The following is a 64,100-nucleotide window of genomic DNA, read 5'->3' on the forward strand; positions in this document are numbered from 1 at the left end:
CCCGGCCCGCGGCCCTGTGCCATGCGTGGCAGCCTCCCGGGGAGCCAGGCACCCGCACGCGGTGTGCGGGGACGGGCCTCCTGCCCCCGCTGCTCTGAGCGGCATCGAAGCGCACTTAGACTCGCCTTAAGTCTGTTTTGTTTTCTTCTATTCCGTTTCAAGTAAGTTTTGGAGTTCATTCTTCCACCAAAGGGGTTTCCCCCCAAAATTTTAATGTCAAAGTTCGGACCACTTATTGGACAATTTTTTTATTTTGATTTGTATTTTTACCAGAACATCAAGATTTTTTTCAATGAGAACTTGAGTAATAAATGAAGCTTTAGAGCAGCCTGCAAGGGCAGCCGGGGCCCCGGGGGGCCGTCACCGTCTCTCGCTTCTCAACCCTGTTGACAGCAGGTGTCGGGTCCTGTGTGCAGTCACACCAGGCTGTCCCTAGTCAGGCCATCTGCGCCGTGGTCACGGCGGGGGTGGGGGGACACGGGCCCCCAGGCTGTCCCCGAGGAGGGAGGCCACGCCCTGCAGGCCCCTCTGTGGGGCTCTGCCCACCGGGGAGGCAGGGCGTCCGGTGCCAGCGAGAGGGGTTCCCTCGTACTACACAGAGAGCCTGCTGACTGTCCTTGTCACTCGACCCCCAGCTTGGAGCCACACTGCTCTGGTTGGGACGTTGTCCGCGGCCTCCAGGCCACCCGCCGGGCCTTCCATTTTGGCTCCAGGCCTTTCAGAGCAACATCTGTGGCTTCAGTAAATGACCGTGTCCTTCCTGGCAGGGACAGTGGACCGCGGGGTAACCGTGAGAGCAGCCTCTCTTACTCTGAAAATAGTCCCGGTTGCCACACTGCTTTGGATGAGGAAGACTTAGCTTTGGGAACGTGAGTCAACAGGTACATAAAACAAGAGATGGATTTCCCTTTCGCACTTGTGACCGTGCTGTTGGGGACTGCTCTCCAGCGTGTCACAGGAAGTTCTCATACAGGTCAGCGTGACCCAACACGACCACAGCGCTTGACACCCCCCCGCCCCCCAGCCACGTTGACCCGTGCTGTGAGGTGACAACACAGTCCTGGAAGGGCCACAAGCTGAGACACTAACTACACACTCTTGAGTGTTATCTTCCTGACTTCTTGGGCATTTGATAGCGTTTTTGAAGTATTATGAAACATTCCTAAGCATTTTGTAGCCGCCTGAAGATTTTGACTTTCTACTGTTTATTCATAAAAGAATCTTTGTAGCAGACTTCGGCCTCCGTGTTAGTACAGTCACGTCCGTGACGGTGTGGGCTGTGCCTTGTTCCTGCGGCGCATTGAGTCCCTTCGGGGTACTGAGCCCACCCCAGGGTGTCTGGGAGGCTGTCCGGTCCTCGTGCTTTATAAATAGTCCTAGGAGCCGCCATGTATCATAGCCTCAAGGAGACCGTGACCTTCAGAGTGCCTTAATTGTAACCAGTTTCCAATAAGTGATTTAATACACGCTTTGTTGAGTCCGCTGTGTCCTCGAGTCTCATTTCTCCGTGGCGTTAGGGGGATGATCTGGGAGGCGGCGCGTAGACGCTACAGAGAGATGGTGACGGGTCCCAGGGTGTGTGAGCAGCCCGGGTTCAGTGTCACGGCCACGTCCTCAAGTTGTCCTCCCCCCTCCCCTGCTGGCTGCCCCCCCCCCCGCTGTCTGCTTGTCCAGAGAGCCCCACTACCCCCACCCCACAGCGCCTTCTGCTCCCCTGGAATCCGATAGAACTCTGGGAAAGCAGTTCTGGCTTTGAGCTTCGTGTACTTGGCTCGACTGTTGGTAGACTCCCTCCCCCGGGGCGGGGCCTCCGTGCCCGGCTCCTGGGGAGCGCCCACCCCCTTCTGAGGGGCTGCAAGGTGGCTGAGTCTCTGGGACGTCCTCTGTGCTGCAGGTCCGTGTTCCAGGGCCGTGGTCCCCACGGGAAGAGCGAGCCTGCCCCTGTGGCCGTCCTCAACCACAGGGCGACTCCAGGCTCTTCTGGGAAGCCTAGAATGGGGGAGTGTGAGGTGGAGATGCAGTCACGGGTGTCCCCCTGCCTGCCAGGTCCCTAGGCGTCCAGTCCAAGTGGGAAACTCCCTGGGCTTGCACTCGTCGGAGGTTCGAAGAGGCGCCTGGGGGGCTCAGTCGGTTAAGCATCCGACTTTGGCTCTCAGGTCATGATCTCATGGTCTGTGGGTTCGAGCCCTGTGTCGGGCTCTGTGTTAACAGTTTGGAGCCTGGAGCTGCTTCAGATTCTGTGTCTCCCTCTCTCTCTGACCCTCCCCTGCTCGTGCTTTTTGTCTCTTTCTCAAAAATTAACGTTAAAAATTTTTTCCTTAAAATAAGAAATAAAAAACCCCCACAATCGGATGGGCAAAATCCCATTCCCAACACTAGCCCTTCCGGAGCCAGTCGCGTCGCGGGGTTCCTGGCCGCGCCGGGGCCCCGCCTCCCCAGGGGCCTCGCCCGCCTCCGGTTGGGAGGCGCTGGTCCCCACTCCTGTCTGGGCGGCCTTGTGTGAGCGGTGGGTCCGGTTCCAGAAGTAGGATTCTGGGTCCCCGCGTCCGCGGCGCTAACTGAAGTGTTGGTAGGACCTGAGCTGCCCTCCTGACAGCACCCCCGCTCCAGGCAGGGTGACGTCTCGCAGGCGGGAAGGAGGGAAGGGATTCGGCCCAGTCCTCACGGAGCGGACGGCTGTCGGGCCGCGTGCCTGTGCGTGCGGTGCGGGCGGGGGGGGGGGGGCTCACTGAGCACAGGCCGCTGGTGCGCTGGCGTGGGCGAGGCTGCTGGGTCGGGCCCGCTGCCACAGGGGGTGTGGGCTCCCTGCCCCCCTCCGCCCATCCCCCATCCACACCCCCTTCCTGGCACACCTGCTCCAGCGCCCTCCGGACTGCCCTGCGTGTGGGTCGCTGACCCTGGTGACTGCACCGGTCAGGCCGTGGCTGATTCGGTAGCGGTTCTTGGCGCCTAACCCCACCCCCACCCCCGCCCGGGACAGGCAGGTGCCGGCGAGGCCCTGGACTTCCAGACAGACCATCGGTGGCCAGTCCTCGGCCCATACCTGCATGTCTCACGGTCGTCGCTGCCACCGGAGAGCTGACTCTGGCCACGGGTTCACTTCAAGGGCCAAGGGATGTGGCAGGAGCCACAGCTTTGGGGCGTGGAGCCCTTACAGGGTCCCCTGGTACAAAGGTGTCTGGCCAGGCCTGCCGGGCGCAGGCGGCACAGACTCCCACGTGGGTTGCTGGGAGTGGGTGAGGGCACAGTCTTGCCACGCCCCATCCCAGTCCCATGTATTCTACGGGGGACACAGCCCCCCAGAATGGCAGCGTGTCTGGTGCCTTGGGGTCCAGAGACATTTCCGCGCCAGCAGGGCTTTCCTCCCGCAGGGCTGTGCCTCCAGCCGGCCTGGGGGAGGGGGCATGACGCCGCCACCTCTCCTCCATGCCACTGGCGGGAGCTGGTCAGTGAGTGCACGGGCCTGGGCATGCCCCCCCCAACTGGGCCCACATCTGGCACGTCTGGGGTCAGGAGCTGCGTTCACACCAGCCGATTCCATCTCGACACCTCTGCCCCTTCTCCTTGGAGCCAGGGGGAGGCTCCAGGGTGGTCCCTCCCCCGCACAGAGCAGACGCCGACCCCACGGGGAGCGCCAGGGCCGCCGGTGCGGCCACGTGTGCTTGATCTGATGGGTGTTCTGCCTGCAGAGCTGAAGGATGATATTTAATTCGGTTTCGGACCAGCTGTCTCCTTGTAAGCCCTAAAAACTAAGAATAATTCCTCCCTACAGGTGAGTCACACTAAATGCGGTACACATAGCATTCTTTTTCAATGTTTTATTTATTTTTGAGAAAGTGCGAGCAGGGTGGGGCAGAGAGGGGGACAGAGGATCAAGCGGGCTCCGCGCTGAGAGGAGCGAGCCCGACGCGGGGCTCGAACCCGGGAACAGCGAGATCATGACCTGAGCCAAAGCCGCACACACAGCCGACTGAGCCACCCAGGCGCCCCTGTGCAAGTAACATTCTTTACTCCTTTCACAGATTCTAGGTCCCGCTAAGCTGGGGAGTTTTCTCGGAGCCTGCGCGCTGGGATGGGGTTTTGCAGGCGCTTGGGGTGAGGCTGGGGTGCTGGCCAGGCTGGACGCGTCACGTGTATTGAACTTTTCCCAGAGGACGTTGAGTCCCAGCTGCCTCGCCCGCCCAGGACGCGGTGGCGAGCGCCGTCCCTGCCGCAGCGCCCGGCCGCTTGGAGGATTCGTGCTCCCTTATTTCAGAGCCCCTCTGGGGTCCCCAGTCTCCCGCCTCCAACCCTCTCTTGGAACTTAATCTACGTCCTTAAGTTTATACGTATTTGTTCCTCTCGTTCTACTTATCGGTGACCCATGTTTGGCAAAATTAGATCACGGAGTATCTCATACAGGGCAGAGCTCTGGAATTTTCTGTATCCCTAATAACAGATTTGCCGTTTTTCTCATTTTCAGCAGTTTTACCGAATCATGAGGGCTACCTCAGAGGATCTTAGACACTCCACATTTAGAGGGCAGGGGTGGGGGAGGGGTGCTGCCAGCCAGGGGCCCAGTGGCAACAGGGACACGGGACATAATCTGAAGAGCAGTTATTTCAGCATAAAGTGTAGTTGACTCAGTATAAAGGGTACTTAACTCAGTATAAAGAATTATTATTATTTTTTTTAATGTTTTATTTATTTCTAGGAGAGAGAGAGAGACAGCGTGAGCAGGGGAGGGTCAGAGAGAGAGGGAGACACAGACTCTGAAACAGCCTCCAGGCTCTGAGCTGGCAGTCAGCACAGGGCCCGACGCGGGGCTCGAACCCACGAACCGCGAGATCATGACCCAAGCGAAAGTCAGACGCTTAACCGACTAAGCCACCCAGGCGCCCCAGTATAAAGAATTATTAATTAGACATAAGGAACAGTTGACTTGGTATAAAGAACAGTTAACGCGGTATAAAGAACTGTTAGGTAGGCATAAAGAGTAGTAGACTCTATAGAAAGACTAGTTCAGGGGCTCCTAGGTGACTCAGTCAGTTGTGTCCGACTTCGGCTCAGGTCATGATCTCACAGTTTGTGGGTTCGAGCCCCGCGTCGGGCTCTGTGCTGACAGCTCAGAGCCTGGAGCTGCTTCTGATTCTGTGTCTCCCGCTCTCTCTGACCCTCCCCTGCTCACGCTGTCTCTCTCTCACTCTCTCTCTCTCTCTCTCTCTCAGAAATAAATAAAGCATTAAAGAAGAAAGAATAGCTTACCTAGTATAAAGGGTTACAGTTAACCGGGCATAACGAATAGTTAACTAGGCATAAAGAATCATTAACCCGGGATAAAGGAGAGTTACGGGAGCGTTGAGAACAGCGCACAGAGGGGCAGCTGCAGGGGAGCCGGCCCCTCACCCCTTACCCAACTTCAGGGTGCAGTGTGAGGTTGGGTGGCTTGCTCAAGAGACCTGTGCCCGTCCCCAAGAAAGCTCCCAGGGTGCCCCTCTCCTGTGTGACTGCCCCCAGGACGCAGGCCCAGGGAGGAGGGGCGGCAGGGGCGGCGAGGCCCCTGTGCTCTGATGGCGCAGTGCCCTTGGGCTCAGGATGGGGGGCGGGCAGGCCTGGCACTGTGGTGGGGGCGGCTGGTGGCCGGTGCCCTCCTCCTTTCCGGACAGTCTCTCACAGGCCAGCAGTGACCCCGACTCCGCATCCCTCCACCGCTGCACCTCTGCCTGACCCCGTGTCCCTCCGCCTCTCCCCACGGCCAGCCCCAGCCAGCCCCTGCCCCCGCCCCGCTCTTCCCACCCGCCCCTGCTGTGCACGGAGCCCTGGGGCATCCGTTGCTGCTCCAGGCCGCATCTCTGCGCTCTCTGCTGCCACTCCTGCCCTGCGGCCTCTTATCCACCCTGGGCTGGGGAGCACCTTCAGACCGCAGACCCGATGGGGGGACCACTCGAACCCCCCACAGCTCCCTCCACACCGAGAATAAGGCTCGAGGTCTTAGGAGGGCGGAGAAGACCCTTGGTGCCCTCCGTCTGCATGTCCCCACTCTCCAGCACCCCGACTTCCCTGGTGCCTGTAACACACTCGCTCGGTCTCAGCCCTTGGCTCCCTGGAGCACCTTAAGCACCTTCCCAGGCATCCTGGCCGCTCCCACCCACCTCCCCTCCCTCCATTCAGCTGTGTATGCTTTCTCCAGCCGCCTGCCTGAAGAACTGTCTGTGCTGTAATCTGTCCCCTGACTCAGAGCTACGCTTCTGTTCTTTTGGCTCCTAATGCAGCAGGGTTTACCTAGAGCAGTGGGACCATGGAGCATCTCTCTACACACCCATCCATCCACCCATGATCTACCCCCTGCTACTTCCCGTCTGTTCCTTCATCACCCCATCCATCTACCAGTCCAGTCCACCCATCCATCCATCCGTCCGTCCATCCATCCATCCATCCACTCATCCATCCATCCACTCATCCATCCATCCGTCCGCTCACCCATCCATTCGTCCATCCACTCACCCATCCATCCATCTGTCCATGCATGGATCCATCCGTCCATCCATCCATCCATCCATCCATCCATCCATCCATCCATCCATCTACTCACCCATCCATCCATCCGTCCACGCATCCAACCATCTGTCCGTCCATCCACTCACCCATCCATCCATCCGTCCATGCATCCATCCCTCCCTCCCTCCATCCGTCCGTCCATCTGTCCGTCCATGTATCCATCCACTCACCCATCCATCCATCCATCCATGCATCCCTCCTTCCCTCCATCCGTCCGTCCATCCATCCGTCCATCTATCCATCCACTCACCCATCCATCCATCCGTCCATCCATCCATCCGTCCACTCATCCATCCATCCGTCCACTCACCCATCCGTCTGTCCATCCATCCATCCACTCATCCATCCATCTATCCGCTCAGTGGACGTCCATCCGTCCACCCATGCATCCATCGACCCAACTTCACCCATCCATCCATTCATTTCACAAATGCTTTTGTCATGAAGAAACTTTGGATTCTTATGTAGTCAAACATCAGACTTTTCCTTTATAGCTTTTGGGTGGCTCTATTTGGCATTTCTTCATTCCAAAATTATGAAGACACATTGTCTATGTTTTTTCTAAAGACTTTTAAATTTTGATTCTACACCTGACTTTTTCATCTCTCTGGAATGCTCATTGGTAGGTGGAAAGTATGAATCCAACTGCATGTTTTTCCATGTGGCCCCCAGTCTCTCAGCACAACTCAGTGAAGGTCCCAGAAGAAGCCCCCCTTGGACTTGCTTCCTCTGGGTGCCTCAGACGGGACCCAAGAGCCCTGGGGGGGGGTGCTGCTGCAGGTGTGGGGGCCAGGCATGGACACGAGCACCTGTCCCTTGTGGGGCCGCCACCGTCTGCCCACGGGAGCCTGGCGGGAGAGAACAGCTCTGCCTGTGACCCTCACCTCCAAGTCCCCCCCGGGGAATCTCCTCGGGTTGGTCCCAAGTCCCCAGTGCAGCCAGGGCCAGTGGGAAGGTGCTTGTGTTGGGCACTGCATGGACGCAGAGGGCTTCCAGAACCTTCCAGGCCTGGTCAGAGGCAGAGACAAAGAATCCGACTGGGGAATTCCAGGCGTCCAGGCAAGTTGGGACGTACTGGGAAAGAGCGGGGCCGGGGCAAGTGGACAAGGATTGTTCCCAGACCAGAAGAGGCCTCAGAGGACCCTGCCTTGCGTCTTCTCTGGGCGTGACCAGAGTCACCCGGGGGGTTTCTGGGGGACCCGTGTGGAGGCCACCCGCAGGCCAGCCCGTTTCTAGGGTGCTACAGCAGGAAGAGGAGGGCTGGGGGGCGGCTGGGCCGGAGGCTGAAAGCAGACGACCTGGTGTGGGCATCCGGGTGGGTGGCCTTCCTGAGGCCCTTCCCCTGGCATGTCATGGACAGCTGGGCATTGACAGACAGCAGGCAGCACCCAAGGGTGGACACTTGGGGCCCGAGGCCCAGCTGATGGCTTGAGGACCGGCCACTCCAGTGAGAATCGTGGGGCCCTGGGCAGATGACCCGACCCTTTGGCTGCTGGGTCCCAGCCCTGTGGAATCACACCAGCAGCGGCTGGACGCCCATACCCAGGTCGCCTGCTTGGTGGCCTGTGGCCCAGTCTCTCCGGGGGTCTGTGAGTGATGTGGGCTGTGGCCAGCATGGCCGCCTGTCCTTTCCCCCTGAGGCCACCCCAGCACGGCTCCTCTGCAGTGTCACAGTGACCTGAGCTGCCGGGCAGCTGGACTCACAGGTACAGGGGCCAGACGGGCAGGTGGCGCCGGCCGCGCCCCAGGCCCAGGGCAGGCCCCTCCCTTGCTGTCCCGTGGGTTGAGTCTTGGGGTCTCTGGACCCTCGCTCCACACTGGGACCGTGTTTCCCGCCGGCGGACTGCAGAGTGACTCGAGGGCACCCAGCGGTGCACACTGAGCACTCTGCCCCAGGCCTCCGACAGCTGGGAGCACAGGACGCCTGCCTGGTGGTGGTGACGCCGCTGCCCTGGGCCTGGAGGGCAGAGCGTCCGACCAGCAGGAGGCTCGAGGCTCAAGAGCCAAGGGCATCTGCCTTGCTGGGTCTGGACATGCTCAGGCCTGCTGTCCGTTCTTCCTGGTCCCGAGGCATGTGAACTTGGTGACCAGCCGGTTAGGTAATACTCGATCCGTGACAGGCAGTGGGGGACGGTCCCCTGTGCCCACAAGCAAGCAAGGAGCTGCATTCCGAGTGGAGAATGGTTGTCAGCAGAGGCCGCGGCCTCACCCCCAGGGGCCAGGGAGGGTCTCTGTGTGGCTCTTTCCTTGGGACCTGCCCCAAGGCTCACACGCTTCACACATCTCGGGGTGCTGGGTCACCAGGCCCCGGTCAGACAGCCCCGGCTTCCCCGTGCTCTGGGCCCCACTCAGTAGTGGTGGCCGCGAGGATGATCCCACGTCACCTCCCAAACCCCAAGAGGCCCACCCGCTATGCAGCACCTTTCACGGTGCCCAGTGCGTCGTGTGGCGACCGTCCTCTGGGGGGGACACTGACGCGTTCCCAGCAGCCCCATCCCCAGGAAGGCCCCCGGGGGGCGTGGCCCCAAGCGGGCCAGGGTTCAGTGCCTCCCCCCGCCAGGTGCACAGGTACTGACTGAGCCTCCAGCCTTCTCCCTGTCCCCGTCAGGCCTAATGAGCTCAGTGTGAGGTCACGGTCACCTTGGCCTGATGACAGGGACAAAGCGGATCCACCCCGAGGTCAAAGCAAAGGCAGGATTGGGAGACACGGAAGCAGCCCGTGTCTGCAGGGGGTGCAGCCCAGGGGCCAGGACCCCGGTGTCCTGGCTGTGCCGGCGTCACCTCCAGGTAAGGGTTTGGTTCCTGCAGACCGCATGGCCTCAGCCCGGGGCGGGGGGGGGGGGCACTGGCGTGCCTCGGCTGCCACCAGGGCACCACAGCCCAGCGACTTGGACAGCGAGCGCCTACTTGTCACAGTGCCGGAGCCCAGAGGCCCTGATGAGGCCGTGGGCAGCTGGCTTTTTCCCGAGGCGTCTCGAGGCCCCCTTCTCTGTGTGCGAATTCCTGCCTTCTCTGTGTCCCCACGCCCTCTTGTTTAAAGTCCCCAGCCACCTGGGTTAGGCTCCCCCCACAGACACCCCTGGCTCCTTGTAACCTGACCACCCTGTCTCCAAATAAGATCACATTCTGAGGTGCTGGTGTCAGGGCTTCCAAGTACAGGTTCTGGGGGGTCACACTTCAGCTCCTGGCGTGGGGGGACCCCGGGTCCTCCAAGCCTTGGTGGCGCCGGGCTCCTGGCAGCGGGTTCGCCAGGTCATTAGCAGGGCTGGTATGCGGGTGCCTGGGTCTCACTCGGCCTGCCTTCTGGCCACGGACGCCCCTCCTGCAGGCCACAGGGACACTGTCTGCGGCCGTGGTTCCCACCAGGCCCGCTGTGAGCTGGATTCGGAGCAAGACCCCTTCTCCTCTGGCCTCCATTAGCCCACTCTGAGAAGCGGGCTGAATGGGTTCAGAGCCTGTATAGAAAACCCCAGAAGGTCTGGGAACTCCCTGCTCCAGGGCACAGGAACCCTTGCAAATGGCCATAGGCCCCTCCAGGGAAGGTTCCAGGGTCAATTCATGGTCTACACCTGTGTCTAAATCGCGGGGCCCATCCTTACCAGCCCCATGACTGGGGAAGAGGTCAGCAGGCCCCATCGTGGCGGCTAGAACTGTCCTGCTTTGCTTAGCTGTGTGCTCACGTCCTTCCGAGGCGCCCTGTGATCAGTTAGCCCACGGTCCCCACGGCTCAAAGAATTCTGAGTCCCTCTGCCGCCGGGTGACTTCCCGTGGTCTCTGCTTCCACTCCGTGTCCAGCATTCAGGGCCCACATCTGGCAGCCGCACGCCAGGACCGCCCTGTCCCCACGGGGGCTCCACCTGTGTGCGCTCTGCAGCCGCTCGGTGCCCGGGGCGTCCCAACCGCCGCTCAGGACAGGTGGCAGGCTGCGCGTGATGGGCCTGTCCCAACCCCAGCACGGCGTCTTCCCCACACCAGGGGCCTCCCTTGTGCCTGCACCTTAGGAACACCTGGGGAAGTTTTCATGCCTTTGTTTTTAGAGAGGGGTGGGGAGAGGGGCAGAGGGAGAGAGAATCTTTTTCTTTTTTTTTTTTTTTTTAATTTTTTTTTTTAATGTTTTATTTATTTCTGAAAGACAAAGAGAGAGAGAGAGAGACAGCATGAGCAGGGGAGGGTCAGAGAGAGAGGGAGTCACAGACTCTGAAGCAGGCTCCAGGCTCTGAGCTGTCAGCACAGAGCCCGACGCGGGGCTCGAACCCACGAACCGCGAGATCATGACCCAAGCGAAAGTCGGACGCTTAACCGACTAAGCCACCCAGGCGCCCCGAGAGAATCTTTTTCTTAAGTTTATTTTGCCAGAGAGAGATGGAGAGAGAGAGAGAGAGAGAGAGCGAGCGAGCATATGTGAGCAGGGGAGGGGCAGAGAGAGAGGGAGAAAGAGAATCCCAGTCCACTAACAGTGCGGAGCCTGATGTAGGGATTAGTCCCACAAACCCTGAGATCAGGACCTGAGCTGAAATCAAGAGTCGGATGCTTAACTGAGCCGCTCAGGTGCCCTGAGAATTTTTAAGCCCATCAATGCCACACCCCTCTCCAGATTTCATGGGTACAAGAGCATATCTTCCCAAATGGCCTAGTGACTCATGCACAGCCAAAGCGGGAGGCTTGCTCCTTGCCGTTTGGCCCAAGTTCTAGCACGTAGTCCTCACCAGGGAGCTCGAAAAGAATGCAGAATACCAGCCCCTCCCCCAGAATGGCCGCATCAGGACCTGAGGTATTGCAAGACTGCGTACGATTTATGGCCAGGTACCTGAGAGCAGCTTTGCCGGCAGTGGGCTCTGCGCGGGAACCACCCGGCAGGCTTGATAAACGGAGCGCGGCACCGCCACAGTTTCCGATCAGCAGGTCTGAATGGGGCCTGAGAATGTGTATTTGCAACACGCTCCCCGGTGATGGGGATGCTGCTGGTCCAGGGACCAGATGTTGAGAACCACTGCTCTACAGACCGCCGAGGACATTTGTCATTCCAAGCTAACGACCCCGGGGTGAAGTGCAAGATTCTGTTAGCGGGGGCACCTGGCTCAGTCGGTTGAGCGTCTGACTTGGGCTCAGGTTGTGATCTCGCAGTTCATGGGATTGAGCCCCACGTCAGGCTCTGTGCTGACAGCACGGAGCCTGCTTGAGATTCTCTCTCTCCCTCTCTCTGAGAGACAGGGGGACAGAGGATCTGAAGTGGGCTCTGCACTGACAGCAGAGAGACCCTTGCAGGGCTTGAACTCTCAACCCACAAAATCATGACCCGTGTGGAAGGTGGACGCTCACCGACTGAGCCACCCAGGTGACCCTTCTCCTTTTTTCAAATGTTCACTTATTTATTTTGAGAGAGAGAGAGAACGAGTACAAGTGAGGGGCAGAGAGAGGGAAGGAGACAGAGTCCCGAGCAGGCTGCATACTCAGCGTGGAGCCTGACACCGTGAGCTCGTGATCTGAGCCAAGACCAAGAGTAACCGACTGAGCCACCCAGCGCCCGGGATGTTTTATGTTTGGTTTTTGCCAGCTTGGACACGGCCTGTCCTGTGTGCCTCGCATACATATAAATCCCAGGTGAGTTTTCTGAATTTGGAGCTGTGCCATGGTAATTTTTAGAAACCCCTTAGCCATTATTATTGAGAAGCAGAGAGGTATGAGTGAAGGAGGGACAGAGAGAGAGAGGGAGAGAGGATCCGAAGCGGAGAGAGACCAGCAGAGAGCCCAGTGCGGGGCTCGAACTCACAAAGTGCACGATCATGACCTGAGCCAAGTCAGATGCTCAACTGACTGAGCCGCCCGGGCGCCCCCAAGCCATTATTTCTACAAAGGTGTCTTCTACCCCTTTTCTCTTCTTCCACTCCAATGACACACGTTAGACCATGTGAAATTACTTATTCCAGGCCTTTTGTTTGCTCCGTTCTCTTGGGGCGGGGGGCTTCCCACCTATTTCCCCCTTTGTTTAGTTTGGGTGGTTTCTATGCACGTATCTAGAAGTTCATGGTTCCTTTCCTGTCACTGACTGTGTTCATGCTCGTTGAAAGCTTTCTTCGTCTCTGTCACGCTGTTCTTTGTTTCCGTCGGACTCTCTCAGTCTCCATCTCGGTGCTGGAATTCCCCACCTTTCCCTTCACGTCGCTTACCTTCCCTGCCGGAGCCTGCACACAAACCCTGCAGACGGTGCTGGCTTCTAAGTCAAATCTGGATCCGGTTCTGTTGTCCTATCTTGCTTGTGGGAGTTTTCCTTTGCGTGGGGGTCTCGTAGAAGACCAGAACTCTCCGGAGGGCAAGGGAGACGGAGGCTACTAGGGTTTCCTTCTGGAAATGCACATCCCTCCTCTGTCCAGCTGCCTCCGTAGGGGTGAGTCAAGCAGGCTGGGAGTTGAGTGAGTCAGGGCTTCGTGGCTGTCATGTTTCTTTAGGGCCCACTGACCTCGGATCCCTCTGGCAGCCCCCGTGCTGAGGGTGGAGGATGGTTTGCTGGACAATCTTCCTCAGTGTTCCCGCTCCACCTCCAACTCCAGGCCTCCACCGCGCACCCGCACGTCAGGGACGGTCTCCCTCTCTGTGCGGAAGGACGGAGAACTCGTGGCGCAGGCTGTGTGTGCTCAGTGGGCGGCGGGTAGACTCTCTGCTGCCCGAGTCCAGCCCCGCCTCCAGGCAGGCCTCGTGTCCTTGGATCTTGGGTAGGACTTCCATGGGGACCCCGTTTCCTCTCCAGGGACAGAAGCCCTCCAGGGGGCCGGGCCCAGGATGTGTTCCGACAAGGACAATGGAGCGACGCCTTCAAAGACTTCAAGCTCAGATTTCTAGACGGAGGGAGACGTCCCAGACTGAAGGAGGGATGTGAGGTGCAGGCGGGGCCAGACCTGCAGATGGGAAGCTGCCATCCCAGCTCTCTGATCGTTTAGGAGACGCTATGCTTTCCTAGGTTTTCCAGCTTCTCGTTCTCAGACTGGGCTGATTCTGGCTCCAGCCCTCTGCGCCCTAGGCGGAACCTTCCCCTGCGTGACTTCTTACAACTTCACCACCTTCCCTTAGAGAGCTGATAAGGGATGAATCGTGCTCAGATTCGCTACGTGACAGCTGTGTAGCGTGCATTCCACAAACCTCAGGAAAGCGGTCACAAAACACCCAGCAGCGCCCCCAGGTGCTGGCCCTCCGCTCCCCAGGCTCAGACCGCCGTGACGGGCACTGGCAAGGGGAGAAGGGCACCTACGGGCGAAGCCTGGCTCCACCAGGAGATAAGCAGCCATGGAAGAAGGCCTTCTGCATGCCTCTGTCCACCCGGAGTCCTGGTGAAGGGTGCGGCTCTGGGGTGTGGGGGGCTTGCTTAATGAGCACCTGCAAACGTCCCTGGGGGCCGGGGGTGGGGGGGAAGGTGGGGAGCACGGATAGGCCGGTCAGCCTCGGATCTCCTTCCTTCATCTGCGGCTCCTCTAACTGGACACATGGCTCCCAGCCTTTTCCAGTAGTGGGGCTGCCTTCTGAGGCCACACTCAGCAGGTCCCCTGTGGTCACCAGAGATGGTTCACCACACTGGCTTTTGCTTCCTTTTCCTCTGAAAAACCGCGGGGCACTCAAGAAATGAGTGGGTGTGCCTGGGCCTGGCTGGCTAAGCTCTAGCAGGCCAAGGACCGGGTCGATGGACCAGGGCACCGAGGAGGTGGCCAGGCCCTTCTCAGGCTGCAAGATGATGTGCCCATCCTGGTCCCTGTCCCCTGCCTGGGGACGATCCCCTGGGTCCCTAGATGTGCGCTCGCCCCTGCCTTTCCCGGGCATCACCCTGCCCTGTGCTTCTCGGGCCCCTCGGTATCCTGACGTCCCCCCTTCCCTGTGCGCCCCCGGAGCCCTTCTGTCTTGCGCTCGCCCTCCCTTCCCTGGGTTCCCCGGGGTCCCTCGGTGTCCTGGGCGCCCCCCTTTTCCTGTGCGCCCCCGGGCCCCTCGGTGCCGCGTGCATTCCCGCTGTCGGAACGGCCGGATGGCGCGCGGCCGCCCCGTGACGCATTTCTAACCACCAGGAACCTCGGCCCGGCCGGGCGCGCGCCCGACACACCGGGGCGCGCGCCTCGTGCACGCGCGCCGCCACGTGACCCCCGCGTCGGCCAACCGGCACGCAGGGATTTGGGGGGCAAAGCGCGGCCCCGCGAGCAGTTGCGGCGGGAGAGCGGCGGGCCGAGAGCGTGACTCGCCCGCTCCGGCGCTGCCTGCTTCCCCGCCGCCGCCTCCCGCCGCCGCGCGCAGCCATGTCCGAGGAAAAGCCCAAGGTAAGGGCCGGCGGGCGCGCGGCCGGGGCCCCTGGGTCGGCCCCGCGCCCGCGCCGTCCCCGCCGCCCCCCGCCCCGGTCCGCGGCCGGCGCCTTCCGCGACCTCGGGATGGAGGGGGGAGGGGAGGCGGCGTCTGCGGGGCTTCCCCGCGCCGGGGGCCTCCTGCCCCTCCCCCCGCACGCCGCGCCGCTCCCCTCCCCCTCCTGCCCGGCCCCGCCCCGCCCCGGCTCCGCCCCGGCCAGGCCCCGCCCCGCCGCTCCGCCCCGGCCAGGCCCCGCCCCGGCCAGGCCCCGCCCCGCGGCGCGCCTCGCCCCACCCAGGGTCCGCCCTGGCGGTCCGGGTTCAGCGCCCCGGCCGGTGCGCGCCCCTCTCTCCCCGAGCCCGGCTCCCGCGGACCTGGGGCCCCGCGGCGGGCGGCACGGCGCTGGGAGGCGCGGACAGGGCAGCCCCTGGCTGGACCCTCCCCGCCGGGACCCCCCAGCCACCTCCGGATTCACCCTCCCTCTGCTCCCATCGGACCCCTACCCTTGACCTTTACCCCTTTCTCTCCCGGGCCGTGCTTCCCCAGGACCTTTCTCGCTGAGACCCTCCCCCGCTGCCGCCCCTACCGCCCCCCGCCCCCCTCCCCCCGCGGTACGTGCCTCCGCCCTGGGGAGTCTGGACGGTCCCCCTGTGTCTGCGCGGGGCGCGGGGAGGGCGCACGCCCGGGACCGCGGTGAGCCCGCCCCAGCGCAGCCCTGCCGCGCCCTCCCGCGCGCCCTCGCGTATTCATCAGTGTCCTCGGAGGGCGCGCCCGCCTCCCCAGCCCGCCCTGCCCTGTGCGCTCCGCCCTCCCCGTCACGTCCCCGCCGTGCGCCGCCTCTTTACCTCTCGCGGCGGCCGCTGTCCGAGTGTGCGCCCGCCTCTCCGTCTCTCCCCCCGGGGTGCGCTCCCCCCTTCCCATCGCGCCCTCCGAGTGCACGCCCACCTCCACTTGCTGCTCTCGGCCTTTGCGCTCGGCATCCTTTTTGGGCTCCCTGATGTGCGCCCCTCACTTTGGTGCCTTGGCAGTCAGTTCTTAGGAAGGTCCGACGTTACGTTAACGCTCTCGTATTTTGGTCTGCACTATCGGGGTCTGTTTTTTTGCCCAGGTGGAAAATGAGATGAGCTGAATGCTTTGCATGTAGGCTGCTTCCGATAGCAGCCGGTAATGGTGACTGTACCCCCTCTGCCTGGAGACGGGAGCCCGGCCCATCCTCCTACACACAGGAGGCAGAGTTGGGGTTGGGGGACCCTGCTGGGGCCCTCCCCGCACCCCCAGGCCTTTGCGGAAGCTTGCCCTGTCCTTGCCGCGACTTGAGAACAGGTCACACTGTGGACAGCCTCCTCGTTCCAGACGTGGTCGGAGCCTTTGCCTTTATGCCAGTTTCGCATGTTGGGTGGGGGGTTGTTTACGGGAAGGCAAATATAAATAAATGCCTCTACGGTTCTCCAGCGGCTTCCTCTTGCCCAAGTGTGCGCCCGGCCGCCCTCCTGTTTCAGGGTGCTTAAACTTTACCATTAGGTGGTCAACTTCTAAAATGTTTATTTATTCATTTTGAGAGCATGCGAGGGAGGAGTAGAGAGAGGGAGGGAGAGAGAGAATCCCAGGTTCTGCACTGTCAGCACAGGGCCCGACGTGGGGCTCGAACCCATGAACCGTGAGATCATAACCTGAGCCATAATCAAGAGTCGGATGCTCAACCGACTGAGCCCCCAGGCGCCCCTGTTTTAACTTCTTCTATACTGAGGCGAGGCGTGTCCTGTGAGCCTGGAGAGGGCAGGAGGCCCTGTCCACGTGCAGAAGAGTGAGGTGGACTCTTACCTCACACCACATACAAAAAAGCAACTGGAAATAGATCAAGGACCTAAATGTAAGACCTAAAACAATAAAACTCTTAGAAGACCTAGGACAAAAGCTTTCTGACACATTGGACTTGGCAACGACTTCCTGGATGTGACAGCACAGGCGCAGGCAACAGAAGAAAAAAGACAAATTGGACTATTTGAAAGTTAAAAATTGTGTGCATCAAGAGACACCATCCGCAGAGTCCGAAGCAGCCTACAGAGTGGGCGAAGATACTTGCAAATCATCTGATGATCAGTTAATATCCAGAATATGTAGATCACTCTTAAAAACAGCAACGAAAAAGAACCTTATGGACAAAGCGGGGCGCCGGGGCGGCTCAGTTAAGCGTCCGACTTCGGTTCAGGTCATGATCTCACAGCTTCTGGGCTCGAGCCCCGTGTCGGGATCTGTGCTGGCAGCTCGGAGCCTGGAGCTGCTTCAGATTCTGTGTCTCTCTCTTTCTCTGCCCCTCCCCCAGTCTCTCTCTCTCTCTCAAAAAATGAATAAATGTTAAAAAGTTTAAAAAAAAACCCAAAAATGGACAAAGCTCTTGAATGGACATTTCTCCAAAGAAGATCCACAGATGGCCCGTAAGCACACGAAGTCTGCTGGCTGTTGCTAAGAGGGAAATGCGGGTCAGTGAGACACATCACACCCACGGTGTGGCCGTTCCCGGGAAACAGACACGCACCGCTGGTGAGGCTGTGCAGCCGCTGGGACGCCTGTGCGCTGATAGCGGGAGTGTAATATGGGGCGGTCACTGGAGAAACGGAGTGGGTGTTCCGGAAAAAATCAAAAATAGAATTCCCGCACACCCTGCCATCCCACGTCCGGGCATTCGCCCCAAAACACTGAAACGGACTCGGAGAGATCCTTGTTCAGCCACGTTCACTGCCGCGTTCTTCATAACCGCCACGGTGTGGAAATCACCGCAGGGTCCACAGACAGATGTATGAGCAAAACGTCCACCTGTACAGCGAATCGTATTCAGCCTTAAGGATGTTCCGACCCTGGGACGTGATGCCGTGTGAAATCCGGCGGCCACGAAAGGACAGATCCTGTGCCATCCACTTACAGGGGGTCCCTGGGGGAGTCAAAATCAGAGACAAAGGATGGGCGGGGCTGGGGGGAGGGGAGCTAGGGCTTAGCAGGAACAGAGCTTCAGCCCTACAGGATGGAGAGGGTTCCGGAGACGGATGTGTTGAAGGTTGTAGGATGTTAGGGGTGTATTTCATACCAACCTAAGTGTTTAAACAGTAGATATTAGGTTATGTGTATTTTAACACAAAACAAATTGAAAAGAAGTCCTGTCTCTAAATGGATATGAATGTGGTGCCCTGGATCGGGTCCAGAACAGGAAAGGACGTTAGTGGGGAGATTGGGGAAATGCCAGAAAGACTCCGTGTTTTGTTCCTAGAAACGTGCGCCAGTGCTGGCTTCTCAGGGGGCAGGTGGGTGTGGCGTGGGGTGCTAAGGGGAGGGGGGTGGAGGGGGTGCAGAGCCAGGGCTTGGCTCCACACCATTTCTGTAAATTCTAAACTAAAAGCTTTATTTGAAAAAAAAAAAAAAAAAGCTCAACAAATGCATCCTTCGTCTCTGGTGAGGGGGGTCCCATCCTGGACACCCTGCTGGTACTGCCCATTGCCCACAGCGGAGTCCATGTTCCGGAGAAGGAGGCCACCCGCTGGGCCACCTTCCACACCCACGTCCTGCGTCCTGGGGCCACTTCTTGCCCGGAGCCCTCTGTGTCCCCAGCGGTCTATGTGCCTGGGCACTGGGGGAGGGAAGGGGAGCAGCCGTGCAGGCGGAGGCGGTACGGGTCAGCCCTGTCCGCACCCCCCCAGCCCACGTGGAAGTCGGATCCCCCCATGGGATGTGCAGGAGAAAGACGGGGCTGTGTGACTGTGACAGTTGACATTAAACTTGATTTTCAAAAGGACTCAGGCCAGTTTCATCATCTTGCTCAGAATAAATGACTCTGTTCTTCCCCAAAGGTGCCAGAGAAGTGAGGTGGCCCTGAGCCCACAGCACCTGGCGCGCCCGCCCTCCTGCAGCTCTGGGCAATGGTTCGGGGACCCAGGCACCCCCGGGGGGCCCGCTGCTCAGGGTTCTCCTTGGTCGTGAATCTTTGTTTATATTTTGTCTTCCCGGTCTGTAGAAGTCTGCACAACCTGTGAGTAGGTGTTTTAAGAGTAATCTTGTAACAAGACGGATTTGGGTTTTTCCCCAGGTATATTAAGATTTTTTCCTTTGAATTTAGAATCTGAAAGCTCTTTAGATTTGCACTGTGTCTCCTTCACTCAGATGCTTCAGTACAAGTTAAAGTGAGTTCTGTGTAAAAAGGAAGCGGTCCCAGCAGTGACTCTGGGCCGGAGGACTTTAAGAATTAGGTTGGTTTAGAGCCTTAGCCCTGGCAGTTACGCCCAGACGTGCGTGTGGAAACGGCGGCTGCTCCAACGCAGCGTTGAGAGCCGGCGTTGCATGTCTTTGCAGGAGGGGGTGAAGACCGAGAACGACCACATCAACCTGAAAGTGGCCGGGCAGGACGGCTCCGTCGTGCAGTTCAAAATCAAGAGACACACGCCGCTGAGCAAGCTGATGAAGGCATACTGCGAGAGGCAGGTGCGTGCCACGGGGGGCTCAGGCTGTACATGTGTGTGCAGCGTGTGTGTGTGCCCTGGGTGTGCAGCGTGTGCGTGTGCCCTGGGTGTGCAGTGTGTGCGCTCTGTGTGTGCAGTGTGTACATGTGCCATGTGTGCGTGTGCCCTGGGTGTGCAGGTGTATGCAGTGCGTGCACGTGTCCTGGGTGTGCAGTGTATGCAATGTGTCCCCTGGGTGTGCAGTGTATGCAGTGTGTGCGTGTGCCCTGGGTGTGCAGGTGTGTGCAGTGCGTGCAGTGCGTGCATGTGCCCTGTGTGTATGTGCCCTGTGTGTGCAGTGTGTGCGTGTGCCCTGGGTGTGCGCCCTGTGTGTGCATGTGCCGTGTGTGCGTGTGCCCTGGGTGTGCAGTGTGTGCACGTGTCCTGGGTGTTCAGGTGTGTGTAGTGCGTGCATGTGTCCTGGGTGTGCAATGTGTGCGCGTGTCCTGTGTGTGCGCAGATGCTCTTCCTGGGGGCCTGTTTTCCAGCGTCCCTGTCGGTTGCCCCATCTGCTATTCCCCGTGTGCACCTGTCACACCACCAGCCCTTCCCCCGGAGCCTGGCGGGTCCTGACGCAGCTGGGGTCACACTCAGGCTGCAGAGCAGTGAGCATGTGTGCGGCTCCGCGGCAGCCGGAACACGCGTGTGCCCCGCCCTCCTCACAGTGCGGTTTGCAGAGAGCGCTCGATTCCCTCCTCTTGCTCGCCCGTGTTCGCAGCGGAGCGATTGGCCCACATCCCCGCAGGGGCAGGGAGGGCGGGCCGCTCTCTACAGACCGGGGCTCACACACGCTCGTGCTTCCCGCTGCCGTGTCCCGCGTCCTCGTTCTCACTTGGGGATTCCCTTCGCCCCCAGGCCCTGCGCCACCCGAGTGCCTGCGCGGTGGCCTGGCCGTGGCCGCCCTGGCCCCTGTTCCTTTCAGTGCGAGGCAGCCTTGCCCCAAATGCTTTGCAAATACTGGTGGTTGGTTCGTTTCTGTCCTGGCTTTGCTGATGCCTTGGGCTCATTGTTATAAAAAACACTATAAAAATCCTGCGCACCTTCCCCTTTCCCTCCCGTCTTGTCAGACCTGCTCCTGGGGGGCGGTCACTCCCAGCCCCCTCAAGTGTTCCTTTTGCTTTTTCTTGGTAAATAGGTTTATATTTCTGCTTCTTCATGCTTTTGGCATTAGAGATGATTTTCCCCTAAGAAAGGTGGAAACTCAGCTCTCTGACACTGCCGTCTGCCCACATTCCTGCCCTGCCCTTCCAGTAGACTGCGTGTGGATCGCTTCGGAATGTGCTGGAATCTGCTGAGGCCCAGGAGGCGCTGCCCCCGGGACTGGGCTCCTGTCCGCATCGGGCTTCTGCTGGTCACGTGGTTCTTGTGTGTGGTTTTCTGTGTGTCCGTTAGTGATTGGTCAGCCACAGCCCCTGCGGGCTGCCCAGTACCTGGCCGTGGGCACCGTGGGCACGTCTCTGGCGTCCAGCCGCCCTCCCGCCCCTTCCTGCCCTGGCTACACCAGTGTGGCATGGCTGTCATCACAGAGCTGCCTCAGAATCCTTCTGGAGACTTCTTTTGCCTGCATCCTGTGTATCTTCTGGCTGAATCTTCTTCCCCTGTCTTCCAGCACCTTCCTCGGAAAAGGTTATCAAGGGCAGCACCTTCGAGACACTGTGTCTCAAGGTGATTTGCTTTTCATGAGCCTTCACGCTTGACTGTTTGGCTGCGTGTAAATTTCTAGGGTGAAGCTCATTCTCTTTTCGTGGAGCCATCACATCACGTTGTAGCATTGGTGTGACAAGTTCAGGGACGTTCGATCCTCTGTCCTGAGAGCTCACCGTCGTGTCTAGTGAGAGCACACTGTCCCTTTCACTTTCCTGGTTCTTTTTACTTTCTCTTTTTTAAAGTAATTTCTGTTCCCAACGTGGGGCTTGAATTCATGACCCTGAGATCAGGAGTCACATGCTCCAGCGACTGAGCCCGCCTGGCGCCCCCGGTACCTCCCACAAAGGTCCTGTTTTTCGCTCAGGAAACATGGCTGACGGTTCTTCTGGAGCGTCTGTCCGGTCCTGTCCCCTGTGTTCGGGACGCCCACGCGTGTAGGAGTCACCCGTTCGGGAGCTGCCCCTCGGGGTCATCGCGCCCACCTGGCATGGACTGGGCTCTCTCCTTGCTGATGGGTTTCCTTCCGGGAGACTCCCTCGACTTCCTGTTCCCACCTCCCGGGCGGACCCGCCGCTGTCGTGATGTCTGCTTCCCTGACGTTCTTGGTTCCTCCTCCGGGCAGTCGCTCACTCCCGGCCCCACCTCCCGGAGGAGGACGTTCGTCCGTGTGCGCGCCGCGGCCCCTCCCTCCCGCTGGGCCTCGCTGCCCGGAGGTCTCTCGTACCTGAGTCTGGCTCTCCGTGGCCCCGAGTCCTGGTCACGTGCCCAGAACGCAGCCCGGACAGCTGCTGACCCCAACGCCACCGTGGGTGACCTGCCAGGCCTGGTGGTTTTGTGGGGGGGCTCCCAGGGCTCGCAGCCTGTGCCCTGGGGGTGCAGCCGGCGGGGGATGGGGGGATAGGGCTGGCTGGTGCCTGGCTCCCACGCTGGCTGTCACTTGTCCCTCCTATCCTGAGTCCAGAGCCTGGCGTTGACCTTTTGCCCCTGAGAGGGACAGTGCCTACCTTTGGGGTTCGGGGGCCCCGATTTGGGGGTCCAGTAGGACCTTTCAGGCAGTCATCCCAAATCAGCTGTGTGCTGCATGTCCGCCTTGCGGGGGCCCCCGGGGCTCCGTGTCTCGTCCCCACCGCCGCCCTGACCTTGGGGTCTCGTGCCCACAGCCTGCAGCATCCAGCGGGCGGCCACATCCTCTGTCTGCCCGACTGTCTCCGCTCCTGTTGTCTTTGTTCTTCATTGTTTTACGACTTTCCGGGGGGGGGGGTGTGGGGGGAGGGTTGCTGGGGGGGGGGGTGGAGATACATGTTTTCACATTGCCTCTTCTGTTCAAGCGAAGTCAGAATTGCTTTTTAAAAGGAGACTTTCTCTTCTGGGACCCTGTTTGCCGTGTCCTGGGGCCACAGACGGTCTGCCTGTGCCGCTTCCTGGACAGAAAACGCTGCTGCAGCCCCCCACCCCCACCCCTGGCGCGGTGGTCAGGACTGCCCCCCTTACCCCCCCTGCACGTGGTCCTTGACCACAGGCCTTGTTGTTACTGGATGGTTTGTGGTCGCTTCTCGAGGAATGGGGGTGGGGGTGGGGCCGGGGACCTGCGGTGCTGCCAGAGCAGTGGTGTCTGGAACTGTCCGTGCTGGGGCATCGCGTGAAAGGGACCGTAGGCCCGCTGGGAAGTTTTTTATCATCGAGTGGATTGTAAATCTGTGTATACAGAATTCTGGTATTTTGAGGTAAGTATTTTATTTCTGGGAATTAATGTGTCATCTGGAAATATCTAATGATCAATGGATTTCCTTTTCAGGGCTTGTCAATGAGACAGATTAGATTCAGGTTTGACGGGCAGCCGATTAATGAAACAGACACCCCCGCGCAGGTACGAAAGCTCTGTGCGCGCGCTTGCTTTCTGGCCCGCTCCCCCTGGGAAGATCGTCTTGAAAGCTGCTGATGATGCTTTTACAGAATACATTTCTTTTCTTAATGGTTTTAACTATTAGGTTATTTAACGGATTTTTTAAAATCTATGTTTTTGAGATAGACAGACAGACACAGAGTGTGGGCGAGGGAGCAGCAGGGAGAGGGAGACACAGAATCTGAAGCAGCTCCAGGCTCTGAGCCGTCAGCACAGAGCCTGATGCTTGAACCCACGCACCGTGAAATCATGACCTGAGCCGAAGTCGGACGCTTGACCGACTGAGCCCCCCGGGCGCCCCTGAACTTTTTGGAGTTTTTAAAACGAGACACGTGCACTAGGTCACACATCCTCCTCCTCGCCAGGGCATGGGGCGGGAGGGCCGGGGGGCGAGCGGCCTTGTCCAGGTCACAGCCAAGGGTTGTGCGGACCCGCCCGGCACCTCCCCTGGACGCAGCCCCCCCGCTTCTAGTCAGGACACCAAACCTACAGCCCAGTTACTGCCCTGATCCTGTGCCCTTTCTGTGCCCGTGCACAAGGGCTGGGTGCCGGGGCGGGCGCAGCCTCTTCCGCAGCCACGCGCTTCCTCCTCCGTGTGGCCCCGCAGCCCCTTCTGGGCACAGTGCGTCACGCTGTGGCGAGGAGGCCCGGGCCCCGGGGTCAGCCGGACAGCCTTGCGCTCCAGGGCCACTGAGCCTCGCAGAGTCCCCGGCTTCTGCGTCTGTGAAGAGGCGACGGTGCCTGTTTTCTCCCCTCTATGCAGTCGTGGGAGGCGTGGGACTGGTTCGCGGGCGGGGACCGAGCAGCGAGGGGCTGTGTGTCTGCCTGCCCCGGGGGGTGTCACCCTGCTGGCACCGGGGTGCGGGAGGGGCTGGAGGTGGCCTTGCTGTCCCACCAGCCCGGCGCTCCTCTACATTTCCGGGAAGCCCATTACTTCCAGCCACAGTGCCGCTGTGTGAAGTGGCAGAAGCTTCCTTTGTTCAGAGAACGGCGGAGACGGGCGGGGGGGGTGGTGTTCGTGCCCCTGCCGCGGCAGGTGGAGATGGGGTGGGGGGTGGTGTCCGCCACGGCAGGAGCAGCAGCACAGGCGGAGATGTGGGCAGCACCCCTGCCCTGGTCTAGGGGGGAGGGAGGGGCTGGGCCGGGGGGGGCAGCAGTGTTCCCTTGGCTTTAGCGGATCCTCTTTGTGGGATTCAGCCTGCTCCGGGGTTCACGGGCACCGCCCGCCACGAGGCGTGTGGCCCTGCGGGTCCCAGGACCCCATACCGCTCGTTAGAGGCGTCTGATCGGAAAATGGTTTTGTGTGATATTCAGTAAAATTTTTATTTTATTTTATATTTTGTCAGAGGGGGAAAGAGAATCTTAAGCAGGCTCCATGCTCTTGGCCCGGAGCCTGACATGGGGCTTGATCCCACGACCCTGGGATTACATGACTTGAGCTGAAATCAAGAGTTGGACACTCTACTGACTGAGCCATCCAGGCGCCCTTCAGTAAAAATTTTGGACTCTTTTATTTATATAATTTTTTAATTTCTTAATTTTTTTTTCTGAGAGGGAGAGATAGCACAAGCAGGGGAGGGTCAGAGAGAGAGGGAGACACAGAATCTGAAACAGGCTCCAGGCTCTGAGCTGTCAGCACAGAACCCGACGCGGGGCTTGAACCCATGAACACGAGATCATGACCTGAGCAGAAGTCAGATGCTTAAGCGACTGAGCCACCCATGCGCCCCTACTCTTGTTTATTTTTTAATGAGATTCAGTTTTTTTTTCTTTTAAAGATTTTATTTACTTATTTTAAGTTATCTGTACACCCAACATGGGGCTCGAACTTACAGCCGAGGTCCAGAGCCTCCTGCTGTACTGACTGAGCCAGCCCAGTGCCCTAGAGACTTACTTTTTCTATCAGCGTCCTTAGCTTTGAATATTCTTGTGTGAGTTCTTCCCGGGAAGCGTGGGGGGTGGGCAGGGCTTACTGGAGGTCCGCCACCGAGCTTCTGTCCCCTGCCCGGGGCACACGGGCACACGGTGCGCGTGCCACACGAGCAGAGGCGGGGGGCGGTGTTCCACAGGGTGAGGAAGACAGTTCTGTTGAGCGTCTCCCGTTCTGTGACAGCGAGGAAACTAAAGGCTGTCCCTCTCTCCCGCACCCGGCGCCCCGCCAGCTGGAGATGGAAGACGAGGACACCATCGACGTGTTTCAGCAGCAGACGGGGGGCTCGCGCGGCAGCCGCTGCCGCTAAGGGCGCCACCTCCACAGGGACCGCCCCCACCGTGTCTTCGTCCTCGCGTCCGCTGTCGAAGAGTGAGCAAGTGGCCATGCCGGTCACAAAGGAGTCTGCAGAGACCCGAGGACTGTCACCAAAGTCACTTTCCCTCCGACATTCGGCGAGGGCAACTCCGAACTCTGTGTGCGGGGCCACGGCTGAGACCCGGCCGGTCACACTTGTCTTTGCGTAAAACAAGTTGCAAGGTTTCTTTTGGTTTGTTTTTGCTTTCGGTTTTGTTTTCCCTCCCCAGAGCGTTCCCCAAACTGTGGTCTGCAGGTCCGCTCTTCGTCCCGATGGGGACCTGAGCCCGGGTATCGATCCCCACCCCCCACCGCTTATTCCAGCCGAGAACCCCCGGCACCGGAGTGGGGGTGCTTCCGTTGGACAGGTTTTGGGGGCGATTTGGGATTGGGAGACAAACTTTCACTGTCTCGTTTAGGCACAGGTCTTTAAAATGCTAAATACTGCATTTCAGAATACGGTAAAGTTGAAGGGAAAATACTGGAATGCTTTTTTAAAAGGTAAAATGGAAGATAACCAGGTCCTTCAGAACTCAGCCCTGGGTCCCTGCTCCTCGAGAGACCCTGTGGGCAGGGTCTGGGGGCCGGGAGCCGTCGCCACTCACTGCCAGCTGCCCGGTGCCATGGTACGGGCAAAGGTCAGTGCAGCAAAAACTGGCTTTTCCCCCAAATAGAGAAGAACGCAATCCCCACATTTCTCACCTGGTAGTAGTGTGGGGTTTCACGCTCCTCCTCGTGTTTGCTTCGGGTAATTATGGTGTGTGTAGAAGCAAGCAAGATTCAGTATTGCTGAATTTGCACTTAGATTTTTGTGTAAAAGACCTGCTTCCAGGTGCGTTACCAGTGACACCGGTGCAAAGGTGACCCTGCGACGCCCTCCTGGACTCGGGCTGTGCTGCTTTCCAAACGGCCGTGGGGTTTACGCTTTAGTACGTGATTGTGCTTCTGTGACGTGTTGGGATCTGCACCGATTAAACTCTGATAGTTTTCTTCCCGTTGTTCTGTATGGACCCACGGCTGCCCTGTTCTAGTCATGGCGTGTGACCGTGACCGTCCTCTCTTGCTTGCCTGAAACCTTGCTGAAGATGTTCGCATTTCCTTGTGTTTCGCTGTTTGGGCGTGGGTGGGACGTCTGCTGGCTCTGTTGTGTTTATTCCCCGATTTGTATATTGTTTGTCGTCCTTTGCTACTGTAAACAGTAAATATAGTTTGGTATTCTGTCTCTTGGCTTGTCTTAAATACTGCATTTGGCCCTTGGGGCCTGTGTACAAGTCCGTACCTTTGCGGACCACGCAGCGAGGCACTTTAAGGCTGTGTGTTGAAAACGGAGCATTCACCTGATGGCTGCCCTCTGCACCCTTGAGGCTAAGCCGCGCCAGTGGCATTTCCCTGCCGAGGGGGGACCCCCCCCCCATTCCTCAGGAGCTCTCCCAGTCTGCAGCTGGACGGGCATCAGGACACTGTTCCTCTCTGGGGCAGCATGTGTAAAGAGAGGGCAGATTTTGGGGGCAGATGAACATGCACATTAATCTGGGCTTCTCAGTGTTTTTGATGTTTGAATATAAGACTAGTTTGTGCTGTGAACAGCCTACTCACGATAGCATTGGACCAAATTTCTGTATACCTTTACCCTAAAATACACATACTTGGGAGGTTTGTTTGCATTGTTTAATTTCATTCAGTTCAATAAATACTGCCACACCCAGGGACCACCACTGCACCCCACCCGGCGACCACCACCGCATCCGCAGACAAACCAAAGACTCCTTGGCCTCGTGGACGTGTTTTCTGGTCACAGGAGATAGGTAATAAACAAACCATTTATTATGCTAATAGGTTACATAGTATGTTATATGGTAAATTCTACAGAATAGTGTGTAGGATGTAAACGCGGAGAAGAAAATTTTTTTTTTTTTTAAATATTTATTTTTGAGGGAGAGTGTGTGTGTGAGCGGGGGAGGGGGAGAGAGAGGGAGAGGGGGACAGAATCAGAAACAGGCTCCAGGCTCCGAGCTGTCCGCACAGAGCCTGATGCAGGGCTCGAACTCAAGAGCCATGAGATCATGACCTGAGCCGAAGTTGGACGCTTAACTGAGCCATCCAGGCGCCCCTGAAAACTTGTTTTTTTAAAAAGTGTGCAGGTCTTTGCATAGGAGAGCCACAAAGGAGTCGATGTGTTTACTCTCTTTGGAGTCCGTGGGAGCGGGGTTCTAAGAAGCTTAGGTGGATCAGCAAGTCACAAGCCAACTGGGAACAGAACCACCGAGACAGGATGAAAAAAAGGGCTATTTATCCCCATGCGTGTTACACAGCTGTGCGGAGCCAGGGCACAAGGAGCCGGCAGGGTGGCTGGGTGCGCAGGTCTGAGCTACAGCGCCGCCGCCTCAGGGGGGCAGGTGGGCAGAGCAGGTCTTGCTATTTTGCCCCCTCAGGCCCCCCTGGGGCTCCTCTCTTCGCGGAGGCGGCGGTCTTGGGGTCCTGGGGGCCGTGCTGGCGCACCAGTCTTCTTCCAGCCTAAAGCCTGTTGGGGAGAAGTCAAAGGGGCATCAAATGCCTTCTTAATGGACCTTCTTGCTTTAACTGCGGTTGGGCCTGAAGGTCACCCTGAAATGGCCCTGTGCCACAGGGTGTATTTTGTTTTCATGTTTATTTTGAGAGCGAGTGGGAGGCGGGGGAGGAGCAGGGAATCTGAAGCAGGCTCTGCGCTCTCAGCGCTGATTCTGGATCCTGAGACGGAGCTCGAACCCATGAACCAAAAGACTGTGATCTGAGCCGAACTCCAGAGTCCCGGGCTTAGCCAACTCAGCCGCCCAGGCGCCCCCACGGTGCATATTTTACCGGGTGGGCAGGAGCCTCAAGTTTTATCCCCGTTCTCATGGCCTCTTTAAAAAATACACACCGGGAATAAAACCGGCGCAGCCAGCAGTCCACCTGCCGCGAACCTGGTGCCACCGAGTGATGGGGGCAGGGTGGAGGCTGCCGTCCTCCATCTCCGTCCCGTGTCCCGGTCCGGTCCCCGTGCTGGTCCGGCAAGCCCCCCAGGCCTCCATCCTCCATCCACGCCCCCCCCTTCAGTCCTGCATCTCCATCGTCGGCCCCGGTCCTTAATCAGGCCTTCCCGCGGCACTAGCGGTATGATGTAACCCGCTTGGGCGTCCGCGGCTCCGGGGCCTCCCGGAAGACCCAGGCCCGACCGGGATCTGGACTGCCGGCCGCGGCGTTAACCCACAAACGGTCCGAGGCCCCGGCGGACGGCGGGAACCTGGGAACCCTGCGCCCAGGCCGTGCCGGCCGCCGCGCCTGCGCCACTTCCCATGGCAACCGCCCCGCCGCGCACGCGCGCGCCGCGTCCCGGAAGGGTTTCCGGCCCCCCGCGTCGACCCGGAAGCAGCCCTGCGGTGGGCGGGAGAGACCTGCGCTCGGGAGGGGAGGCCGCGCAGCACAGCTGTTGCCGGGACGATGGCGGGGACGGCGCTCAAGAGGCTGATGGCCGAGTACAAACGTGAGTGTGGGGTGCGCGCCTCCAGTCTGGGGACCCGCTGCTCGCGCTCCCCCGTCCGTCCACCCCGCGTCCCGCGCGTCCCCGACCCCGCGCCCCCCACCTGCGCCCGCTCCTCCCGCCCCCGGGCTCCCTCCCGGCGGCCGGTCCCTGCTCGGTGCGGCCCAGGGCGCGCACGGCCGTGTGTGGCGGCCGGAGTCGGTGGGGGACGTGCGACGCGTGGACGCCCGGAGCACTGAGTCATGCCCGCTGGTTCCGCGTGGACGCAGGGACGGGAGTTTGGTCCTGTGCCCACTGCCTGCTCTCCGGGTCACACGTGCACTTGTGAAGGGGACGCCGGGAGAGGGAGTCCGCACCGGCACTCCACGGGGTGGGAAGCGCGTGAACAGTTACACGCAGCCTTTGTTCCTGTTTCTGGTTCCTTAGTAATTTAGAGGAGCCCCTCCTCCCAGCCTTGCACGCGTGCCGCGGGGGAAGTGAGGAAACCCGAAACTGCCTACCGAGGAGTTAAAACCAGAAGTGTAGGAGGAAAAGCGCATTGTGATGCGTTCGGGGTGAAAGGTCAGATTCGGTTTTGTCTTTAACAAGGGAACAGTTTTTGAGCAGTGGCACCTGTCGCTCCTCGTAGGTGGTGGTCAGAAAGCCGCCTTAGTGCTTTCCTAGCCAGGACATGTTCTAATGTTTGGGGAAAGCCAAGGGAGAGACGAAAGCCAGAGAACATTCCGTCTTCTGCCTTTTGACAGCATAATGCTCCGTTGGAAGAGTTGCCAGGAGAGGTCGTGGAGGGAAGGGACGCGCGGCCGGTGTTGTGAGCTGCCGGGGGAGACCAGGTGGTCCCCGCTTGTGGTTAAGAGAGGGTCCCTGCAGCCACGTCCGGGTGCAGCTGCCTCTGCCTGTCAGCCCTCCGGAGGCCTTGGCCTCTGCCCTTTGCCCCTCAGGGAAGATGAGTGCTTTTCAGGTTACTTGATCGATAGATGGCTCTTGATGTTGTTAGCTGCTGTTGTCATGGTGACATCGAGGGTGCTCTCAGAGGAAAGGTGAAACTAAACTAAAATAATGACTGTACTAAAAATGACTGGTAAATATGTGCGGAGCTCAGTCCCCTAACCGGGTTGGTGGCCCTGCGTGCAGAGGGTCCATGTGCGGCCAGAGCACACCAGGGTGTGGCCCGCGTCGGCTCCTGCAGGACACGTTTAAGCACCACTCGCTGCCAGCGTCCTCTCCAGCAGGAGCGCCTTTGAGAGAAACTTCTGGGGGCAGAGTGGGAACAGAGGGTTGGGTGGGAGTGGGGGTCACCTGTGTGGGGCACCCGCCATTCCTGCCACCCTGTACTGTGCCCCTGTACGTGTCTTAGGCTGGTTAGCCCTGGTTCTAGACTTCGGGCAGGGGTCATTGTCTCCTTTCTGTAGGGAGGGAATGTGTTAAGCCTGTTGGGGGAATGAAGTTCAGGCTGCTGCTTCCATCCAGCCTCCCGCGTGGTTGAACTAGTGTTTTCTAAGGGGTTTGCGGTGGCAACGGTTAGTTTTCCCTCCGCTGTACTTGTGGAAGCCTCCGTTCTGTCCACCGTGTTGTCAGCTGGCAGTAGTAATAAAACGCAAATAACACTTGACTTCCAAGGCTGCACCCCAGGTGTGTGTTGTATGTATTCTTATGTGTGAACGTGACATCTTGGAGTAAGTACGGAAAGCGGAGCCCCTGAGCTTGCTGGCCCTGGTCACTGGACACCAGTCTGGGCGCTGCTGGGAAGGCTCCCCAGAGGCGGCGGCTACAGGTTACCCAATAGCTGACTTGCAGGTGGGGAGACGATCTCATATTATTGGGGTACAACCCATTCACCGCAGGAGGCCCCAGAACAGGAGAGGCGGGAGGGGAGGTTCAGACATTCAGAGCGCGAGAAGGACCCCACCCACCGGGGCTGGCTCCAAAGACGCGGGAGTGGCCGGGAACGGGGGGCGCGGGTGGCCCAAGAATGGGAGACGGTCGCTGGCCGCCGCGGTTAGGACCAGGGGCCTCAGCCCGCAGAGGTGGATTCTGCCCACAGCCTGAGTGAGTCTGGGCGGCACCCCGCCGTGACCCCTGCCCTGTGAGAGTCTAGAGCACCTGCCTCTTCTGACACACGGAAACTGTGAGGTCATTGGTGGGTGTGGTTTTAAGCCATTGAGTTTGTGGTGACTTGTCACACCAGCGATAGAAGAGAATGCAGTGTGTAACCGAGGGGGCTCTGTGGCTGTTGTATCTTAGAAACAACGTAAAATTCCAGATAGTGATTCTCATCTTCTGTGAATTTGCATCTGGTGTGTCTTACCCCACCGTGAGGTGACGCATTCACTGTAAAGGGGGACTTTGCAGAAACGACCTTTCTGTGAAATGGGATTTCAGCGGATTGGGATGGGGTTCAGGCATACTTTTTCATATTTAGGAACTGCAGAAATTTCAAGGTGGTGGAACCTTGGATATGATTCTGTGCAGCCCCTGGTTTTCCAGATTTTGTAGGAAATTGAGTAACAGAGGCAAAATGATGTGCCTAGCTCCTTACAGCCAGGAAAAAGGAGAACCAGAAAAAGAACCCAGTTATTTCAAACGGGTATCTTTGCTTGACGTTCTGTCTTCACCCATCACTTGGCCGCCTCGAGAAGGGTCAAAAATAGACACAGGTAAGGGCGCCTGGGTAGCTCAGTCGGTTAAGTGTCTGACTTCGGCTCAGGTCACGATTTCACGGTTTGTGAGTTCGAGCCCCGCGTCGGGCTCTGTGCCTGGAGCGGTTTCGGATTCTGTGTCTCCCTGTCTCTCTGCCCCTCCCCTGCTCACACTGTGTCTGTCTCTCAGAAATAAACAAACATTAAAAAACAAAAGTAGACACAGGTATTGGGTTCTCGGGGTTTCCGTGACAAGGCTGAGTGGCAAGCAACACAGAAGTTTGCTCTGTCGCTGTTCTTGGGGCCGGGCGTCCCGACCCAGTGTGGGCAGGGCCGCGCTCTGCAGGCTCGAGGGAGGGTCCCTCTTGGCCCCTGGAGCTCCCGGGGGTTCCCGGCGGTTTTTGCTGTTCCTGGGCTTGTGGCCGCGGAACCCACATCTCTGCCTGTCCACCTTCTGGAGGTGCCCGTCATTGGTTTAGGACGCTCCCCTATCCCGTGGGACCCCATTTTAACTGCATTACATCTGCAAAGCCCCCATTTGCAAACACGGTCACATTCAGAGATTCTGGGGGACATTATTCAACCTAGTTCAGTGCCGAACAAGAACCTCAAACTTAACGTGTAAAAGTGACCTCCCGTCTTCCCGCACCACTGCTGCTCCCACAGTCCCCGCGTGTCTGTCGGTGGCAGCCGCATTCTTCCCGTTTTTTGGGCTCAAAACCTTAGATTTACCCTTGATGATTCACTGTTTGGTTTTTTTAAAGTGTATTTCTTTATTTTGAGAGACAGAGCACAGACTGGGGAAGGGCCAGAGAGAGGGGGACAGAGAGGGTCTCAGACAGGCAGGCTCTGCGGCACAGAGCCCGATGCGGGGCTCCGCCTCACGGACCGACCAGGACCTCACAACCTGAGCCCAAGTGGGGAGTCGGGCGCTCAACGCGCTGAGCCACCCAGGCGCCCCGTGTTTCACTTGTAAAGGAACAGCCTCTGGTTTTCTGACTGGTGCACGTTACATTTCTGCCAGCCGTGTGCTAAGGAGTTGCACGGGCCCCAGCCCCGTCCACACTGGCTGTGCTGGGCTTCTACACTTTCAGCCGTGAGTGGTATGGCATCTCATTGTAGTTTCTAATTTAAAGACTTTCTAATCCTACCATTTTCTGTCCTTGGTTTTGAAATTGAATTTTTACATTAAGTTTATTTACACTAAGAAACAAACCAGAACAGTTCACTCCTCTCTCCCACCCTCGCACTCTCTTGCCTCTGGCAGCCGCCAGTCTGTGCCTTTGTGTCTGGGAACTTAATTTCTTCATGTGTATATATTTTTTTATGTATCACCATTAAATACATATGATGTATATATTTTAACGTATATATATTTTTAACCTACATAACTGAATTTTTTTGGTGTGCTAGTATATATAAAAGTATGTTTGCACTGTACGGTGATCCACTAAATGTGCAGCAACATTGTACATCCTCTGTTTCTCCTTCATATATTCTTGGCTGCTTTGTCAGTAAGTTGATAGACCGTGTATGCGTGGGCTTATTTCTGGGCTGCTCTGTTTCTTTAATCTGTGTGTCTGTTTTTATGCCATTTCTACGCCGTTTTAACCTCTACAGCTCTGCATCATACTCTGAAATCAGTGAGCATGATGCCTCCAGCTTTGCTGTTTCTCGGGTTTGGCTATGCTGGGTCTTTTACGGGTCCACGCAAATTTTAGGAGCGTTCTGTTTTTTTGAAAAATGTCGTTGGAATTTTGATAGGGATGTCATTGAATCTGTATATTGGTTTGTGTAGTATGGACATTTTAGTAATATTAATTCTTACAGTCCATGAGCATGGAGTATCTTTCCATTGGTGTCTTCAGTCTTTCGTTAATGTCTCGTCACTTTCAACATACAGGTCTTTCCTTGGTTAAATTTATTCTGGGTATTCTGTTTCTTTTTAAAGCAATTATAAAAGGGATTTTTTTTTTTACGTTCTTTTTTCTGATCACTATTAGTGTATATAGATGCAACAGATTTTTGTGTATTGGTTTTGTATCCTGCAACTTTATTGAATTTGTTTATTGTAACAATTTACTGATGCAGTGTTTAGGGTTTTTTACGTATAATATCTTGTCAGCTTCAGATAGTGACAGTTTTGCTTCTATTTTTTCTAATTTGGATGCCTTTTATTTCTTTTTCTTGCCTAATTGTTCAGGCAAGGATTTCAAATACAGTGTTGAATAAGAGTGGTGAGAATGGGTAGTCTTGTCCTGTTTCTGATCTTAAAGGAAAACCTTTAAGCATTTCACTGTTGAGTATGGTGTTGGCTGTTGGTTTTTCATAGATGGCCTTTATTATGTTGAGGTATGTTCTTTCTGTACTCAACTTTGTTGAGAGTTTTTATCGTACATGGATGTTGAATTTTGTCAAATGTTTTCTGCATCGATTGATGTCATATGGTTTTTATCCTTCATTTTGTTAATGCATTGTGTTACATTGACTGATTTGCAGATATTGAACCATTCTTGAGTTCCTGGAATAAATTTCACTTGATCATGGTATATGATCTTCTTAATATATTGTTAAATTAAGTTGCTAATATTTTGCTGAGGATTTTCACATCTGTGTTTACCAGGGAGATTGGCCTGTGATTTTCTTGTGGCAATCTTGTGGTTTTGATAATTGTGGTGATCTTGGTTTCATAAAATATCCGCCCCCCCCCCTTTTTTAAAAATTTTTGGAAGAGTTTGACAAGAACTGGTATTAGTTCTTCTTTGAACGTTTGGTAGAATTCACCAGTGAATTTGTCTGTTCCTGGACTTTTGTTTCTTGGGAGGTTTCTGATTATTGGTTCAATCTCCTTACTCTAGTAATCCGTTTGTTCAGATTTTCAATTTCATCATGATTCACTCTTGGTAGATTGTATGTTCCTAAGAATTTATCCATTTCTTCTACGTTTTCCAATTTGTTGGCGTACAATTGTCTGTAGTAGTTTCTTATGATCCTTTGTATTTCTGTAGTGTCAGTTGTAATATCTCTTCTTTCTTTATTTTTTTTTTTTTTTTTAAAGTATGCTCCATGCTGGGCATGGAGTTCAGTGCAGGGCTTGAACTCATGACCCTGAGATCAAGACCTGAGCTGATATCAAGAGTTGGACGCTTAACTGATCGAGACACCCAGGCGCCCCATCATTTCTGATTTTTCTTTTTGAGTCTTCTCTATCCTGGTGAGTCTAGCTAAAGGTTTATTACTACTGTCTTTTCAAAGAACAGCTCTTAGTTTCATTGATCATTTCTATTGTCTTTTTAATCTATTTCATTTATTTCTGCTTTGTTTGTTATTTTTTTACTTATATTAACTCTGGGCTTTGTTTTTTCATTTTTTCCCCCGGTTTCATGAGTTATAAAATAAGGTTTATTTGAGATTTTTCCTGTTTCTTGACATGGGCATTTATCACTATGAACTCTTCTCTTAGAACTGCTTTTGCTGCATCTCATAAATTTTGGTGTTACATTTCCTTTTTTTCTCTCTTTGGTCATAAGATTTTTTTTATTTCTCTTGATTTCTTCTTTGACCTGTTGGTTATTCAATAGCATGTTGTTTAATCTCCACATATTTGTGAATATTCCAGTTTTTTTGTAATTAATTTCCAGTTTCCTGTTACTATCAGAAGAGCTGCTTTATATGATTTCAGGCCTTTTAAGTTTGATAAGACTGGTTTTGTGTCCTAACAGGTGATTTGTCCTGGAGAACGTTCCACTCGCACCTGAGAAGAATGCGTATTCTGCTTTTGGATGGAATGTTCTGTAAACATCTGTTAAGTCCATATGGTCTAATGTGTCATTTAAGGCCAGTGTCGTCTTATACTTTTGTATGTAAGTGGGGCATTAAAATCCCCTACTGTTGTATTGCTGTTTCTTCCATTAGGTCTGTTAGCATTTGCTCTGCATACTTAGGCGCTCCTGTGTTGTGTGCATGAATATTTACAAATGTATCTTACTGTTGGATTGACTCCTTCAGCATTATGTAACGCTCTTCTTGTCTCTTAGTACAGTTTTTGTTTTAAGTCTGTTTTGTCTGATACAAGTATAGCTGCTCCAGATTCCTTTTGGTTTCCATTTGCATGGAAAAATTTTTTTTTAAACTTCTTTCATTTTCAGTTTGTGTGTGTCCTTATATCTGAAGTGAGTCTCTTATAGGCAACCTATAGAAGGGTCCTATAGTTTAATCCATTCAGCCACTTTGTGTCTTTTGATCGGAGAATTGAGTCCATTTACATTTAAAGTAATTATTGATAGGCATGTGTTTGTTGCCATTTTTGTTACTTGCTTTCTGACTATTTTTGCAGTTTCTCTCTGCTCCTTTCTTTTCTGTTCTCTTTGTGGTTTGATGAGTTTCTTTGGAGGCATGTTTATCTTCCATTTCCTTTATCTTTTGTGTATTTGCTACAGGTTTGTGCTTTGTGGCCACCATGAGGCTTATATATAACGACCAATATCTGTAACAGTATTTTCAGTTGATAATAATTTAAGTTTGATCTCATTCTAAAGCTCAACACTGTTACTCTCCCTTGACCACCCCGTATTTGATGTTTTTGATTCACACTTTACATTTTTTAATCTCTGTATTCCTTTACTAGTTATTGTAACCATAGCTATTTTTACTACTTACGTTTAAAACCTTCATGCTAACGTTACAAGTGATTGACACACTACTTTTACTATATACTTACCTTACCAGTGAGATTTACTCTTTTATATGTGTTCTCATGAACACCTTTCTTTTCAGCTTAGAGGCTCCTGTAGCATCCCTCACGAGGCCGTCAGTGGTGAGGAAGCCCTTAGCTTTTGTTCCTCTGCAAAGCACTTTATCTCTCCTTCCTCCTGAATGATAACTTTGCCGGGTAGAGAAGTCTTGCTTGGAGATTTCCGTTCAGCACTCTGAATGTCTCGCGCCACTCCCGCTGGCCTGCAAAGTTTCTGCCAAAAAATCTGCTGATGGACGTAGGGGGGTTTCCGTGTACGTAACAACTTGTTTTTCTCTTGCTGCTTTTACGATTCTCTCCTGGTTTTTACCTTTTGGATGTAATTATAGTGTGTCTTGGTGTGGGTCTCTCCGGGCTTCTTGGATCTAGGTGCCTGTTTCCTTCCGCACATTAGGGAATCTTCACCCATTACTTCTTCAACATTTCTGACCCTTTCTCTCTCTCCTCTTTCTGGAAGCCCCGTGATCCAAATATTAGTCTATTTGATGTTGTCTTACAAACTCCTGTTTTCACTTCTGTTCATTCTTTTTGCGGCTCTGATTGACGGAGTCCAACTGACTTCAAGGTGCTGATCCTTTCTTCTGCTTCATCTGCTCTTTCAGTTCAGCTGCTCTGTTGTTCACTCTGTGATTTCTATTTGCTACGTTCTTATATCTCCCATCTCTTTGTTGAAGTGTCCATTCTTTGTGTCCGTCTGTTTTCTCCTGTTTGGTGAACATCTTCGTGACCGTTATTTTGAACTCCTTATCAGGTAAATTACTTCTTTCCGTTTCATGGAGATGTTTTTTTCCCGTTTTATCTTGTTCTTTCCTGTGAAACTATCTCCTGTTTGTCCAGTTCACTGGACTCTCTTGAGCTCCTCTCTCTACAGCAGACGGAACACCCGCCTCTCCCAGGCTTGAAGGAGCAGCCTCATGGAGGAGATGACCTGTCATTCGGTCCCAGCCCAGCTCTCGGTTGTCACTGAAACCTTCGTGCTGTCCCAGCACCTGTTGTATTTTTAATACCTCCCCGCGGTGGAGGGTGTGCCAGGACTGTGGTCCCAGAGCAGAGGGTCTCAGCTCGTAGATTCAGGGTGACTGGAAGCCAGGCCCGCCAGCAGCAGCTTTGTAAGGTATGCAAGTATGTTCCGTCCTGCAGGGCCGTAAGCCTGAGCCCCACTGTCACCAGAGCCAGGTGCTCTGCAGGGTCCACAGTGTTTCACTGAAATCGAGACTCCAGATGAGTGTGAGTTCTTGTGTGGGCAGTGCCGGTGAGCTGGTACAGGGCAGAGAGAGAGGGCCAAGGTGGTGCCTGCAGCTGTATTCTCCTGGAGAGCAGCTCTGGAGGCTGTGGAAGGCATGCCAGCCCGGAGCCTGCCTCTCAGGTTGAAGCTCCAGGACACACAGAGAAGCCTCCTTCACAGAAAGACTGGCGAGGGTGCCTCAGCCTGCGTCTGTGCAGTGCCCTGGGGTGGACAGGGTGTCCAAAACCATTTCTCTGATTGTCACAGTCCCATTAGACCCAGGAATGCAGGGTCCCCTGGCCACCAGAACCAGACGTCAAGGGACATCTCCCCGGTGGCAGCTGCAGAAAGCGGGTGCCAGCAGTGTGTAAAACTCCCTTTTGGGAGACAGCGCGCGAAGGTAGTGGCTGCCACCTGGGGCCTCCGGAAGGGGTGCCGGTCAGTCCCAGGAGGCATACCTAATCAGCAGCACACCCCTTAGGCTGGGGTCCTAACGGTCAGGTAGTAGCCCTCCTGCACAGAAAGAGCTAGCTCTTGCTTTCCCTGGGGGTGGTGGCCATTTAGTTAGAGTCCTGGGGGACCCGCAGCATGGGCCCAGCTGACCGTCAGAGTCAGGCGATGTGGAGACGTCCCCAGGCAGCAGTCGTAAGATTCGGGGCACCAGATCAGTATGCGTGCCTTCCTGTGTGACACTGATGATTACGGGTTCACGGGACCAGCAACTCTGGTTTTCCCGGCCTCCAGGGCCACGCGATGAGGAGGTGTCTCCTAGGTGACAGCCTCAGAAATCGGGGCACTTCCCTTCAGGGAGACGCTGCATCCCAGAGCCCAGTGGAGGGAAAGGCCAAGATGGCACCGGTCCACAGGGACCGGTGTCCCACCAGGCTCCTGATGTGTGTGTTAAATCGGATGCCTGCGCCCAGGCGGCCACGCTGATGCCCGCAGGTGCACCTGCATAAGTCTGGGTGTGGTCCACGGGCTGGGCCCTAGGGAGGGCAAGCGAGTCCCCAAGTGCAAGCCCTCGAAGAGAGGGAGAGTCCCATGGGGTTTCAAAGTTAGATGTTCTGGAGGCTCATTTATGCAAGTGTTCATCTTAAAAGTTTGGGGTGCTGCTGTTCCAACCGTTTGCTCCTTAGGGAGAAGCTCTGAGGTTCAAGTTTTCTCCTGGCTGTGGGATGCTGCGTGGGGGTTATGACGAGATTGTGTCCCAGCCTCTGTCAGCCACTTCGGCGTGGTTTCCTTCTTGTTGGCTCCAAGTGCAGTCATGACCCAGCCAGCTGGTAGTGTGCTTTGGGGAGCAGATCGTTCCATTTGTAGCCGTAGATCCGAGTCTTTGGGAAGGGGTCCTGCAGAGGGTCTCGCTGCCCCACCCTGTTCTCGTGTGGCTTGAATTTGTGTCTCCCGTGTGACTGGTGACATCAGGTGTCATTTTGTGTATTTATGTGGCATCATCAGTGTCCAGTCTTTTCCTGACTTTTAGTCGTATGTGTTGTTTTCTTATTAAGTTGTAGGAGTTTGTTCATTGGATATTTTGTAAATATTTTCCCTTAAACCATGGCTTGCCTTGTTTTAAAAATTGTGGTAGAGAAACTCGGTTTTATTTTCTTACCAGTTTTTTTTTTTTAAAGCTTATTTACTTATTTTGAGAGAGAGAGGGACAGAGAGGGAGGAGAGTCCCAAGTGGACTCTGTACTGTCAGCCCAGAGCCTGTGGTGGCTACTTTTTAAGCCACTATTAAAATATGTTTTTAACAAAGTACTATTCTCAAGGGATCAGTGGCATAGTTTTTGCAGATTTCCCTGACACTAAGATTTCTTTTTGAAGTCGTTTGTGTCAGCAGGCATGAAGCTGTGTGTGTTGGAATAAAACGAGCGTCTCACGTTACCGCAGCTCCCCCGGCCGGTAGGTGCCGCTGTGGGTCAGGAGGCGGCTCCGCAGCCGGGGCCCCGCCGCGCTTCCTGGCGTGCGCCCCCCGCCGGATTCCGGGAGGGTGGGCGCGCCCGCCGCTCCGCCGTCCCCCGCGCCCCGGCCGTTTGCGGCTCCTCTGCCTTGGTGTGTTGGGTGTCTTCTCCTACGACGTGGTTTGGCTCCACGCGGAAACAGACTGGATTTCGGAGGGTTGGGTGTGTAGGGCCTGGTGAGCCGGGTGCGGGGCCCCCTCGCCGTCCGCTGTTAGCCGACACCCGGCCGCAGGCTGTTGCCACCTCCAGGGGGCGCCGCCTCCCTCGGGCTCGACCTCCTGAGCGCCGGACTCCTCCCTCCTCGGCCTGTGCTGCCCTTGCCGCTTGGGCCGCTCGCGGGCCTCGCGTTGCGCCCGCGCCGCTCCTTCCTCGCGCTCCCCCTGGGCAGCTTTCTTTGTGGTCCCCGCCCCCTGAGTGGCGGCGGCATCCCCCGGTCGCGTGGAGGCCTGACAGCGGCGCCCGGATTCCCCACTGGCCCCCGGGAACCCGCGCCAGCCCCGGCCTCCCGTGCCGCCGCGCGTCTGCTCCCCCGAGCCCCAGACCCCCCTGCGCTTTCCTTCTCTGCCGATCTGTTTCTGTGGCCACCGGGGTGTCCGTGCGAGTCCCTCCTTTCCCCTCAGGCCCGCTGCCTGCCCTCCCGTCCCCATAATCGTGCACGTGGCGTGTGGGCCGGGGACCAGTCTCCTGTGCCCTCACGTGCCACACGCGCTTCGTCCCCGCCTGTGGGCAGACCCGCCAGAGGGGCCACTCTGGCTCAAGCCGTCACCTTCCCTGCCTGGACTGTCACAGTAACGACCTGAAAACTGCTCATTAGCTTGAAATACAGACGGCACAAGGTTCAGGGAGAGCCCCGTGCAGATCGGTGGGCTGGGAGAGAGCATCACCTCCCAGACAAGCAGGAGGGCTGCGAGCCCGCCAGACCCCCGCGCGGGGCCCCCACCCCACCACGCACCTCCGTCTTCGGTGGACATCACTGCTTTGCTGTGCTTCCACCCAAGCAGGTGTTCTTAAACGTTGTGGTTTAGCGGCCTGTTTTTTAATGGACGTGATCCATCTATAAATGTAGTTACATGTTGTTTATTCTTTTTTCTTTTAAAAATTAACTTATAGTTTTTCGACAGTGTGAGAGTAGGGGAGGAGCAGAGAGAGAGAGAGAGAGAGAGAATTCCAAGCAGGCTCTGCACTATCAGTGCAGAGCCCCATGTGGGCCTGATCTCATGGCTCCTGGGATCATGACCTGAGCTGAAGCCAGCGGCTAGGCACGTAAGCGACTGAGCCGCCCCGGTGTCCCATGTTGTGTATTCGTGTTGTGTATACGTATCTGTGCGCGCGTGTGTATTTTGTTTGTGTGTGTGTTGTGCATATGTGTGTGTGTAGTGTATTATGTGTTGTGTGGAGTATAGGCCTGACTTGTTTTGCACAACTTTATGTTATGTGTAGCTGTGCGTCACTTATCTTCATTTTTGTTCTGTTGTACGAATTCACCACAGTTTCTTGATCTCTTCTGTTGGTAGATATTTGGGTGTTTTGTTTTGGCTATTATGAATAATGCTGCCGTAAATATACAGCAGATATAAAATGGGATGTTACTCAGCCCTAAAAAAGAATGAAATCTTGCCGTTTGTGACAACACGGAAGGCCCCTGGGAGCGTTACACTAAGTGGAATACGGCCGAGAAAGACCAGCACCAGATGGTCGTGCGTATACAGCGACAAGTCACAGAGGGGTCCAGGTTGGTGGTGGCCATGGGGGCTAGCGGGTGGACGGCACGGGTGAGGGGTCAGGCATAATACGTCCGGGGGATGCCCTGTACGGCTTGGCGACGATAGTCAGTAATGCTGTGTTGTGTGTTTGGAAGTTGCTAAGGGAATAGATCTTAAAAGTTCTCATCGTAAGAAGAAAGTTTGTGATTGTGTGTTGGTGGGTGTCAGCCTGCTAGACTTCCTGGGCTCGTTTCAGAGTCTGTACAGGTAGCCACTCGCTGCGTGGCACGCCTGAAACTAACGTAACGTTATGAGCCCCTTCTGTCTCGGCTGGAAACAAAGGACCCTTCCAGTGTCTCCTTCACAGGGAGGCCTTTCCTGCGTGTCGTGGGCCCCGTCTTTCTGTCGCTTCATCACCTTCCTCCCTCCGTTCTTCAGTATCTTCTCATGTATGTGTCCTCGTTTACTGTCTTCCTTCGCTGGAACGGAAGCCCGCCGAAGGCAGGGGCCTTGTCTCCCCTTCCCCGCTGCGTCTGCGCTGGCTGGGCGGGTGCCGGGCAGCCGACGGAGGGCTCAGGGTTCCCGGCTGGCCCCTCCGAGTGCAGCTGGCCAAGCGGGAGCGGAGGCCCCTGCCCCCTGGCTCCGTGGAGCCCCTTGTGTCTGCGCCAGAGGGCAGCTGGCAGTAAATCGCATCTGGGTGAGGGATTTCGTGATTAGAATTGTAACTATGCGCCTTTCCGTGCGTCAGATTGTGTAGCAGGACACACACGACCAGCTTTCCTACCAGTTAGAACAACATTTTCATGACAGCGCTGAAAACCTTAGAGTGTCCTGTGTCTCTAAGGTGTAGACTCACCGGGTCCTTCATCAGTGACCAGGGCCTGCTCTCAGTCTCTCCTGCTTAAGCTTTCCCACGGGAGTAAGTGTGCGTCCTGTCTCCTCAGGGAGGGAGGGAGCGGTCAGTGTCAGCCCCCTTTCTTCCATCCGGTGACGTTTTGTCCCCGTCTCCCGCCGGGGACTGACTCAGAGGCCGCTGGCTGCTCCCTGGGATCTGAGGCGCTTCTGATCAGGTCGGAGGCCTCCTCCCGGTGCGTGTTCTGTGTGCTCCTGCCCGCCCGGAGGGGCCACGGCTCCGGCGGCTCACACGGCCTCCTCTCCCCCTGGCGCTCCCAGGTCACACTCCTGCCCCAGGGCGTGTCTGCGGCTCTTTGGCTGGGGGGAAGCCGCCTTCTGGCCCATCTGGACACTTGGGCTTCTGGGCTGTTCCGCTGGGGGCACTACCATCTCATTGTGGCCTTGGTTTCCCTACGATTAAAGAGGTGAGCACGGTGTCGTATGTTTGATGGCCACTTAGATATCTTGTTTTGTGATGTGCCTTCAAGTCTTGCGGATGATTTCTTTTGGGTTGTTTATGTAGTGTTATTGATTTGTGAGGTGTTCCTGAGAAGTTCAGGTATTCGCTCTTGCTGGTTGTATCTGTCGCAAACATCGTCCTCTCTGGAGCCTCCCTGTTCATTCTCTTAAGAAGCTCTTCTGAGAGCAGAGGTTCTTAATTTTACCTGTCTTTTCCTTTTATGGTTAGTGCTCTTTGGCTTTTGACTTTATAGTTAGTCTAACTTGTTTATTGTTTTGTATTTCATAAAACGACTGAAATTAATTTTGGAGGAGTCAGCTTTATTGAGATAAAATTTGCACACGATAAAATGTGCTACTTAACATTTTTTTTATATTTGTTTATTTTTAAGTGGGGGGCAGAGCACAAGCAGGGGAGGGGCAGAGAGAGGGGGAGACACAGAATCTGAAGCAGGCTCCAGGCTCTGAGCTGTCAGTTCAGAGCCTGATGAACGGACGAAGCCCCCCAGGCACCCCTCAACTTAACTCCTTTTGAAGAAGTCTTGGCTATGGGGTGCCTGGGCGGCTCAGTCGGTTAAGTGTCCGACTTTGGCTAGGTCATGATCTCACGGTTCATGGGTTCGAGCCCTGCGTTGGGCTCTGTGCTCACAGCTCAGAGCCTGGAGCTGCTTCAGATTCTGTGTCTCCCTCCCTCTCTGACCCTCCCCTGCTCATGCTCTCTCTCTCTCTCTCTCTCTCTCTCTCTCTCTCTCAGAAATTTAAAAAAAAATTTTTTTAAATATATTTTTAAAAAGTAGTCTTGGCTCTCCTCAGTAGTTTGCATTTTCGTGTATCTTTCAGAATTATCTAGTTGCACTCAGGCGCGAAGTCCCGCTGGGGTGCTGGCTGAGGCAGCACAGGGTCTGTAGGTGCACTTTGAGGACGTTGAGGCGGGCAGAGTTGAAGGTCCCTCCGTGAACTTGCTCGGGTCTCTGCTCCTGAAGGCCCTCAGTGCCGTGGCGGCTCAGGCGTGCTACAGGTCTGCACAGCATTCAAAACCCACTTGTACGTGTGTCCTTCCATAGTCGATGCCTTTGGAAGGGTGTTCTAGCTTTTGCTCGTCCACAGAAGCACATTCAGTTATATGTCCAGCCCCCGGAGTGAGCAGCGCGGGCAAACTCCCTTCTTCCGGCGGGTCTTCTCATGCTTTCGGACTTCGTGCGTCCCTGCCGGGGCGTCTGTGAGTAATGACGGCTTTGCTTCCTCTTTTCGGAACTGACGGCTTATAGTTTTGGGCAAGGGTTTGTCAATTTTATGTCCCTTCAAAGAACCAGGTTTTGGTTTTATCTCCTGTTCGAATGCTTCTAACTAGATCAGTGATGTCTTCAGCACCTGGGCCCAACAGGAAGTGCGTCCCTGCCCGATCCCTACTCTCCATGGCCCCTCCTTCACCTTGACCGTTCTCAGCCTCTGCTCTTAACACGTCCGCATTTGTGTGCGGGTTTGGGTTCTTGGAACCTTCCATGCAGAAGACGAGGAGGCCAGGACTTGGAAGGGCTTTTCTTAGCTGCGGGCGGGGCCTCGGTCTCTCGGGGGCGGGGCGGCCTTGGACTCTGTGCTGCCCGCTCCTTTCTTACCGTTTCTTACAGTTTTTCCTACCTTTGTCCTCGTGCTCGGGCCGACACCTGAGCGCCACGTCGGGGGCTCCCAGATCAGTGGAGGGACCCTGGGGACCGACGGCCATCCTGCGTGCGCTCCAGGCCCTGGTTCACGAGAGCCGCTTCAGGGTCTGTTTCTCACGTTCCGAACGGCCTTGCGCTGCTTCTCGGGGCGCCGGGAAGTACCGTTCGGTCCCAGAACCGCTACCTGTGCTCGATGTATGAACTTGAATCATACATCAAACATAGTGGGAGTGTTTTTGAAAGATAATTAACCCTTTTAGTTTCTTCATGTGTAAAATGAAAAGATTTATAGCTCTGAAATTCTACTTTTTGCGGCTATGAAGAGCCGTTTACATGGTCTTTGTCGGAAATGTAACTGCAGTGGGCGTTCACTTTGGGCAGCCAGACTTTCATCTCTTCGTGCATATACTCTACCATGGCTGTCATGTTGAAATGCCAGCCTGATACTCTACTTCATGATGCTTTTGCTTTTTCATTTTATAGAACTAACGCTGAATCCTCCGGAAGGAATTGTGGCAGGTAAGGCACTAAAGTTAACCTCTTTATAAGTTACTTCTAATGGTCAAAGTTGCCTTCAGAGTTAATTGTGGAAAAAAAATTTTTTTTTTTTTTTTGCAGGTCCTATGAATGAAGAGAATTTTTTTGAGTGGGAGGCGCTGATCATGTAAGTTATTTATATGTGTTACTAGTTTTCGAGACTTTACTGGACATTCAACCCCGGAATCCATTTAGCAGTGGGGCTGTGCTCAGAAGTGTTCCTTCGGAGAAAAGGCTTCATGCGGCTCTTAAGTTGAGCTCTTTTTTAGTCTGCTAGTCTGAGTAGAAAACAGCATAGATGTGTTTCCCGAGAAATGAAGATATTTCCTTAGAGCCAAAAAAAAGTTTTGTCTTACTTCATATTTGTAGAGTTTTAAAACAGTAAGTTCTGAATGGTGTGTGGTGGTGGTGGGTTAGCCTCAAACAGTATCAGTTGCTCTGACTTCAGGAAGTCCCTAAAAACCCGCAACGTGTTTTTTTTTTAAATGTTTATTCATTTTTTGAGAGAGAAGGAGAGAGAGAAAGAGGGAGGGACAGAGAGAGAGGGAGACACAGATTCCAAAGCAGGCTCCAGGCGCTGAGCTGTCAGCACAGAGCCCAACGCGGGGCTCGAACTCACGAGCCGTGAGATCATGATCTGAGCCAAAGTCGGACGCTTAATTGACTGAGCCACCCTGGCACCCCAAAGCCTGCAGCTTTGAAGGGGGAAAGGCCCCTTGGGTGCAGGTGAGCCTCTGGCCCTGCCCCCCTGTGCACCTACACTTCCCTCTCCCTCCCGCTCTCCTCTGCATTCAGCCACTCCTCTGCTGCTTTCTTCCTGTGCCTTGACGGCCTTCCATTGTCCCTGACCCCGGCACGTGGCTTTGTTCTAAGGTGAGCAGTGTGCCTCCTGAGCCTGTTGTAGAAAAATCCTGAGTGGATTTCCTGATATTCACCTAGTGATGTTGCTTAGAAAGCACCACAAATGGACCCCTGATTCTGGAGTGTTCTAGGGCCTATGACCCAGACCTTTGGTTTGCCTTCTGTATATTTTAGATGCACAGTTTTTGACCATTCTTAGATTACCTGTATTTTCAGATAAATGTGGTTAAGTAAAATTTAGGAAGTTAGGATTTCTACTCAGTCTCTCAGTTTTCCTTTCCGTACGATGAGAGCCTTCAGTTAGCCAGTCGGCACATGCTGAGACTGCGCTCTGCGGGGCTCTCGGCGCAGGGATGGGGGCAGGTATGCTCATCACGCCGTCTGTGTGCGCCCGGTGCTTTTGCTTCTTGGCTTGAGAGACACGTTGCTGGTAAATGTGTGTGGGGGTTAGAACATGAGGATTTTCTGATAAGCAGGATATTTGAAAAATCCTCAGTAAACATCGTCCAGAGAAAACACAGCCTTAGCAATACCCTGCTTGCTTGGGCCTGTGGGACCCGTTGTTTTCTGTGTTTAAATGTCTCTGGCGTGAGGACATCTTTAGAGTGTGTGTGTGTGTGTGTGTGTGTGTATAAAAGGGTGTCGCGCCTTTTGTCCCCCGAAGCGATGTGTGTGTGTGTGTGTGTGTGTGTGTGTATAAAAGGGTGTCGCGCCTTTTGTCCCCCGAAGCGATTATAAACGGGACTGGGAGTCCCCTGGCCGGCGGTGTCCTGCGTCTAGTGGGACATGGCATTATCTGCTGTGTTGGCTGTAGGTCCTTGTGTTTCTAAGGAGACGGGGGATGATACCATGTGAAGGTGATTTGTAAACCCCTTTCCCACGTCCTGTGTTGCATGCGCTGTCTCTGTGCTAAGGCGGAGAGACGCGGTGCCAGGACACCAGGCCCTGTTGCAGGGCGCACGGTTCCCGTCTCCGGGCCCCCGACAGGCCTTCTGCCTTACGAGACACCGGCCTCTGCGCACTAGCAGAGAAGCCCTTTCAGGGACGTGTGAAGCCCTCCGTACGGTTCCTAAAAAGGTGTTCGTTAAAACCTGTTAGGAAAACTGTTACTAATTTTATATCCGCGCTGTAAAATTAAACCAGTATTTTGAAAACCCACGTTAGCAATTGGATGTAAAGGTGGCAAAAGCAGAAATAAGCAAGAGGGACTGTGTGAAACCAGAGCCTCCGGCCGGCAGGGGAGGTCCCAGAAGGAGGAGGCAGCCCCCCGGGGGAGAAGAGAGCTGCATGCACCTATCTGATTAGGGGCTGACCTGCAAAATGTAGAAAGACCTGGTACAACTCAAAAGCAAAAAGAGAAGCAATCTGATTAAAATGTGGGCAGAGGATCTGGACAGACATTTTTCCGAAGAAGACGTCATGTCCAGGTGGCCGGTGGGTCCGTGGAGAGATGCTCCGCGTCACTCGTCACCGGGGAGATGCACATCGAAGCCACACGAGAGAGACCGCCTCACGCCTGTCAGTGGCTGTTACCAAAAAGACAAGAAGCCAGAAGCGTCAGTGGGCACGTGGAGGCGGGAGCCCTTGGGCGCTGCTGATGGGAACGCAGACTGCTGCGGCAGCTCGGGAGGGCCGCATGGAAGTTTCTCATGAGGTTACAGATGGAGCCATTCTGCTTGGGGGATAAATCCGAAGGGAAGGGAAGCAGCAGCTCAGGAAGGTATCTGCAGCCCACGTTTTCCGCGGTGGTATCTGCACCGCCCAGGCAGGGCCGCAGCCTGGGGTGCTGTCCGGCGGTGGACAGATGGGTGACAGAGATGGGGTGGCTGGGATGGGCAGAGGATGACGAGAGGGACAGAGTTCCAGTTACAGAGACGTCCTGGGAGCGCAGGGCACGGTGGCTGCCGTCGCCCACGTTGCAGCACGCATTTGAGGGCCTTCGAGACAGTAACTGTCACCTGCCGTCCTCACAAGAAGAACCCCTGAGGCTGTGGGCAGGGACGCACGGTCCCCGGGCTCACTGGGGTGGCCGTGGTGCCGCGCTGCCCGCACCGAATCCGTGTGCCGCGAACCCCGTCTCGTGTGCCTCGGTGTAAAAGGAGGGACGGAGGCTTTTCAGCCGGGGCGCTTCTCGGTTTGAGTCAGGCTTTCGCATCAGTGCGGAATTCCCCTGCTGCAGGATCCGCTGAGCCCCTGGGTCTTGGCCCTGTTCCAGACCCTTTTACAAACAAGAGGCCGTTTACAAATGTTCTTAAAACGTCTGTTAGGGAATTAACTGTCCTCCCGCTGATGGGTCCCCCTGCGGTTTTGGCAGACAGCTGGCCGGCGCTCGCTCCCTGGTGATAGCTTTTCCTCTCTTTCTTCTTGTTCTGTGATTGTCTCCAGAGTTTCTTTGTGCCCGGTGCTGCCAAACCCGTACTTACCCCGTTTTCTGGGGGGCAGAGCGCCGCCAGGTTTGCTGCTCTGCCCCCTGCCGGGCCTCCGTCTCTTCTCGGCTGCGCAGTGAGGAAAAGTGCTTTTCGGGCTCGGGCCACAGGCGCGGGGTGCCTGTTGTGTCAGGGTTCTTGTCTGAGGCCACGGGTGCATCGGAGGGGGCCCCGGATCTCCCCGCTGGAAGGACGAGAGCGAGGGCGCAGGGTGGGAGCGCAGCAGGCCCGCGAGCAGGAGAGCTAAACGGGACAGTCGGCCCAGCCTCGTCTCCGATTGAAAGTCGAAGGTAGCTGCCGGCTGAGCCTGTGGTGCGGTTTGAGCCAACAGCCAGGAAGGGGGCTGGGGCCGCCATCAGACCGAGAGACGTGGGGCACTGGCGCGGTGTGGCCGTCCTGGCTCCGTGGCCCTGGGCCAGCCACTCTACACGTGTCTGGATCCACACAAGAAGCTCCGGTGCCTTTCAGGCGAGTGAGTCACGCTGTGCCTCTGCCGCCCGGAGTCTCTGGCCTGTGCGGCCTGTCGCTTGGGCTGTGCGCGGAGTGCGCGCGTGAGGTCTGTCCCGCGGTGGGGCCTACGGTAAGGACAGGAAGAGCCCCGGGCTGCAGGCCGCCCCGGGGTCCCCAGCGGCTAGAAGGGGTGTGAAGCCCTTGAATCTGCCCCGGTTCTTGAAGCAGCTGCCATTAATCGGCGGTCGCCCTGCCCTGACCACGGCCTCGCTGCCGCCCCCCTGCCAGACCGAGGCCCTGGTGAAATGACAATGACTGTCCCTTCCTAAGTGGTTGGGGGCCCTCTGCTGGCTCTCCCCACATGTCACCTCTGAGGGTGTCAGGAGGCCCGGGGTGTGCTCCTCTCGTGTCTGTGATTCCCTGGGCTGGGTGCAGACACCATGGTCACGGCCGCCCTTTATACCAGGCTTGCTCGTTTGTGGAAGGCCACGCTAGACTGTCTGTCGGTGTCGGGCCTGCAGAAGACGCACTGAAACAGCTGCTTGTGGTTCGTGTTGTGAGCGGCGTCACCTGGCAGCCCAGCCCCAGGGTCTCTTCCGCAGCCGGTGCTCTAAAGATCAGTGCGTGAGGTGCATTTCAGCCTTCAGTGCTGTCGTTAGGAAACGGAAACCGCGTCGTCCAGCATAAAGTATGAAACATCCGTACCGCCTACAGCGGGGTCCACGTGACGCCAAGAGCGTTCTGGCAGAGTCCACGTGCCGGCCTAGAAAGGCCCCGTAGTGTGTCTTGGGCGGGAAGAGCAAGGGGGGAGCAGTGGGCCTGGACCAGTGCTGTCTGCGGGGATGGTTTTGTCCCCTCCCTCCCCCCACCGGACATTGGTGGCGTGCAGAGACAGTGGCGTTGGCACAGCTGGGGGAGCAGGGGGCTCACCGCCAGCGTCTGGTGGGAGCTGCACCTCGCTGCGCGGCCAGTGCTGGGGCTGAGAAGCCAGGTTCACCTGTGTTAGGTTTAAAAGTCCAAGATTTTAGTAGTTTTACGGTGAGGAGATCATCCCCACAGTAGTGTGACAACATATCCAAAAAGGTCTTCATGCCCTCAGCCAGTCCCACTTCCCACCCGCAGCCTCTCTTCTTAGCCCAGAGAGTGGCCGTCCCTGGGCCATTCCCGCAGGTGGAATCCTAGAGGAGCCCATCTCGGCTGTCCACGTCCTCGCATCCCCCTGCACCTTCGCCACCCCATCCCCTTCTGTGGGCGTCCCTCCTTCGTCTTTGCCGCTGACCTGAGCCCCTGGGGGGATGGGCTGGGCCGCACCTGCTTCCCCACCCACCAGGTGAGGGCGGCCTGTGACCCGTGCTCCTGGGTCCCTCGAGGTCCCTGCGTGGACCCTGTTGCTGCACGTGTGCGCTCGCTGAGTCCATGGCAGTGGAGCTGCTCTAACTCAGAGGAGGCTCATGTTTAATGGCTTAGGAAACGGCCAGACGGCCCTCCAGAGCAGGTCAGTGTCTTACATTCCCACGAGCACGGATGGGGGCTCCCTCCCCACGCCTGCCCTGTGACCGCATCTGCCCTGTGGGTGTGAGGCCGCATCTCACCCTGACCCTGGACTTGATTCGCATTTTTAAGAACTGACCATGTTGAGGATCTCTTCACAGGCTTATTAGCCATTCATGTATCTTTGGTGAACTTTAGAACTTTTGCCCGTTTTTAATTGGATTGTCTTCTTATTCTTAATCATTTAAAAGTATTTATTTTTGAGAGAGAACGAACAGGGGCAGAGAGAGGGAGACCGAGAATCTGAAGTGGGCTCTGAGCTGTCAGTGCAGAGCCCAGTGTGGGGCTTGAACCCACAAACCAGGAGATCACATGGACTGTTGTCTTTGTGAGTCCTAGGAGTTCGTTATATATTTTGGTTGATAGTCATTCATCAGACTCGTGATTTTCAGGTGTTTTCTTCCAGTCTGCAGCTTTCCTGTTCGTCATCTTAATGGAGTCTCAAGAGACTCCAAGGTCTGATTTTGATGCACCTTTAGCTTTTTCTCTTTTGGATCATGTGTTTGGTGTTGCGTAACACAGAGGTTTTCTGTTATGTATTTGTAGCTTTTCTCTTGACCTTTTACATTTTGATCCACCCTGGGTTAATCTTGGATGTGGCATCAGGTTGGAGTCCAGCGTCATTCATTTGCGTTTGCCTGTTGGCGGCCTTGATGCCATTTGTTGGACAGAAAATCCCTCCTGCACTGAATTGCCATGGAATCTGTGTCAGAAACCCCCCGACTGTGAACGTAGGGTTTACGTTTGGGCTCTGAATTCTGTCCCGTCCCGCTGCCGCGCCGCCTCTGTTCCTGAGGCTTTACGGTGAGCTTCGGAACGGAACGTGTGAGTTCTCCTCTCTCAACGTTGTTTGGCCTGTTTCCCGGGTCCCCGCGGTCCTGTCGTATGTGAAGATCTGCGTCGGGGAAGCCAGCTGCAGGTTTGACGGGGGTCGTGTGCGCGAGGGCAGCTGGTCGCCGTCCCAGCGCTCCTGGGCGCTCTGACCCGGGCACGTGGCGGGGCTCTCCGCTTAGTGTGGTCTCTCAGAGCCCCATCCGCAGTGCCGATGCATTTCTAGTTAGGAAAATGCAGGCTTGTGGATGAACGTGTGTGGGTGTGTGACACGGACACAGGCCTGGGGAACCCGCCTCCCTGTGTCTGCCTTGGGGAGGCGGTTCTGGGCCGGTGCAGTTTTATACGCCTCGTGGAGCCGACTGTTCCCAAATGGCTTTCTCTAGTCAGAGTCCGTTTGTGTCGTAACAGTTGTGTGTCAGAATTCTTGTAACAACGACTGACTTAGTGCACTTTCAATATAGTTCAAATATATTTGAAGTTTCCAGAGATGTCTGTGCGGCAGAACACAGCAAACCCAGGGGTGTGACTGCAGCCTCCTCCTGGGCAGATTGAACCCGAGGAGACTACCCGGGGGAAACCGAGTGTGCTCCCGCCACGGTTTCCCGAGGCCGCGGCCGCCTGTCCCGTGCCGTCCTTCCCGCACTTCGCATCGTCGGTTTTATACGTGGGAATTAGCGGGGTGCACGGAGCACGGGAGAGGGAAACACAGCAAAAGCAGTGTCTGGGTCGCCCCCAGAGACCCCGCACTCACCCGCTCCTTTCCCCGGGGGGTCCCGCAGCCCGAGCTTCCCGGGCACCTGCGTCTGTCCTGCCAGGCGTCCTGTGGCCGGGGCCCTCCCTGCCCACTTCCCTGCAGCCCACGCCCCTCCTGCACTCGCCTGGCTCGAAGCCCAGCGGCCGCAAGTACAGGCCGGGAGCTTGGCCTTCAGGAGCGCCCTGCAAGGGTGTGCGGCTGACCTCCTGCACGAGTGAGCCGGAGGGCTGGGGGGTGGCGCTGGCGGGAAGCCGCGCGGCGGCAAGTGCAGGAGGGGCGTGGCCCGCCGGGCGCTCTGTGAGTTGGGCAGCCTGAGGGCCATGGGGACCCGTCCCCTGCAGGGGGAGGGCGTCTCTGAAGCCGCACACCTCGCCCTGTTAGGCTTCAGGTGCTCATGACTTTGGGGAGTGACCGTCCCTTAGTAACCCTGTTCAGGCCGAAGCACCGGGAATGGTTTACAGTCTCCGTTACTTACAGCCTGTGTGTGTGTCACGTGTGCTGTCCTTGTGCTGCGCCGACGGCTTGAGGAGGAGCCCAGCTGCTTCTCCTGGGGTGGCCGCCAGGCGCCGTCCTGCATCATGCCCTGCGGGCACACAGCTTGCCCCCACGGGGTGCCTGGGCTGCACCGGGGGAGCACAGGGGGCAGGGGAGGACGGGCAGGGGAGCACGGAGAGCAGCGGGAGCTCGGGAGGCCCGCAGGCTGCACTTGTCATCCCGACACAGCAGGCGTCACTGGAGTTCAGTGTCCACCCACCAGACAGGCGTCTCTGCGGCTCTCACGGACTCTGCAGGGACGCTCTTGCTCATCGGTGCCCCCGAGCCAGCGGACCAGAGCGAACCCCTGGACTGTGGCTTCCTTCAGGGCGCGGAGCGTGGGCGTTGCGCTCCCCCAGAGCCCAGAAGCAACGCAGCTGGTGTCCTAAGGAGTAGACGGTCGGCGGTTCGCAGGCTTCGAAGACTTTACGTTTGCCGTAGACAAATTTGTTTCCTTTCGTCTCGTACTTTTCTTTTTCGCATGCGAGGACTCTTGAAACGAGGCCTTTAGTGAGGGGGGCCTGTCGGGAGTGAGGCACCGACGTTGTGCACAGAGTGCCCGACCGTGGGCCTCGGCACTGGCTTCGGAGCCGACGCGGTAGCGTCTCCCAGAGTCCGCAGGCGCGCCGCCGCGCAGGGGCCCCGCGTGCGAGGTCCGGGCCCGGCCCTCCTTCCCGGGGCGCAGTCCTGGCGTTCCCTGGGGGGTGCCGCCCCCTGTTCAGTTCCGTTTTGAAATTTTGCCTTTTTCCTTTAATTGTGGAGATAAATATTATTTGTAATATTTGCAAGTTTTTACTTTTACTGAAATCGAAATATTAACTTAAAATAAGTTTGTGCTTTGAAGAAACGGTTTCTAAAAGATGGAGGTGGCCTTGGAGGAAGGGTGTTTCTGTGTTGTTCCCTCACCAGGTCTTGATGCATTGTGAAGGGCAGCGTCTGTGGCGTGGGAGCCGCCCCCATGGTGACCCAGGGCCCACGCTCGGCCACGCGCTGGCATCCTGGAGCCAACACGGCTCGTGGCCCAGACAGACGGGCGCTTAGACGGGCGAGCGGCTCACACACGGTGTGTGTCTTGTTTGGGGTCTTGTTCTCGGACGCAGGAGGCCAGATGCCCTGACACGGCCCGTGAGGGAGGGGGGTCGGGAGGAGTCTGTTGAGCGGGCGGTGCTCCCTCTCCGCTGCCTTCTAGACTCGCACACAGGTCAGGATTTTACACGTGTAGTTTTAAAATCTGACAGGACTTAGATGTGGTTTATTCCATGTCTGCCGTTTTCCGTGTGCTGAGGCCGTAGAGCCAGGCAGTCGGTGTGCAGGTGGCCATGGGGCGCCCGGGAGGGCCCGCAGGCCGGGGCTGGCTGTGTGCTCTCATCCGTTCCTTGAGGGCTACACAGGTCACTCCTTAGGCACATTTTAGGAGTAAAAATAGGGGCGCCTGGGTGGCTGAGCCGGGTAAGTGTCCAACTCTTGATTTCGGTTCAGGTCATGATCTCACAGTTTGTGAGTTCAAGCCCCACGTCGGGCCCTGTGCTGACAGCATGGAGCCTGCTTGGGATTTTCTCTCTCTGCCCCTCCCCTGCTCACGTGCTCTGTTTCTGTCTCTCTCAAAGTAAATAAATAAACTTTAAAAAAAGTAAGAAAAGTAAAAATAGCCTTTGAAATGAAAACTCTCAACCCCTATCTATCATTTATAATCTTGCCTTAACGCACATAATTCATACGCCTTCATACTTGAAGGCAAAGTGATGGCGCACAGGACATCTACAGGGTCCTTGGGTCTCGCAGCTTTGGCCTGAGTCCCCTCCTCCGGGCCTGAGTTCTAGAGAAGCCCTGCTGCCTGCCCCCGCCCGCGTGAGTGCAGAGCCTGCGCCTGCAGTGCGTCGTGCCTGGGGCTCCACCCGGGTTGGGCGGGACAGCGAGTATCCCTTTCGATCCAGAAAAACATACCAGCTCATCACTGCCATTTGTTTGTTTGTTTACTTATTCATTTATTTATTCGTTCATTCACTTATTTATTTTTAAAGTATAGAAAAGAATTTAATTAAATGTAGCCTGCTGGCACGGGGGCTAACCTGCAGCGTGTGCGGAGCTCTTGGTTTCAGGGGTAGAGAGTCCCGTGGTTCATCAGTCACGTGCTCCCCACCGTCATTTCCTCTTTCCACGCGTGTTTGTGAAGCAGTGAGGCTTTCCTCGGCTCGCCACCACGGGGAGACACCAAGAAGCCTACTCGGACTTGTGTTTTCTGTCTCCTAGGGGCCCAGAAGACACCTGTTTTGAGTTTGGTGTGTTTCCGGCCATCCTGAGTTTCCCCCTGGATTACCCGTTAAGTCCCCCGAAGATGAGATTTACCTGCGAGATGTTCCATCCCAATAGTAAGTGCCCTGGGGAGTGGTTTCCGTGGCACCGGGCGGGGCATGGGTTTGTGTGCATGTGATGGGGGCCCTCAGCGACGGGCAGCACGGAGGACGCAGTGTGTTCTGGACTTGAGCCGCTAGTCGTGGTGGCATTGACACCAACTGAAAACGGTGTGACGTGGATGAAACAAAGTGTGGACCCAACACTGGTGCCGTCGGGCCTGCCCGCTCCCCTCCCGGTGGGTCAACGAGAGCTCGTGTGCGCGGTGTGTGCAGGGCTCTGCCAGCCCCGGCGGGGGGGCGGCGGCGGCGAAGAGGCTGGGCTTCGGCAGCACACGGCCGGCTGTCAGTAGGTTAGCATTAGGGTAAGGTTCCAACGCTCCGGATAATATGTAATGATGTGGAACCAGGTCCCGAATCAGGCTTATCATTTACTTGTTTGCAAAAATGCACGTGTAAACGTGTATAACTGGAAGTGTGACACAAAAATGTTGAAAATGATTCTCTTTCCATAAGGCGATTTCTTTATTATTTTTCATTAATCTTTTTTTCTAAAATAAACATTTATTTTATTTTATTTTTTAATATTTTTATTTATTTCTAGGAGAGAGAGAGAGAGAGAGAGACAGCACGAGCAGGGGAGGGTCAGAGAGAGAGGGAGACACAGACTCTGAAGCAGGCTCCAGGCTCCGAGCTGGCAGTCAGCACAGAGCCCGACGCGGGGCCTGAACCCACGAACCGCGAGATCATGACCCAAGCGAAAGTCGGATGCTTAACCGACTAAGCCACCCAGGCGCCCCTGTAAACATGTATTTTATTTATTTATTTATTTATTTTAAATTTTTTTTTTTTAAATTTTTTTTTTTTAATGTTTTTATTTATTTCTAGGAGAGAGAGAGAGAGAGAGAGACAGCACGAGCAGGGGAGGGTCAGAGAGAGAGGGAGTCACAGACTGAAACAGGCTCCAGGCTCTGAGCTGGCAGTCAGCACAGAGCCCGACGCGGGGCTCGAACCCACGAACCGCGAGATCATGACCTAAGCGAAAGTCGGACGCTTCACCGACTAAGCCACCCAGGCGCCCCATGTAAACATGTATTTTAAAAAGAGGAGAAAATATGGTCATTAAATAAATTTACTGGACTTAAGTTGGAAAAATGTCTAGTAGCAGGAATTGGAATTCCCGAATAGCTATAGTTTTTATTTCTTCCTAGAAAACTAGTAAGAAAATATGTTGTATTTTAAGTGATCATATTTAGGAGAATATTCCTTTTTATAAATGGTTAATTTTACTAAAAATCATATCTTAACAGTTAAGAAAAACAAGATATGCTGTTTTGTAGAAATGAAATATTTTCTTATTTGAAACGGATTCCTTTTCCTCTGCTTTTCTGCACATAAATTAGCTAATGGCTAATTTAATTCTCAAGAGCATTTCTAGAAGTTTCTGAGCCCTTGACACCTCTCGGCTTACAAATGAGTCCACGTGGCACATTCTCCCCTAGCCTGTACCTGCTTGAGCACCTCCTCTTGGGAGGGCTCCGCCCAGACCCAACCCTCTCCCCCCCCCAACCCCCCCCCCGCCCCATGAAGGTCAGGATTGCCTCGCTAGCCTGTGGTACTTGCTGTCCACACGCCCCTTTGAAGCTGGTCACGTACCGCTGATGTCATGTGTGGGTAATGGGCTCCCTCCTCAGCCCGTTTTGAGTTGCTCTCTCACGTCAGTGCAGTTCTGTGTGAGCGTTGGCTGCTCAGAAGTCCCTCCCTGGGGAAGGTGGCCCCGAGGCGGCAGGGCTGGGAAGCCAGGCGATGTGTGCACACAGGCGGCCGTCTCCCCGCTGCTGACCTGGGTGTGTGTTCAGGGTTCTCTGTGACGCAGAATTAAATACGTTAACGGGAGACAGAGGTGACTGAAGAAGTCAGCAGTTTCAAATCCATTAGCCATAAAGTGCAGCTATCAAGAGGACTGTGGGCAGTTAAACAGAGGTAAGGTTGCACTGAAGACAAGCACGCTCGTTAGACCTGTGTTGGTGACGACGCAGCAGGTGTGGCCGTAAACTGACGATTTGAGACTTGACATTGTGCTAAGAGGAGTTTGTAACGTTGAGGTAATTAAGTAGTTTTAGTACTTGGTCTTACTCTAAGTGGATTGGTGTTATTTCTGTTTTTTAAAAATCATTTTTGAGAACTATTTAGGTTTACCAATAACATAAATATTGATCAGGCCCGAAATACTTTAAAAGAATAATTGAGCACGTTCACGGAGACTTGCTGGGATACAGGGGTGAACGGATAATAGAAGGTGGGGCCCTTGACCATCCAGAGCTCCTGATCTGAGGGCCGCGGTGAGTGTGGTTGGATAAATCCTACAGATAAGTGTAAATTCCCACCAGGAGGCGGGGAGGGCGCCCCGTGCAGGTGGTGGGCAGGCTCATGTCTGCAGGAAGAACCGTAGCAACTACCCAGTGAGTTGTGAGAGGCCGAGGGTGTCTAACACGTGCAAAGGCCCTGTGTAAGGAGTGAAGGCACCAAACCAGCCCAGGCCGTCTGGTCTGGAAGGAGGATTCTGATTTGTGCCGGGAGCAGTGGAGAGCCACTGAGGGAACCAGAGTGAGGGAGGGAGTAGCATGGCCAGTGGTCTTTGAAGGGTCACCGGCTATGGTGTAGAGGACAGACCGCAGGGCTGGGACACGGCCGCGGTGGCCTGGGGAAGGAGGCTAGCGATGCACAGACAGGCGCAGGCGCCGATGAGGGAGGGATTGAGGGGAGGCACCTGTGAGAGAGGGGGCCGCAGGGACACCGCTGCCTCCGTGTTTCTGGGTCACCGTGTGGCGCTGTCACCTGGAGGAGGCCCGCTGAGATTGGAAACTTCACGGCAGGCACACGGGCTCCGCTGCTGGGCCCCTGACGCCCACGACAGCTGCACACACTCTCCAGAGCAGCACAGACCGCGGGCAGCAGGGGGCAGAGCCCTGGGAGGGGGCTGGGCGGACGAGTGAGGAACGAGGTACCACGGAAGGCCCTTGAGAGCCATTCAGATTTCTCAGTGGTCCTGCGCCCTGAGCTCACGCATGGGGGGAGTTACTTACGTTTATTCCCGGCTGTCTGCTGTTTTATTTTTGTAACTGAAAGGCCTCACGGTTTGACAGTCGAGTGTGTCCGACTGGACCCCTCCTGTGTGCGTATACACCACGCTGTCAGGACCCGCGGTGTGGACCGGAGGAGGGACGATGCGTGTGGCACCCTCCGTGGGATGGGAGGCACACAGAGCCATAGACGTAGGTCCCTTCCCCCGCCGAGGGCGTCTGGCTCAGGGGCTGCGCGCGGGGTGGGTTCGGTCGGACACCGCTGACCTGCAGAGGCACGGACGGCCGTCTGTCTGCTGGAGCGAGTTCCCCGGAGAAGTCGGGGCACCTTCCTCCTTGAGCAGCGCGGCCTTCACGCTGGCCCTGTGGACATGGGTCTCCTCGGCCTGGCTCAGAGGTTTCATGGTGGAGCCAGGAAGATCTCAGGAACCGGCTCGGAAAGTACGGGAGTTCTTTCGGTGAAATGTTTCGCTGCCAGATAATCTTTCACTTGGTCCTCTGGGAGCGAGCGGGGCCTCGTGGCTGTGAGTGTGACGCTGGGGGCCGGGGGCCCTGCTCCGGCCGCGGCCACGGCTCGCCGTCCGCGTCTGCACCGCTCACCCCCTTCGGGTGCGGGACTCAGCGGCTGTGTTCTGGCCCCGCAGTCTACCCCGACGGCCGAGTCTGCATCTCCATCCTGCACGCCCCGGGCGACGACCCCATGGGCTACGAGAGCAGCGCCGAGCGGTGGAGCCCCGTACAGAGCGTGGAGAAGATCCTCCTGTCGGTGGTGAGCATGCTGGCAGGTGAGGCCCGGCCGCCCGGCTCCTCCCCGCGGGTCCTCCCTCCGGGCTTCGCCTCTGCGCGCCGCTTGTGCACGAGTGTGGGTCTCCGCCTTCTCCCCGAGGTACCCCTGCCTGCGCTCCTGCGTGCCAGCGCGCCTCCCAGGCCTCCCCTGGCCCATTCGGTGGCGCTGAGCCTGAGACCATGCACCCGTGGGTGTTCACAGTCTGCAGGCCCACAGGACGGTCCACCCCCCGAGGGCCCGTATCGCCGTGTCCTCTGCACGCCCAGTGCCCTGCCCGGGGCCTCACACACAGGACGCTGTGGGGAAGGGCCGGTTGAGTAAATGGGAGGGGAGAGGCACTGTGGTTGGGGGATGGAGGCGTGGTGCCCGCAGGGGGAGGCCGGGCTCTCGGCTGCCTTCTCTGCTCGGACCAGCGCTCCCCAGCTTTCTGGCCCCTGCGCATAGGCCCGGCCTCTCTGTGTGCGTCCGCATTTGTCTGGAGCACCTGCTGGGCTCAGGTGTCGCCCTGGGCCGGACGTCAGCCTGGCGCGGGCCTCCGGCGGGAGAGACCAGGCAGCCGCAGGGAGGAGGCTACACGGAGCGCCGACCACAAGGCGGGAGGGGCGGGCGTCGGGCGTCGGGAGCTCAGTGCCCAGTGGGGGCCCAGTGTTCCCGTGCAGGGCGCAGAACGCGGGCTGGCTCTCTGAGACACTGGGGAGGGGAGGGGACGTGCCGCCCGCGGTGTCCCTGACTCCATGCCGCCTCCAGCCTCCCTGTCTCAGGTGAGGAGGCTCCCGTGCGCCTCTGAGAGCTGACACCCTCCCCTGGCATTTCGCAGACACCAGCGTCTGCCCTTGGTTTCCAGGACGCAGCTCCGGAGAGATGCACGGGTGCCCTTGGGGGAAGAGGAAGACCTCGCCTGCGCGCGCCTCCCTTGCCCTTTCCCACGAGGCGCCCGCCCTTCTCTTTCAGAGCCCAATGACGAGAGTGGCGCCAACGTGGACGCTTCCAAGATGTGGCGGGACGACCGGGAGCAGTTCTGCAGGGTCGCCCGGCAGCTGGCGCAGAAGTCGCTGGGGCTGTGAGCCCGGCGCACACGGACGCGCAGTGACTGGGACACTCTGCCGGCACCGAACCAGTGAGCTTGCAGAAGCGCGGTGTCCGGCCCCCCGCCTCCCCCGCCCCAAACAGGCTTCTCCTCTGAAACGGCGATTCACACAGGATGCTGACGCTGGGCGCACTTTGACCCTGTCCGGGCAGGCGGAGCTGCGGCCCCCTGCCCTCCCCTTCCCAGCTGCCCCCCCCCCCAGGTAGTGGCTTCCCTCCCCTCGCCGTGGGCGGGCGGGGGGCCGGGCCTCGAGGCGCAGGAGGGGCCAGCGGCGGGTGGGCGGGGCAGCTCTGGTGCGTGGTCCCTGCGCCCGGAGGGGACGGTCCCTGCGCCCGCTGCGCTTCCTAGTGCTTCCAGGTGTCGTCCTTGTCATCTGGTCACAGCTTTCTGTTTGTTGCGCGTTACAAACCTATCACGCTTAGAAATGCTTTCAGGAAATAAACACTTTTTAAAACGTGGATTACTGAACGGTGGGGTGTGTACAAGCGGGGTTTACCGCTGGTCGTAGGAGTGGCTGCCTCTTCCCGGTCCTGCTGAGCGGAGACTGGCCCTGACGTCCTGGTTACGGTGCCTCACTAGAGCAGGGACACGCGAGCCTGGACCTTCGGTCAGTGGCTTCTGGATGCACGTGGGGACGTTCTGACGTTCTCTGTGTGGTGGCTGCAGCGGGAACGTTCATTATTGAGCCTGTTTTAACTTGGGGCTGGAAGGGAATGTGCACCCCTAGTGAGTGCCGGGTGCAGAGGTGCGCCTTACCCCGACCTTGACCTTGACCGGGCGCCTTGGGCCCCAGGGCAGGGACGGGGCACTTAGTGTGGGGTGTGACACGGCCTACGAGGTGGTCCCTGCTCACACGCGGGGGGCTCTGTGACAAGCAGTAACACATCTGTTGCAGAATCAGATACGTGGCCTGTCAGGTCACACCCAGATAGGAATTTCTATTTTTGAGATAAGGGACAGTCTGCAGGTCACACCGTAGGTTTTACTGCACATCGTCCTCTTAACCATGGGCCCAGCGGGCGGCAGTCTGTCTCGCTGACCCGACACGTGATTTCCCGGTGTTCACGGGAGTGCCGGGGAGTGCGGCCGGGCCCCACCCCTGCTCGGCTCTGTAAGGAAACCGGCTTCCTTCTCAGAAGGGAACCTGTCAGGCTTGGGGCTCAGTACGAGGACTTGGACCGGAGGGGACCGGGGAGGGACAGGTGTCGGACCGGAGTAGTGTTGGCAGGCGTGTAGAGCGAGGCGCAGCTCTCCCCGTGGAGATGTCTGTGGGGGGGGGGGTGGTCAGTGGACACGGCAGGCGCTGTGGCCACGGGGTTTCCGTGAGATCTGGAGAAGGAAGAGAGCGGATCTCTTTGCAAACAAAATATTTTTATTCGCTTGTATTTATTAAATGGAAACAGAACCTCATGTTGTCCTTACTCTGTGGTGTTTAATTACTATGTTAAAAATAAAGTTCTATATTTTCCCTGTTCTGCACTGTATCTTTCCTTGTGGCTTGTGTGAGGCCTACAGCATGTGCTGTGAGTCGAGACACCGAAGCCGGTGGTGCCAGGCCTCAGCGCGGCGTGTTCCCGCAGCAGGAGCCTTCGGAGCGGAGCGCCCCTTTATCCTGGGGTCCCGAGCGCTTCTCTCCTCCACCTGCTGTGTTCTCTCTCGCGGGAGTTCTGGGTCCCCTGAGGGGCCCAGATGGGGGGGGGGCGTGAGGCACTGGGGGATGTGTGGGATGTGCAGGGGCATGTGGGGTGAGTGGGGGTGCACCGGGCGTACATGGAAGGTACACGGGGAACGAAGGGCGTGTGGGGTGCACGGGGGAATTGGGGCACATGGGTGTGCGGAGGCACGTGGCGGGGGCATGGGGGAATTGGGGCACATGGGGTGTGGGGGGGGTGTGGGGGTGCACGCGGTTGGGGCACATGGGTGTGCGGGGCACGCTGTCCGCAGCCTGTGTCGAGCGTGGCACCTCCTGCGGCTGGGCGGTGCGGAGAAGCCGGGAGGGACGTTGAGACCACACGAGCTCTGCGCACATCAGAAGGGAGGCCCCTCCGGCCCGACCCCGGAGTGCCCGTTGCTGTCCAGCTGGCCCCTGCATCTGGTTACTACCCGGTGAGTGGAGGGCACGGAGGACCGTTGGGGGGCCGGCCCTCGGCTGGCTGCCGCTCTAGGTGCTGTCCTACCTGCTGCCGCCCCGGCCGCCAGCGACCCCACCCTGCCGTGGAGTCCCACCCGCCCTCCTCTAGGCGAGGGGGCCCACATCGGCCGCCCGCGGCACCCCCGTGGAGCCCAGCCAGCCTCGTCTCGGGGGCCACAGGTGCCTGCCAGGCCCTCGCCTCCACCTTGTCCCCGCCAGCACCCCCCGCCCCGCGCCTCGGGGTTTGTGTGTCCCTCTCCCTCTGGCTCCCGCTCGCTCCTCCTGCTTCCAAGGGTGCTGGGTGCCCCGCCCGGGCCTCCTCCGAACCGGGAGATACTGATGCTTGGGTTGGGGTGGGGGCAGGGTCAGCACTGGGCCTCCGTGGCAGGTGGCCATGCTGGACGTGGGTCGCGTGGGGCAGGGCTCTTGTGCCCTCACTTTCCCTTTTGACCCGAGTGTGTGCCTTCTCACCGGGACACTCCAGGTGACCGGGGCCGGCATTAAACACAAAGGGCGTGAGATGCACAGGTTCCCGACGAGCGGGGTCTCGAGGCAGTCAGGGGGCCTTTCTGCAGTTCTGGCTTCGCCCCTGGAGTCGCAGGGCAGCGCGTCCCACCCAGAAGGGGGCTCGGCGCTTGCGGGAGGCTGGGCTGCAGGCTGGCGAGGGCGGGGTCATAGTTGGAGGGAGGTGGTGGGGCCCAGCTGTCACAAGGGGCTGCTGCTGTCGCGACCCCCGCCCTGCGAGCCGGCTGTGGGAGGTGCCGAGCCCCTGCATCGAGCCGGCCCCTCCCCAGGGAGGTGGTGGGTGCACAGCTGTGGGTCCAGCCCGCCTGGTCCAGGCCGGGAGCAGGGCCCCTGGCCTCGGGATGGGCCCTGCTGGGTGTGGGGCATGGACTCGAGGCTGCCAAGCCCTGCGGGGTGACAGTACAGGCTCGCCCGCACGGGGCACTGGGGAGGGTCTCCCACGGTGCAGGGGCGTGTGCTCCGGACCTGCCCCTCCGCCCCCCCCCACGCTGACTGTGGGCGTGAGCACGTGGATGGCAGCGACCCCGCGTGCCCGCCCCGGTCCCCAGACTCCCGTTTGCTCCAGGCGGGCAGCGGGGACAGGGTCCTTTCACGGCGCGCATGGGCACGGGTTCACCTTTCTGGCAGCGCCCGCGCCGTTGGCACCCAGTCAACTGGAAAGGAGACCAAGGGGCCGTGCGCTAGCGGCTCGGCTCTCTGAGACCCCGCGAATGCGTGCCACGAGCTGGAGCCACACGACACGGCTGCCGCTCCAGGACAGGGCCACTCGGGGATTCTCTCTTGGGCCAGTCCCCTCCCCCCGGAGCCGGGCACTCCTCCCCAAGCCTGCATGCCCCCGTCCTCATCAGGACCTGTGTGCTTGCACACGTGTGCACAAGCGCGTGTCACACACGCTCACCAGCACAATGCTTACAAACGCGCTCACGCACTGCTCCCCCACAGCAAGGAGCCCCTGTGGCTCTGGGGGCTGAGGGACCCCGGGTGCCTGCGCCTCCCCTCCCAGCCGGAAGGGTGGTAGAGACGGCGCCCGCCCATCTGGGGCCCCGGGGCCGCCCCGGGAGCAGGGTGCTCCCCTCCCGCCCCGTGGTGGCAGCTGGGTCAGGCGGGGCTGGGTCCCCACCGACGTGTGCCCCCAGCGTGTTCCTCGTCTCGAGCCGGGTGCAGATGCGAGGGCCGGGGCCGTGTTCCCGGCCACCCCACCTGTGACGGGGTCCTCGCCACCTGTCTGCGCCTGCCCGCACCCGCCCTCCCGAGGCTTCCGGGGACAGCCTGGCAGACGCAACCCCCTTCGCTGTGGACGCTGGACGGGGCCTGCGGACGTGCCCGTTGTCCCGGGGCGGGTGTGTGCAGTGGGTTCCGGCGGGCAGAGGCTGGGGCGCGGCTCACCCACCTCGGGGGCAAGGCCCCCCCACCGCTGCAGAGCACACGGAGCTGGCCAGGGAGGGCGGTGGGCCAGCGGACAGGCGGCGACACGGGGCGGGGCCACGTGCGCACACTCGTGCACTCTCACACGTGCACACTCGCACCCTCCCGCGGCCACACACGGCGCATCTGCACACCCGCCCTGCACACACCCTCACATGTGCACACTCATTGTTCTGGCTTTCTTGCCTTCTTTTGGATTGTCTGAATAGTTTTTCGTATTCCATTTATTTTATTTGCTTTTTAACTCTTAATTTATTTGTGTTAGTAAATAAATAAGTTGTACTGTCTTGTGTGTCACGTTCATCGCGTACTGACTGCCGAGGCGTCAGAGTCGTTTCTCACAGTCCACTTAGGAGCCTCTATTTTACCAGCATAAGTGAAACCCTGGCACCCGTGTAGCCACGCTGGGCGCTTGCCGCCCTTGGGATCTGTCACATCTGACCCCCAGGCCACCCCAGGGTGCTCTGGCTTCCCTTTCAGTGGTTACTGTAAAGAATCTGAGGGAGGAAGGAGCATATTACACTTATTATTTGTGATTTGTTTTCTTCACGTGCATCAGAAAGTCACTACTACAGTGGGGTCCACATGCTGGGGTGCCCGTGCTGGGGTGCCTGTGCTGGGGTCGTCGTGCTGGGGTCCATGTGCTGCAGTCCCTGTGCCTTGGTGCCCGTGCTGGGGTCCCTGTGCTGGGGTCCCCGTGCTGGGGTCCCCGTGCTAGGGTCATCGTGCTGGGGTCCCCGTGCTAGGGTCGTCGTGCTGAGGTGCCCATGCTGGGGTCCCCGTGCTGGGGTCGTCGTGCTGG

At 57.0% G+C, this 64,100-nt stretch overlaps 3 protein-coding genes and 1 long non-coding RNA gene across 6 annotated transcripts in view; 3 read left to right on the forward strand and 1 right to left on the reverse strand.

Annotated features, from left to right (window-relative positions):
• LOC120248665 (PTTG1 interacting protein) overlaps positions 1 to 1,485 on the forward strand; it is a 16,791-nt gene extending 15,306 nt beyond the window's left edge. Inside the window, exon 6 of the mRNA XM_039257097.1 lies at positions 1 to 1,485. This exon is cut by the window's left edge and continues 400 nt beyond it. The gene's annotated coding sequence lies outside the window, so the exon portion shown is untranslated.
• A 13,166-nt stretch (positions 1,486 to 14,651) lies between these two features.
• On the forward strand, positions 14,652 to 26,393 carry SUMO3 (small ubiquitin like modifier 3). The gene is made up of 4 exons (XM_039257113.1): positions 14,652 to 14,828; positions 19,189 to 19,317; positions 22,777 to 22,848; positions 25,047 to 26,393. Exons 1-4 carry the CDS (start codon positions 14,808 to 14,810, stop codon positions 25,122 to 25,124), a joined length of 300 nt encoding a protein of 99 aa, XP_039113044.1. The 5' UTR covers positions 14,652 to 14,807; the 3' UTR covers positions 25,125 to 26,393.
• Positions 26,394 to 27,444: 1,051 nt separating this feature from the next.
• On the reverse strand, positions 27,445 to 28,463 carry LOC120248683. The gene is made up of 2 exons (XR_005532656.1): positions 28,071 to 28,463; positions 27,445 to 27,692 (listed from the first exon to the last, which is right to left on the reverse strand). It is a non-coding gene; the product is annotated as an uncharacterized LOC120248683 (long non-coding RNA).
• A 95-nt stretch (positions 28,464 to 28,558) lies between these two features.
• UBE2G2 (ubiquitin conjugating enzyme E2 G2) lies at positions 28,559 to 60,691 on the forward strand. Of its 3 annotated transcripts, none has more exons than XM_039257130.1 (6): positions 28,559 to 28,673; positions 44,446 to 44,481; positions 44,581 to 44,626; positions 54,160 to 54,278; positions 57,988 to 58,128; positions 59,082 to 60,691. In XM_039257130.1, exons 1-6 carry the CDS (start codon positions 28,631 to 28,633, stop codon positions 59,192 to 59,194), a joined length of 498 nt encoding a protein of 165 aa, XP_039113061.1. In that variant the 5' UTR covers positions 28,559 to 28,630; the 3' UTR covers positions 59,195 to 60,691. The 3 variants fall into 3 exon arrangements, with proteins under 3 accessions (XP_039113061.1, XP_039113062.1, XP_039113060.1); XM_039257129.1 differs by lacking the exon at positions 28,559 to 28,673 and adding an exon at positions 31,251 to 31,324; XM_039257131.1 differs by lacking the exons at positions 44,446 to 44,481; positions 44,581 to 44,626 and having other exon boundaries at positions 28,603 to 28,673.
• The last annotated feature ends 3,409 nt before the right edge of the window (positions 60,692 to 64,100 follow it).

The sequence above is a fragment of the Hyaena hyaena genome, unplaced genomic scaffold (assembly GCF_003009895.1).
Source record: "Hyaena hyaena isolate Hyena2069 unplaced genomic scaffold, ASM300989v1 scaffold_600, whole genome shotgun sequence".
Classification (NCBI taxonomy): Eukaryota; Metazoa; Chordata; class Mammalia; order Carnivora; family Hyaenidae; genus Hyaena; species Hyaena hyaena.

Coding starts and splice junctions, on each gene's coding strand:
- SUMO3 (XM_039257113.1), top strand. CDS start 14,808: ATGTCCGAGGAAAAGCCCAAG. Junction 14,829..19,188: donor TGTCCGAGGAAAAGCCCAAG/GTAAGGGCCGGC, acceptor ATGTCTTTGCAG/GAGGGGGTGAAGACCGAGAA. Junction 22,849..25,046: donor AAACAGACACCCCCGCGCAG/GTACGAAAGCTC, acceptor GCGCCCCGCCAG/CTGGAGATGGAAGACGAGGA.
- UBE2G2 (XM_039257130.1), top strand. CDS start 28,631: ATGGCGGGGACGGCGCTCAAGAGGCTGATGGCCGAGTACAAAC. Junction 28,674..44,445: donor GCTGATGGCCGAGTACAAAC/GTGAGTGTGGGG, acceptor TTCATTTTATAG/AACTAACGCTGAATCCTCCG. Junction 58,129..59,081: donor GGTGGTGAGCATGCTGGCAG/GTGAGGCCCGGC, acceptor CTTCTCTTTCAG/AGCCCAATGACGAGAGTGGC.